General features: G+C 36.7%; 7 protein-coding genes and 1 long non-coding RNA gene across 8 annotated transcripts; 1 reads left to right on the top strand and 7 right to left on the bottom strand.

The window, feature by feature from the left end:
• Positions 1–5,203: 5,203 nt before the first annotated feature.
• On the bottom strand, positions 5,204–7,630 carry LOC122279389. The gene is made up of 2 exons (XR_006229599.1): positions 6,893–7,630; positions 5,204–5,675 (listed from the first exon to the last, which is right to left on the bottom strand). It is a non-coding gene; the product is annotated as an uncharacterized LOC122279389 (long non-coding RNA).
• Positions 7,631–10,502: 2,872 nt separating this feature from the next.
• On the top strand, positions 10,503–11,364 carry LOC122278375 (glutathione S-transferase T3-like). The gene is made up of 2 exons (XM_043088569.1): positions 10,503–10,940; positions 11,023–11,364. Exons 1-2 carry the CDS (start codon positions 10,503–10,505, stop codon positions 11,362–11,364), a joined length of 780 nt encoding a protein of 259 aa, XP_042944503.1.
• Positions 11,365–12,725: 1,361 nt separating this feature from the next.
• LOC122278376 lies at positions 12,726–13,295 on the bottom strand. The gene has a single exon (XM_043088570.1). The coding sequence runs from the start codon at positions 13,293–13,295 to the stop codon at positions 12,726–12,728; it is 570 nt and encodes a 189-aa protein (XP_042944504.1).
• A 33-nt stretch (positions 13,296–13,328) lies between these two features.
• LOC122278377 lies at positions 13,329–13,841 on the bottom strand. Its single transcript, XM_043088571.1, has one exon. The coding sequence runs from the start codon at positions 13,839–13,841 to the stop codon at positions 13,329–13,331; it is 513 nt and encodes a 170-aa protein (XP_042944505.1).
• A 14,044-nt stretch (positions 13,842–27,885) lies between these two features.
• Positions 27,886–31,782, bottom strand: LOC122279387 (cysteine-rich receptor-like protein kinase 10). The gene is made up of 7 exons (XM_043090019.1): positions 30,796–31,782; positions 30,018–30,155; positions 29,772–29,893; positions 29,474–29,684; positions 28,994–29,231; positions 28,569–28,719; positions 27,886–28,452 (listed from the first exon to the last, which is right to left on the bottom strand). The coding sequence occupies exons 1-7, from the start codon at positions 31,601–31,603 to the stop codon at positions 28,120–28,122; spliced, it is 2,001 nt and encodes a 666-aa protein (XP_042945953.1). The 5' UTR covers positions 31,604–31,782; the 3' UTR covers positions 27,886–28,119.
• A 1,370-nt stretch (positions 31,783–33,152) lies between these two features.
• On the bottom strand, positions 33,153–36,927 carry LOC122279388 (cysteine-rich receptor-like protein kinase 25). Its single transcript, XM_043090020.1, has 7 exons — positions 35,714–36,927; positions 35,168–35,302; positions 34,950–35,071; positions 34,549–34,759; positions 34,177–34,414; positions 33,786–33,936; positions 33,153–33,697 (listed from the first exon to the last, which is right to left on the bottom strand). The coding sequence occupies exons 1-7, from the start codon at positions 36,519–36,521 to the stop codon at positions 33,374–33,376; spliced, it is 1,989 nt and encodes a 662-aa protein (XP_042945954.1). The 5' UTR covers positions 36,522–36,927; the 3' UTR covers positions 33,153–33,373.
• A 10,693-nt stretch (positions 36,928–47,620) lies between these two features.
• LOC122278378 (NDR1/HIN1-like protein 6) lies at positions 47,621–48,250 on the bottom strand. The gene has a single exon (XM_043088572.1). The coding sequence runs from the start codon at positions 48,248–48,250 to the stop codon at positions 47,621–47,623; it is 630 nt and encodes a 209-aa protein (XP_042944506.1).
• An 8,003-nt stretch (positions 48,251–56,253) lies between these two features.
• Positions 56,254–57,225, bottom strand: LOC122279660 (NDR1/HIN1-like protein 2). Its single transcript, XM_043090415.1, has one exon. It carries the CDS (start codon positions 57,089–57,091, stop codon positions 56,432–56,434), a length of 660 nt encoding a protein of 219 aa, XP_042946349.1. The 5' UTR covers positions 57,092–57,225; the 3' UTR covers positions 56,254–56,431.
• Positions 57,226–58,749: the final 1,524 nt, after the last annotated feature.

The following is a 58,749-nucleotide window of genomic DNA, read 5'->3' on the forward strand; positions in this document are numbered from 1 at the left end:
TCGCTTTGTCACAACGGTCTTGTTGGTGCTAGAAAATTAAGTTGGAGGCTCGGTGTTTGAAGGTGGAGAATAAAATCCAGAGTTCTTACTTCTGAAAACATGATTTTGTGATGGAGAATTAAAGGGGATTGATTGTGTGTGATGAGCTTTAATTATTTTAGTGTGTTTTTGTCTACGTGTCATATTGTAAATATAGGACTATTTTTATGGGTTTATCAGCCAGACCACTCTGCAGCGTTTCTCTTACTTTTATCTCTTTTCGTTTAGAACAATACTCAGATCGAAGATAGACGATCAGACATTAAATGTACAGTGTATACTAAAAAGGAAAGAAAATCAAAGGAGAAATGGAGGAACGATCGAGCTGTCATGTCTCCTATTTATTAACCACATCAATAGATGGTTATTGGAGGATGGGTATACATACGTACGTACACTTTTAAGAATTAATAGATTGAAGTCAGATTTGGAAATAATAGGAGATACAAAATTTTTATTTTATCTTATTTTATTATTATAATTTTTTTTAATTTTTATATAAAATATAATAAATAATTTAATTTTTTAAATATTTTTAAAATTTTTTTTTCAAATTTTAAATTTTCATCTTACTTCTAAACTTATCAGTATGGTTAAAAAAAGGAGTAAAACTATAGAATAGTCACTGTAGCAATGCACACAATACACACACTATAGAGCAGTCACTGTAGCAGTGCACACAACGCACACACTCGTGGTTACTCTTTTTCCAATGAGTTTTGATTGGCATCAGCCATTGTAGCGGTGTGCAATTTTGCACACCGTACGTGGCAAAAGTTTTTTTTTTTTTTAATATGCGAAACGGTGCGTTTCGGTATCGTACGAGATGAGGAATTTCCATTTCGAATTGAACCCCCACCCCCCCCCCCCCCCCGGGTGGGGGTTAAAAAAGGAGTAAAACTTATCAGTATGGTTAAAAAAAGGAGTAAAACTATAGAATAGTCACTGTAGCAATGCACACAATACACACACTATAGAGCAGTCACTGTAGCAGTGCACACAACGCACACACTCGTGGTTACTCTTTTTCCAATGAGTTTTGATTGGCATCAGCCATTGTAGCGGTGTGCAATTTTGCACACCGTACGTGGCAAAAGTTTTTTTTTTTTTTAATATGCGAAACGGTGCGTTTCGGTATCGTACGAGATGAGGAATTTCCATTTCGAATTGAACCCCCACCCCCCCCCCCCCGGCGTTGAAATCTACTCCCCGCCCGCGCCGAACCTCATCTCCCCACCCCCACCGGCGAATACTCGCCGTTTGTTTGAAGCCGTTACGGAACTTTCTGTATTTTGAAAGCATCCCGCGTCGGCCAACACAAACTGGGTCGTCTATGTCGTCGCCGAACACCCACGATCGTCGTCGGCAGTAGTAATCGTCGCGCAGCACCGGCGACTCGTCGCTACTCTTCGGTCTCCGCGTGTTGCTCTGTTTCCCCGGCCAGCTGCGAAAGAACAAGAGGTGGGGGGAGATGGGTCTCGGGGGAAGGGTCTCGGGGTGGAGGGAGAGGGAGGGGGAAGGGTCTCGGGGTGGGGGAAGAGGTCGGGGGAAGGTCGGGGGGGGGGGGGGGGAGGGAGGGGGAAGGTCGGGGGGAGAGGGAAGGGGAAGGGTCTCGGGGTGGGGGGAGACGAAGACGGGGTGGGGGGAGGCGAAGACAGCTTCTCAAATTTTGAAATGAAGTGAAATGAGGGAACACCGAAACGTGTAACGAGCAGCAGGGATAAAAATGTAAAATCACCTTATGACACGTAAGGTGTGCTTTCGGCTTCAACAAAACAGGGGCTGACGAGAAGAATTTCCCTTTTCGAATTTCTTTTTGTTAACCATACGAGCGTTTTGTCGGTTTGAATTTTGCATTTCTCCATTCGAAATTCCCACCCTCCCCCCTCCTCCGAAACCCCTCCTCCCTCACCCACGTCATGTTCCTTTGCCCAGCGCCACCCACGCTGCTTCATCTGCCCAATGCCACTACTCCCCACAAGCTTACTGAATGGAACAGCTAAGCTTTGAATCTTGCAAAGAGCCCGCTCCTCCCTCGGCAAGCAACCTGCGTTGCCCTCCCTCTGCCCAACGCCACCTCGAGATGTCATCCATCTGATTAGCGCCACCCGTCGAAGCTCATCCATTTGCCCAAAGCTGCCCCTCCAATGAGCTCATTTAATTGACCAAACCAGCAACACTACTCTGGTGGAGCACTATTTTGCCACAGCTCCTGCTCAACTTCATAGGTAAATGTTGTACCATTTTTCCTTCCATGTTATTATGTTCTTCTTGTGTACTAACAGAGGTAATGCATGGGTTTTGTGAGATGGGTATTGCGGCTTAGGGCATGGAGAAAAACATTGTTCTTTGCTGACAGATAGAATTAGAAGGGTACGATATTAAAACCTAATATCACAAGTTAATTAATTAGCATCTAAAGTACTCGCTTTTTTTGTTAATACAACCTGGGCTTTGGATTCATGTTGGGAACTTGTTTTTTTTTTATTGTTTAAGAGAGTTTAGGGACGAAAACAAATTATGCTATCTAACTTGTTGCACCAAAACTCATATTAGAAATACTATAAAAGGCAACATGCATCGTGCATGCTTTTTCATCACAACTGCACTAAAAAACAGCTCGAAAAAAGAGAATCTCTAAGGCTTCTAATTCTTCCATATAAACTCTACACAAATAAAAAAAAAAAAATGATAAGCAAAGAGTTGATGTATTTCTTGTCCCTTTTCCTTGTACTCATGGCTGGTGCCATGTCTGCAATATCTGTAAATAAAGAACAATAATCTCATCAACTTGTGATTGAGTTTGAACTTAAGACCACTTACCTAGTTAATTATTTCATTAATTCTATTAAAAAAATGAGAGAAACTTATGAGTCTAGAATGATTTTTAGAAAGACTAGTGGATGATTCTAGTGGCACAATCAGATCATGAGATGGAGAGAATGAAAAAAAATATAGGCAGCATCCACCCACTGGGAGTCCTATCTACAACGCTTGAAAATGATATTTGAGTCAAAAAAAAAAAAAAAAAAAGAGAGAGAGAGGAAAGAATAATAACCCATAAAAGAGCCCATCACAAGCTTATAACTTGTCTCTCCAATTTCAACTATTTTGTTAAATTTTGACTGGGAAAAGACATGTCACCTTAATGCATTAACCAGATACAAGTGAGGATTTGAATTAGTATAGGGGCACTTAAATCTCAAACTAAAATAATAATTTTCATACGACTTGGTTGATCTCAATATTGACCCTTGTGTAGATTAAATCATATAATTTGCGATCATGTAATATGATGTTTTGGCATTTCACATCTACTTGGATTTTCTTTGTAAGATATATAAATCTCCAATCCTTTGTTATTGTATATCATGTTATATCTTCAAGATGTTAATTTTGAACCATGAGTTACTGTAAATAATCGGTTCATGCAATTTATGTTTCTTATAAATAAATTTGTACTTAATTTTCATATTCAGATTTTGATGCATGCTTATGGTTTGGTTTCTATTACTACTAATAAGTGAGTAAGTTTATTTCTTGGGCTTCTGCCAATAACAATATAGAATCTGAACTCCTCCTTTTGTTCTTTTAAACGTGTTAGTGACCATTTAACATAATATGTTGATAGCTTTTGAATTATGCATAATAGCATATCTGTGCTACCAAATAGATGGGGAAGGATCCATAATAGCATAGTATTTGTAATGGCCATAACGTTAATTGCTTTGCCATGCAGTTTGGAGTCTAGTGAGATTGATCTGTCCGAATTTCAAGAAGTTCATGTTGATAGTAATGGTGGTGATGGAAATGATGGCATTGGCCAAGATGATGCTCAACCAAGCAACTCTGCAGCTGAGCCAGCTTCTTGGAATGCCGATGAGATCACATTTATAGATTAATTATATACATTTTTAGCTATGCCCTGCTATTGATCGAGTTTGACGCTGTGAGGTGGTTCTTTGCACGCTTCTTTATTTTGTGAACTTATTTTTTTGAAGCAAGGCCATTCTTTTTTGTGCCAAGTTTTTTTTCCCCAAATTTTCTCCAGTATCAGATTGGCAATGGAGGAGGCACTTATCTTTGTTTGCCTTTTAACATCATTCTGGAAGTTCATTGTTGAAATATGGTAGTAGGATCATTTAAGATGCTGCTAGTAATATGAATGCTATAGCCTATAATCTCCTCTGCTAGTAATATCAGTGGCTCTAGAAATTGTGGATAGGTCCAGCACTAGAAGACCCATGTCTTCCTCTTGGCCTTCCCTATTCTAAGTCTCTGACCATTGTAATTAATTTATGCGTATTCTTTTTCCTTTGTTGGTATAGGTATAAATAATAATATTTTTATTTGATTGTTTTAAGCTGTTAGTTGGTGTTAAGTTTAGTTATTTGACTTTTGCATTATTGGTACCGGTATAAAATGGATATGGGCGTGCATTATGCGTATATGTATTTGTGAAATCAAATATGGGCATGCAGAGGATTGATGCTTTCAGTATACACGAAGGATGACTGGACAGACATTAAATGTATGTGTTTGTGAAATCAGTTGACTTGGTGTTGCTTGTCTATGAGCGTGACTTGTGTTTGTTTTTTAATGTAATTTTGTGCAATGAGTTTGTAAATGGAATAAACCAGATATGAGAATAGAAGTGTAATATTTTCTTGAAGTGTAATCTGATATGTAAATGGGGTAATATTTTCTTTAAGTGTAAATTAGAGGGTAAACCAGAAATTGTCACGCAGGATTTATTTTCTTTAAGTGTAATATTTCTGGAAGTGTAATATTTTCTTGTTTGTAAAGGAGGTAAACCAGATATGTAATTTGATATGTAAAGTACAATATAATATTTTCTTAAAGATGGTTTGTTTCTGTAAAACCAACACTTTATTCACTCATGGTTTGTTTCTATTTACATTATATTCATGGATTGACTACCACTTCTCACATTGCAGTTTGTTTTGGTGAGGACAAAGCTGTCAAGGCATATATCAGTGAGACCATATTGGCATTTGAACCAGAACCTTTTGCCATATGTCCAAATAAATTGTTGTTAATGGTCTAGTTGCTGACATTTTGAAAATGGTTAATTCATGAGTGAAGAAGGGATCCACTTGACTAAACATTGCATTACAAAAATGAAACAAGTTAAATAGGCGAGTGGCAGAAGAAAACTAAATAAAGGTTTTCCATTAACAAAAATTTGATATGTAAATCGCAACCATTTAATGGAATAATCCAAATACAACTGTAGAAAACACAATCTACATTTTCAAAGTAGGTTGTTTTCTATAAAAATATCAACCACATGAACTCAAAAATATGAGAGTGACTTGAATGAACTGCAATATGCAAGAACAATACTACAAAATAAAGTGTTCCATTCCGATGCTATTTTCCTTAAACTTTTCAACAAAATAAGTAATATCCTCATTTGCAACAACTTATCCTGACACACTTGCAGCTCGAATAGATGTCCTCCACCCCCCACCCCCACCCCAAACATCTCCCCCCAATTTTTTCACCATGATCCTTTTAAATTTAGTTGAAAACGATATCATCCCTGACCCAGACTTTCCTGCCAAGTGCTTTGCAAATGCATTGCTTGAAATGAAGCAAGTCGTCGTAGCTACCTACAAAATCCAGGAGGAATTTATTTGTTAGTATGTTGATCAATTCACCTAAAAAATACTTGCTAAAATTTAGACGGCAATTATTTTGTTCTATGTTTGCATGTTCTTTTGCAAGATTGGTTTTCTAAAAAGATTCCTGGGAGAAGCAACTGTAAAATCAGATGGACCAAGAAATTACCGACCAATATCAACCAACTTCTAATGATCTACTTTATTATGCCCGAACTACCAAATGTACATGCAAACATGTGGAGAGAAACTATTTCCAATTTCACTATTACTTCCACACGTATAATAATGCAACACCTGCTTCATTTCATCTAAAAATATATGACAACTTTTGTATTTATTAACTTTCAACTGGTAAAAACTCAAACTTTTCCAAGTTTTGTTGTTTTTCCTCCCATCAATGCCTTAACTATAAACATAAGAATATATAATCATAAGTTGGCTTGTGACCAAAGTGGTTCACCTCGGAAAATTCCATCTCACTAAAATCTTCTAAAAACATATGTTGAATACCAGATACGGGCCATTACAAGGCCACAAAATATCTAAGCATATTAAAAATCCTCTTTTGATAAGAAATTTCTGTAGAGTTCCATCGACTGGTAGAAAATGGAATTTTAGTGTAGATCTAAGTATTTGTTAACTGAGGGAGGACACATACTTAGTATAGAAAGACATGTCTACTTGTAATGTGGGTTGACATTTTGAAACATATAAATAAGTTAGAAAAGAAAGCAGTTAATTATCAAGGGGTAGTAAAACAAGGTCAGGCTGGAGGAGATTATCTCCAGCATGAATTACCTACCAGAGATTTTAGTCTTCCACTGAAGTTGTAATTCCAAGTTTCAATAGATAAACCAAATCTTCTTTTATATGTGGCCTAGCATGCACCACATAAAACACGCAATGGATCATTACACAGACACAACGAAAGAGTTTATCAATATAATTACCACACTACACTATCAATTGTCTATATTATTGCCGTGATCTTGGCGACCTAAGTCCTAGTATGGACAGCAATAACAAACACATCTCCACACAAAGTATGAAAAATGAGTTTTCTCTATTCGCCATTCAAATAATAGAAATCAAAATAGAAACAACTCTCATAGGAGCATAGATCCAAACAGCTAAGTGTGTTGAAACTGCAGATAAGAAGAAGATGAAATCTCGTAGAAGAAGAATAAGAAATGTTCTAATCTCACCTGCAGAAGTCGAAATTGCAGCGTCAAAAATCTCACTAAGGGCTTTGGTGGACTAAAGGCTAGGTTTCAGCGTTGAGGGCATCCGTGAGGGCTAAGTTTCAGCGTTGAGGGCGTCGGTGAGGTGAGGGCTAGGTACATGCGTCGAGGGCTTCAGTAGACTGAGGGAACTAAGGGGGCTTCGGAAAGGGAAGGGAATTCAATTAAGGGCTTCGAGGGGAGGGGGGCATGCGAGGCAAGAATCGGTTTGCGGGGGGTGGGGGTTGGGGAGAGGATGCGATGCGAGTGGGGAGAGGTTGGCAACGCGGGGGGTGGGGTAAATGATACGGGGTTCAAGCTTAATGAATAATTTCAAATTGAGAGAGGAATAATCGATAGGGCCTAGGAGGGGAAAAAAAAATCTTGTCATGTAAGGCGTGTCCCGGCTGCTTGCCTACTAAGATTTTTTTCTAAAGAAAAATTTTAAACATAATTCTATACACTATGCATTATATATTTTTAAATTTTTTTTAATTTTTTATTTTATCAAATATTTAGTATATAAATAACGAGTAAAAAAATTTAATTAGTTTAAAAAAATAAATTTAAAAAAAATAAAAAAAAAAGAAGTATATAGTGTGGAAGGTTTTTGAATCACAAATAAAAAAATAGAGAGGCCTCAAAAGTTGCAATCAATGCTATTTAATTAGGATATATAGGATGATGGCATGTGCGAGCTAGCCTGCACGCACCCTGAAGGTGGCACGCAACTCTCATCGTCACCCATGGGAAGAGTTAGATAGGGTCACGCATTCGGAAAGAATGCGAGGCAACTGGAGTCACTTAGCAAGGCCCTTGTGTGGCGGCTGTTGATGGAAAGATGAACAAAAATTCGCCAAAAGCAGAAAAGACATGCAGGGACAATCAGAAAGTGCAGGTCCATTGGGTAGGCCTATGGCATTAACAAATGAGTAAAATATACTACTAACTCGTTTATAATTTATAAATAATTTTAAATATAATAATATATTTTTATTATATTTAAACACATTAAATCATCAATAAAATTTAAAATAATATTATTTTTTTAATAATTGTATACAATTTGTTAATAAAAAGTAAGTTTATTATTTTTCTTAACGAAACGTGTAAATTGACTCGGTTAAGTAGACTTGCAACTTCATAATTTATATGCAATTTAAAATATAAAAATATATTTATTATATTCATTCAAATTAAAAATAAAAATAAAATTTAAAATAATATTATTTTATTATATAATGTAAACAAATTGTTTTAGAATAATACTTTTATCCTCTCTCTCCTCGACAAATACTAGTTTTTAAAGACATCACGATCACGATCACGATCATGAGCAGCTTTAATATTGGTGAGGGTTTTGGAAATAAGCATGACTGCTACCTTTTTGGAGCATTGGCATTGGCTTCATCAAAAGTCAAGCCAAATGTAAAATAGATGAATATATGAAAAAAAGGCTGCATTGGATTAGTCAAACCCAGAAATGGGTAACTTTGACCTACAGTAAATGCACCCGGTCTTTCATATTTGAAGTGCTATTGTGCACTCATCTTCATATTATTTTACTCTATTTTATTTATCTACCGGTCAATTTTCGTTTCCCTCTCTCCCCATTGCCTCCCTGCGTTTTCTCTCCCCATTTCTCTCATTTTCATTTCTCTCAATCCCTTCGGCTCTACACTTCGATTCTTCGCAGCAGTTCGATTCTTCAACAAGCAGAACACTCGGCTCTACACGAGCTTCTTCTCCAAAGGAAGCCGGTTTGTTTTCTCTCCCACTTTCTCCCTTTCTCTCGTTTTTAAGCTTTTTTTGATTCTTCCTTGGATTCTTGGTGCAGAATCATTCGGGGGTTTCTTCTACCAGTTTCAAGCAGATCAGATTCATGCGGAAGGCATCCGATTTCAGGTTCGGCTTATTGCTTTTCTCCTGCAACCCTAATCTTCGATCGGTTTGTGATTTCCATTCAGCCCCGATTGGGGCTTTTGCTTTCGGATGTTTGGGTGGAAAAAATAAATGGTTACCATTGAGCATTCGACTGATGTTGGGTCATTGATTTTGTGAATTTCTTGCAGATTTTCTAAGGTGCAATCAGTCCCTTTGGCTCAAGCAACCACACTCATTCTGGTATTGTAGTTGTTGGATCTGTAATGTATTGTTGCCTATAGGAAGATTTGTGTGGCTGTGTGTGAATTGGTTTTATATGCACTCGGTTACATGGATTTCTTCCCTAGCAATTGATGAATATGGTTATGTGTTTGTTGGTATATTTGCTTCGGGATGATGAGCAAGTGATACTGTTGAGTTTGTTGTTCATAAATTTTTATTTTTCCCATTGATGAATATTTTTGAGTCTTTTGTTCTTGTGTGTGAGTGGGTAGATTTGACTATCATCTTTGGTTTGTTACTATTGGAAACTACATCCAACATGCAGATCAATTGGATGTAACTGATTTGAATTGGACACTATTATTTGATAATGTAAAGAATGACATGCTTGTGTTCTTGTTTGTGTTTGTTTGGAAGAATTTGGTTTGTTCTTGTTTGTGTTTGGAGTTTTTCCTCATGAACAATGACATGCAGCATCTATTTTTAAAACTTGGTGAGGTTGGTAATGTAAAGAATGCCATGATGCATGATTAGTATAAAGCATCCAATATGTTAGTTCAAAGAGGTTGATTAAATTGTAAGGACCCATTTGGAAAAGTGCTTGTGGATCTACTATTTTTGTAAGAACCCATTTGGAAAATTGCTTGTGGATCTACTGTTTTAGAACTTAGAGGTTCCTAATAAGCTTTTGTAATATTGTGTGAAAGCACTTCCCCTAATAAGCTTTTAGAAGTTGCGCTTCCTCAACTGATTCTTCCATTAAAAAATTGATGGAGTCTTCCAATTGTTTTGTTTTTAGTTGCACTATTCGAGCTTGGAAGTTCTTGTTTGAGGTTTTTGTTAATCCCCTGTATGATAGAGTATGTTATTCCATTCCTTAATAAATACAGAGAAGGTTTTCAAAATTTTCTTTCTTAATTTGAATTTCAAATTTCAAATTTTAAAATTGAGGAATATCTTTAGATTACAGAACTCTTACTGAAACAAAGCAAACCCAAAAATGTTGCTTGTTTGCAAGGAGAACAGTAGGTTATTCACACAGCAATATTGGAGTTTTATACTCACTAATAAATTACAGTCTCATATTCAATTAAATTGTAAGCTGAATTTTTATACTGTTTTTTTGTCTATGAAAAACTTGGTTTCCATATATGACCTGAATTTGATAGGCCTTAAATAAGTGCTTGTGGATATACTGTTTTTCTATTTTTTTATACTGTTTTGCTGTAAACTGTCTTGCTGGACCTTGTTTAATGCAAAATACGTTGTATGTGCTGCTGTTTTTCTGTTTTTGTTCTTTTTTTTTTATCTGTTTTGCCAACATTTATTTATACGAATTTTCTGATTTTGTTATACAGTTTTTCTGTAAACTGTTTTGTCTTGTTTAGCTATTATATTTTTCAATTGCAGTCATTTTTGAATTCCATGCCTTGTTTATTGTGATGAATTTGGTTGTGTCTGACAACTTAAAAATTGTAATTTTTAAAGGATGGACAATCTTTTGGAGGAGGACCCATTCTTCACCACTCTCTTACAAAATGGAGGAGAAGGTCCTATTACCACTCCAACATTCACACCCCATTCTAATACTTTGGTCAGCCCAACTCCCCTTCACGGTGAAAAGAGGCCTCCAACAAAAAAAGTTCAAAGAGGAGCTTCTTTCACTGTTGAGGAGGATTACGTACTTGTCTCTGGTTGGCTGAACATTAGTATTGATGCCATCCGGAGAACTGATCAGAAATCCACTCAAATGTGGGAGCGAATTTCTAATTTTTACCACGAATATAAGAAATCACATAATGTGAACCGTTCGGTGGGGTCATTGATCAATCGTTGGTCCATGATTCAAAAATGCACAAATAAGTTTTGTGCATATCTAGCACAAGTTGAGTCATTGCACCCGAGTGGTGCGACCGAGCAAGATAAGGTATGTACTATTTTCCTTTAATAATGTGGTCTATTTATGTAAGATTTAAGAAGCTGACAATATTTCTTAAAAAAATTTTCAGATTGAAAGAGTAAAGATATTGTACAAAGAGATGGAACGAGGGAACTTTACATTAGAGCATTCTTGGAATCTTTTGAGGCACCAACCCAAATGGCATCAACACATGAGTACGCTGAATACGAGGAGAAAGCCTGTCGATAGACAGCCTTCCAATGAGCAGTCAAGTGAAGTTTTGGGCGATGTTGTGGAGGAAAATGTTGAAAGGCCTGCTGGAAAAAAGGCTGAAAAGGAAAGCTTGAAGAAGCGGAATGCACAAGAACAATCTGATGTTGAGTTCAACACGGCATTAGGAGCAATGACCGAGGATAGACGATTGTTCATGACGGAGAGAAGAGAATGGTAGACGAAGGCTGATCGCGATAGAGGTGCACAACTGGATCTTGATAAAAGAAAGTTTGATGCTGAGATGATGGGCAAGGATCTTTCTGGTATGAATGCCATGCAGCAAGCCTACTTCCGTAAAATTCAGAAAAAAAATTTGGGAAGAGTCAATGAGTGATGAAGATGGTATATCCAAACGACCTATGCATTTCCAGCTTGTAGTGGCTGCTTAGCCACAAGACTTCATAATGAAGCATGTGGCTGGGCAGCCACTATGAATGGATGACTTTCTATTTTTTTGAATGGAAATACTTTGGAATTTCTGAATGTTAGTTTAGTTTTTAGACTTGGTTTTGTGGATAGAAAATCTGTGAAGTACCCATTTTTTGGAAGTGGTTGTGGATCTGTTTGTATGTGATGCAACTTGTATTTGCTGGAAGTATTTGGTGAATGGAGGTTGTATTCTTAAACTTGTCTGTTGGATCTGTTTGTGGACAAAAAAATGATAATAGTAGTTGTTTATGGTGTCATTTAGTTAGGCTGATTTGATTTTGTATGTTGTTATGTGGCTGTTTTTTCCTATTTTGAGGCTGTATTTTTTATGTCATGCAGCTGAATTTGTGTAGGTTTTATTGGCTCCAAATGTTGCTGCTGTATAGTTTAGATCAATAGTATAGTTTGTAGGTTTTATTAGATCCATACGAGATGTATGGGTGATATTGTGTACCAGTTTTAGAATCTGAATTTGTAAAGTTGTGTAGAGATAAATCCAGCTTTTAAGAAGCTGGTTTTATACGAGATGTGTAGCTTTTAATCCACTGAATTTGTATTTCTATTTAAGAAGATGTTGCAGCTGTATGTCTCATATTTATATCCAAAAAAAACATATCGTGCAACTGCCTTCAATGGATATAAATATAAATATATCCATTACAGTTAATAAGAGGCACAATTTATATACTGCCTTCTTTATAAATATATATATATATATCCAAAAAAAGTTAATTATACTCACTAATATATAGATGACGTTCAATATAAATATATATATATATATCCAAAAAAAGGTAATAAAATGTACAATATATACTGGCTTCAATATAAATATATATATCCATATAAGTTAATAAAAGGAACAAGTGATACTACCTTCAATTAAACAAACTAGTGATAGGTTCTCAACATTAAAATAATAAAAAGGAAGTCATAAAAAAAAAAAAAAAAAAAAAAAATTGAATTTTAATGAGCACTACAATATACCAACAAAGATGACGTTGGCTATTCAAGAAATCCATATTATGCTCGGCCATGCATATTCCATAAGTGCTCGATAAGGTCGGCTTGGAGTTGAAAATGAGTGCCTCTATCTCTAATACGATGATGTTAGGCAATGAACTCCATGAATTCAGGTATATTATCGCGTGAAATTGGCTCGGATGGAGTATCATCATTGGCTTCATAATTGAATTGGTCAGCCCCGAGATATAGATGACGTTCATCTTCCACAATCATATTGTGCAAGATAATGCATGCGTACATAATATCTTTTAGAATTTCAGGTTGGAAATACCTTGCAGGTCCACGCACAATTGCAAATCTAGATTGGAGTAGTCCGAACGCGCATTCGACATCTTTCCTTGCAGACTCCTGGCAAGCAGCAAAATGCTTTTTCTTTTTCCCATGTGGAGCAGGAATTGTTTTTACTAATGTTGCCCACGAAAGATATATACCATCAGCAAGATAATATCCCATTGTGTACTCGTGACCATTGATAGTATAGTTGCATGGAGGACCACGACCTTCGGCCAATGCAGCAAAAACAGAAGATCGATCAAGTACGTTGATGTCGTTATGAGACCCAGGTAAACCAAAAAAAGCATGCCATATCCAAAGATCATAAGAGGCAATAGCTTCCAAAATAATAGTTGGTTCATTTACGTGACCAGAGTACATACCTTTTCAAGCACTAGGACAATTCTTCCATTTTCAGTGCATGCAATCAATGCTACCCAACATTCCTGGAAATCCACACCTTTGTCCAACTTCTAGTAACCTTGCTATAACATTGCTGGTTGGAGACCTCAAGATTGACACAATCGCCTTTACAAATTTCTTCATACTCAACCGTGCAGTACTTTCTCCAATTCTTACATACTCATCCATAAGATCTGTTGTTACCCCATATTCGAGCATCCTAATTGCCGCAGTCATCTTTTGAAGGGAAGACAATCCAAGCCTACTACTGACATCTTTCTTTTGGACAAAATAATCATCATGAGTGACAACTGCAGAATGTATACGTAAAAAAAGATCACGATTCATTCGAAATCGCCTCCTAAAAACGTTTGGCAGATATATTGGCAGTTGAGCAAAGTAATCCTTCCAAAGGCGTTCATGACCTTCCAATGGATTGCGTTGGATGAACATACGAGGTTGAGAATTAGGACGACGTGAAGAAGATGCTCCGAGAGTTGCACGTCGTTGTCTATGTACGGCCATTGCTTCTGTCATAAGATCCTCATGATCGAAATAATCTTCATCTAACATATAAAGAGTATTGCTATAGGGTTCCATAAGGAAATAAGAGAAAAAAAAATGCTAAGAATTAGAAGAAGAAATATTGGTTTTTGATGAGTGGGAAGTAGTTCAAGAATGGATATATTTATAGGGTTTAATCCAAGACTATTAGCTACATCTAAAAAACTTGGCAAAGGAATGACGGTTAGCTATAACTACAAGTTGGTTTGAAGAATTATGGATATGAATGTTGGGTATTGTGTATGATAGAATGAATGTGTTTGACCAAGGATAGAATTATAGATGTAAAGTTTAGGTAGAGAAGAAGGGTGGTTTGTAGTTAGTTTCAAAAGTAATATTTTATCTTGGATGAACAAATTATATATGTGTTTGTTGTTCCTTAAATTATTATATATTTGATTGTTAGGTAGAAGAAGGATTGGCAAAATGTGTTTGTTGGTAATTAGGTTGAGAAAAAAAATTAGTTCTTGTAAATCAATAATTTAAATATCAAATTAAATTATTAATGTACATATAGTAGGTTTAATTGCAAAATATGAAAAAAAAATTATTATTAAAAATATAATATTATATTATTATTTTGATGAATCTAATGGCTGATCCAATATGGAATTATGGATAGCAAGATTTTAGAATTATGAAAAATATGTACTTTTCATCAAAATTTAAAAATGATTTTAATGAAGTCAATGCCAATGCTCTTATACTTCCATCTTTGAATGATTGACGGGTTTCACCTTTTCCAATTTCCACGCTTTGAATACTTTTGAATTAATCAGACGTACTGAGTACGTAGTGCCAGTAGTGGATGGATCAATGTCGTTATGTGTGAAAAATATTGCTGAGTTTGGAAGACAAAATAGACATAAAAGTATGAGTTTTGCGACACTTTCTTAATGATTTATGCATTAATATTAATTTTTTTATATTTAAAATTTAAATTTAAATTATTTTTAATAAAATCTATCTTTTTTACCGATCATATTAAATTAATACACATATTTGTACATAATTATATTTACAACTAGATTTTTTTTAAAAGTATTCAAGTTTTATTAGGTACAAGCAGAGCTTTATGCACTAATTGGGGTACTGATATTTTTTTATTTAAAAAAATAAAAAAAAAATTTTTTGAGAGAAGAAGAAAATTTCTTATCTCATAAAAATTATTTTCATCTTCAATTCATATCATTTCATCAAACATATATCTTACAAATCAATATCGGTACGTAAATTAGTGCGCAAACTCTGCTTGCAAGAAGATTTTTTTCAAAACATTCCCAATAATTTCTATTCTTTAAAATATATCGTTAAGTTTTATTTTTTAATTTTTTAATTTTTATAATATATTATATATAAATTTATCTATTTTTTATATTATTTAAATATTAGACTTTTTAATCTTCTTTATTAATTTTAAATATTTTTTCTAATTATTAATAATATTCTCGTACTTTTTGATATTTGTAATATCTTTTCATATCCAATGTTATATAATTATATTTTATTTTAAATTAATTCAAATTTATAACATAAATTAAAATATAAATTAATTCAAAAAATTAAAAGAAAAAGAGAGAGAGAGAGAGAGAGAGATTATATAATGAAATTAATCCAAATTAGAGGGTCCTTTCTTTCCAAGCAGGAACTCTGTTATTTCATTTATGATTTTTTTTTAATTATTATTTCCTTTGCTCCACTCTAGAAAATAAAATTTTGGTAAAGAAATCTCAACTTCTGGTTCCGTAAACACGAGTTTCATAGATTGGATTTGGAGGTAAAAATAATTAAAGTACCACCTTTAGGTCGTCCTTGTCTGGCCAAAATCTACAAAGACAGCAAGTCTTAGCCAATTTGTCTTCATCTTTTCATCATTTTCAACAATTTTTGTGTTCGGAACGTGTCTCACTTCTAATTTCCCATAATTCAACCGTTCTTCTTTGTGGAAACTCGAGGGAGACTTCTCCTGCAAACACTCCGATGCTAAAGTCAGTTTAGAAAAATCATCCTCTCGCAAACTTTAAATATTACCTGTATATATAGGCTCGTTTATTGTACATATCTCATCCAGGATTTATCGACATAGATCAAGGCTTAGGATTTTGAATAACCCTATCACTTCTTGTTCTTTTTATCATTTCGTTAAAGGTGGCGCCATGTATGTCTCTTTTTGAATTCCTTTTATCCATTCATTCGTGACTTTTGGGCTCATGCTGGGCCCAAACTCTGGATTTCTTGGTGTTTAATGTATTATGGGCCCTTTTTATGTGCTCCATGGCCCCCTGGTTGGAATGATCCTTCCCTGGTTGGAATGATCCTTCCAGCAATCCCACCAATTCTATTTGCCTTCTGGCGGATGGAATTTATTTTCGAAATCTTGTCGCTTGTGAAAGTGCTGGGTGTGACTGCATGAGCTTGGGTACTTGGAAATTATGTAGACATGGTCATGGGCCCAAACAACCCACGGCATTTTTGCATTTTTTGGCCCGTTACACCCTCTGGACATTTTGTATCCTTTCCTTCCCCCCATAAAGATTTGGCTACGAAGAACTGTAAATTTGATATCATTTCCCGTTATTGTGGCAGAGACAACAGACTGTTTACTTGTGTCGGTTAGTCTTCTTGCGTAGTTACTTTTTATTTTTGTTTGGCCTTTCGCATTTCACTACCCTTCAAAACTTCATTCCTTTCCTTGTCTCTCATTCCTTCCCTTGTTACGTTCTCTGCTTCTTCACTCTTTTCCCCGTTACGCTCTCTGCCTCTTCTTGCTCTTTTCTTGCTATCTTTTTCTAATGGCTTCTTACGTTGAAGGCAAGGTTTCTGAAAACCCATTTGTGATCCCTAAGGGCACAGTCTTCGCTGGGTATCTGTGGCGTTCATGTCTCCGAGAGAAAAGTCTTCCCACGATTCGGGAGGACTATTGTATTCCTGAGATTGTTGTCTTAGGCCTTCCTGAGTATGGAGTTTGTGATAGCGAGGGCTTTGCCCCTAGAGTAGCTATCACTGGTTCTCATTTGCAGCACGGCTTGAGGCTCCCTTTCTGTAACTTTTTGGATCTCCTCAACCTTGCTCCCTCTCAAATGCATCCTTTCGCATTGAGGACATACCTATGTGCTTGTATTGTGTTTCTCATGACTTTGGAGTCTCTCGGGGACCCTTACCCCGATCTGACCGCCCGGGAGTTTTTGTATTTTTATAACCTAAGGGAAGCCTCCAAGGGCAATGTCCTTTGGTTCCGTAGAAAAGATGATGGGCAGACGTTGGCCCGGTACGAGACTCGCTACTCCAACGCCAAGGCGTGGACCATCAGGTTCTTTTTTGTCTCCAGCCAAAATTGGGAATACGCCGGCACGGAAAAAGTTTTCTGTGATTTTCCAATTAAAACGATTTGGCGCCCTCTTCCCGATGAGAAGGAATTATGGCGTAAGATGCCGGCCCTGTCGTGTCGTGAATTGGCTCGAATTGCAACAGTTGATTCTTGGGCCAAAGTTAATCCAGAGGCGCTCTGAACTGACAACTTGTTGACCGCCGCCCACATTGATCGGTTCTTGAAGTCCCCCAACCGGTCTTTTGTTCAAGGGCGCTACTTTCTGATTACAGACACCATTCCTCCTCCCGTGACAAAGTCCACTGATAAAATCATGAGATCTGAACCCTCTAAGCGGAAGAAGCATTTGGAAGAGGAGGAGGAGGGAGAGGTCGCCGAGAAGAGGGAAAAAAGGAGCAAAAAGAAGAACGATGGAGAAAATGAGGTGGCCGCCGAGAAGAGAGAGAAGAGGACCAAGAAGAAAAACAAAATGGGCAGTTGTCAAAAGAAAGCTCGCTTTGGAAGTTCCTCTCCGCCTTCTTTTGCTCTATAGGAGATTCTGGCACCCTCAAGGGGTGCCCAAGACTTGGTGTCGCAGGAGGGTACACCTTCTTTTGGGTCTCTGCAGCTAGCCGCCGCTGAGTCCCTGTCACCCTAACTAGAAGTCCTTGCAGTATCTTCGGAGTAGGGCCACAGCCAGGGCTCTACCCCGCCTAGTACCACTATGCCCTTCTTGCCACAACCATCCCTTTCGCCGCCACGTTCTCGCAGCCTAAGAGACGTGGATAGTTTAGCCGGCCTGGCCCTTTTTGGCCTGGCTTCCTTCCCCCAAGCCGTGTTTGGACACAACAGCCCGCCCCAACATCTGCCCTTGCCTTTGAGTTTCCTGTGTTGGCAGGGCAGGCGAGTCAGTTCGAGCTAAGTGCCAGAGTGGTTGCGGCCCTCAATCTTGACTCAATCACTTCAGTGGGAGCTTGGTCGCCCCCTTCCACCACTATTGCCCCTGCAGAGGCGGCCACTGTCTTGCCCCCCAGTGGCCACGGGGAAACGCCAAGCGCCTTACCTGTGGATGAGGCAGAAGGCGCCACAAGGGACGTCCCTCCCCGCCTAAATGAAACAGGCGGCGAGATTGGTTTACGCCCAACTTCCCCAGAGAGCTTGTCGGACACCATCTCTCGGGGAAAAACCCCCTCACCCATTGGCAGTAGGCCTGGACTTTCTCTTCCTCCTACCCATGCCTCCTCTGTTGGCGGGGATACTGACTCCTTCCTTGAGGAGGAGTAGCGAATGTTTGGGAGGAAGAAGCCTGCCTTCGTGATGCTGACTTAGCTCAACCACCACCTCCTCTGCCCCTCTTGCGCATGGCTGACCCATCGGGGAGGACAATGGCTCCATTTGCGAGGCTCGAGGGAGAAAATCTTTCAGCCCCTGGCAAGATCGTGAGGGGTGATACTAGTGGTGGTGGTTCTTCAAAATCAGCCCACTCTCAGGCAGAGGCCACTGCTCAGATGGCAAATCGTCTAAAAAATTGGCTTTCTGAGGTATTGTATTTTGTGTCCTTTCTTGTACACACTTATTTCATACCTTTGCCCCGTTTTATTTTTATGTTGGTGACTTTTTTTTTTTTTTTTTTTTTTTCAGGGGATCAATGACTTGGCGGCATGGATAGTTGCCGACCATGCCCAACTCGAGGAAGAGGTCAGGGGGCTCCGCCAGCTATGCTACATAGCCAAACGTGCCTTGGATAGTTGGCAAATGGACAGGGTTAAATTGGCTACTCTAGCTGAGGACAGGGAGGAGCTGAAAATCCTGCTGGAGTAATCTAAGGGCTACTCCCACTCTTTGAAGGGTGATCTGGAGATACGCGAGGCTGAACTCCTAGCGCAGAGTGAAGCAGCCCGCATAGCAAACGAGGCCAAGGCCAAGGCTAACTTCGCCTCGTCAATTCTCCTTTCGGAGAGGGACTCTGTCAGGCTGCAACTTTTGGAGGCTCGAGAGAGTCTTAAGGCTGAAAGCTCTCGTCTTGCCACCCGTGATGAGGCATTATCCTCTCTTCGTGGAGACCTAGCCCATTCTCAAGATAGCTGCAGGTCCTCCGAGGAGAGTCTTCGGGAGGCAAACTTGGCCCTTGGAGCCAGCCAGTAGAGTCTGTTCAAGAAGGAGGGGGGGCTAACTGCTTCTTGGGACGAGGTCGCACGGCTTCGCGACTAGTTGGCCCATGTCCCCGCTACGAGGGATGATGCTTTTGCTTTTGGGTATGGCAGTGGCATTAGGAGGTTAAGGGACCATCTTCTGGCTGATCCTGCTGCCAACATTAGGATCCTTGATCAGAATTTGTTCTACCCTGAGGAATCTTCCCTCCGAGTGGTTGACGAGTTCGGGCGGAAAGAGATGCCTGACGTTTTTGCTAACGTGCCTTGAGCCTTCCCACCTGAAGACGTCCCTTGAATGCCCCTTCCCATTTTGTTAATCCCAATTTTTGTATTTGACTGTGAAGAGCAACATTGTTTCTCAATATATGTAAAATACTTGTAATTTTGGACTTTGTTTTGTTTTGTTGAGCGTTTTTGGCTTCTGCGTCTTTTTAATGGCACCATAAGCTCCTGAGGCTTGCTTTCGGTGTTTAAGGTCTGCGTGGTCTGAGGACCTATGCGCCCTTTTTTCATGGCACCACAAGCTGCTAAGACTTGCCTTTGGTGTTTAGGGTCGGCGTGGTCAGAGGATCTACACGCCCTTTTTTCATGGCACCACAAGCTGTTAAGGCTTGCCTTTGGTGTTTAAGGTCGGCGTGGTCAGAGGACCTACGCGCCCTTTTTTGTGGCATCACAAACTACTAAGGCTTGCCTTTGGTGTTTAGGATCGGAGTGGTCTGAGGACCTACCTGCCCTTTTTTCCTGGCACCACAAGCTACTAAGGCTTGCTTTTGGTGTTTAGGGTCGGCGTGCTCAGAGGAGCTACGCGCCCTTTTTTCGTGGCACCACAAGCTGCTAAGACTTGCTTTTGGTGTTTAAGGTCGGCATGGTCTTAGGACCAACGCACCATTTTTTCATGGCACCACTAGCTGCTAAGGCTTGCCTTTGGTGTTTAGGGTCTGCGTGATCAGAGGACCTACACGCCCTTTTTTCATGGCACCACAAGCTGCTAAGGCTTGCCTTTGATGTTTAGGGTTGGATGGTCAGAGGATCTATGCGCCCTTTTTTGTGGTACCACAAGCTGCTAAGGCTTGCCTTTGGTGTTTAGGGTTGGCGTGGTTTGAGGACCTACACGCCTTTTTTTCCTGGCACCACAAGCTACTAAGGCTTGCCTTTGGTGTTTAGGGTCGGCGTGCTCAGAGGAGCTACGCGCCCTTTTTTCGTGGCACCACAAGCTACTAAGACTTGCTTTTGGTGTTTAAGGTTGGCATGGTCTTAGGACCAACGCACCATTTTTTCATGGCACCACTAGCTGCTAAGGCTTGCCTTTGGTGTTTAGGTTCTGCATGATCAGAGGACCTACGCGCCCTTTTTTCGTGGCACCACAAGTTGCTAAGGCTTGTCTTTGGTGTTTAGGGTCGGCGTGGTCTGAGGACCTACACGCCCTTTTTTCATGGCGCTTACGTTTTCCCCTGGGAACACTTTCTTCTGTACAGAATTTTTTAATGAATGAAGCGGAATATATTCATAAATAGTGATGCCTCAAACATTCAGACAGAAATAAAGATAAGGGACTTTTAAATCAAAGAGTACTACAAAAATCATTGATAAAATTTCTTCAAATGCTCCGCGTTCCATGGGTGCAGTAGTTCCTTGCCCTCGCTGTCTTTCAATCTGTACGATCCAGGCCAGTTGTTGGCTACTACTAGATAAGGACCTTCCCATCAGGGTCCCATTTTTCCCTCGCCTTGGGTGGTTACCCCGCTCTTCTTCAAAACTAGGTTGCCCTCTTTAAAGGTCCTGGGCCTTACTCTTTTGTTAAAGTACTGTGCAGCTTTCCTCTTTTCTTGTAACATACGAGCCTCGGCTATCTCTCTTTCTTCTTCGAGTAAGTCGAGGTATTCTATTATTTTTTTGTCATTCCGAGTACTCGAGAAATGGCTTGTTCTGTAGGTTGGCAGCCATACTTCCACTGCTGTAACTACCTCGCATCCGTAAGCCAGCGTAAACGGGGATTCCCCTGTTGGAGTTTTTGTTGTAGTTCTGTACGCCCAGAGTACCCTTAGCAGCTGGTCCGCCCAATCTCCTTTTTTCTCCGCAACCTTTTCCTTGAGGATTGAGAGTAACGCTTTGTTGGTCGCCTCAGCTTGACCATTTGCTTGGGGGTGGCCTGGGGAGGAGTACTTTGACTTGATCCTTAACTCCTCACACCATTCTCTGTAGTGATTTGAATCGAACTGGAGCCCATTATCAGTTACAATACTATGAGGAATCTCAAACCTACAGACGACATTTTTCTACAAGAACTTTGTCACGGCTTTGCCTGTGATTGTCACCAAGGGCTTTGCTTCTGCCCATTTTGTAAAATGGTCGACGGCGACTATCATGAATTTAACACCACCTTTTCCTGGTGGGAAGAGTCCCACCAGATCTACTCCCCACTGGGCAAATGGCCATGGTGCTGTCACTGATGCTAATTCCTCCGGAGCGGCATACGGTATAGGCACGTAAGTCTAGCATTTTGCACACCTCTTAGCGAACTCCCGCACGTCCCTCAGAGCATTAGGCCAGTAATAGCCCACCCGGAATGCTTTCCTGGCCAAGGTTCTTCCCCCATTGTGGTTTCCACATATCCTTTAGTGTATCTCAACCAGGACATACTGTGCTTCTTGTGAGGAGATGCATCGCAGTAAAGGAATAGAGAAACCTCTTTTATAAAGGATTCCATCGATGAGTAGGAACCTGGCCGCCCTTTTCTTTATCTTTCTTGCCTCTTCTCTTACTTCCGGCAATTTTCCTCCATCCAAGCACTCCACTATACTGTTTGCCCAGTCTGGGGTACTTGACCCCAGAACTCCTACTTCGACACCCACAGTTGGGACTTTGACAACCCTTCTCTCAACTGGCCATGGTAGGGGTACTTCTTCCCCTCCTGATGCCACTCATGCCAATCTGTCAACGACCTCGTTGTCCGCCCTTGGTATCTGAGTTATAGCAAAGTATGAGAAGAGATTGCGTATTTCTCAAACTCGTGCCAGATATTTCTTCAACTTTTCTCCCTTTGCAGCGTACATGCCCAAAACTTGATTTACTACTACTTGTGAATCCAACCTAGTGTCTATTTCGGTTGCCCCGATTTGGGCAGCCACAGACAAACCCGCTATCAATGCTTCATACTCAACTTCGTTGTTCATTACTTTGAACACTAGTGTGACCATGTAATACCATTCCTGACTGTCGAGGTTCGGTAAATGTATTCCCATGCCTTCGCCTGTTCGGCAAGACAACTCCTCTATAATCAATACCTAGGGCATTCCTGTCAGTGCTATCACCTCTTCTTGGGGAAAATCTAAGAATTCTGCTACAAAATCCGCCATTGCTTGCCCTTTTATGGCTTTCCTAGGCTCGTACTCTATATCGAACTCACTTAACTCGATTGACCAACCTATCAGCCTCCCTGTACAATCTGGCTTCCTCAGTATTTTCGCCAATAGAGCTTCTGTCAGTACCTTCACTGCGTGGGCCTGGAAATAAGGACGGAACTTTCTAGCCGCCACTACCAAGGCAAATGCCAACAACTCGATTCAAGAGTATCTGGCATCTGCTCCTCTGTATCCACCATCCTTGTGAAGGAAGAAGAAGTCGTGCAACATCCGGTATATTATGTGAGTCAAGTCTACCCGCCAGTCGTTAAGTCTCGTTCAGATTCTTTGGCGGTTTCATATTAATTAGGGCCTCTATCTTATCTGGAAAAGCTTCAATTCCTCTTTCCAATATGATGAAACCCAAGAATTTCCCTGACTGGACCCCGAAAGCACACTTCAATGGGTTTAGCCTCATCTTGTAACGGCGTAAGACCCTAAACGCCGTTCACAAATCCCCTAGGTACTGGGCGGGCTCTTTGCTTTTTACTAGTAGGTCATCCACATAAACCTCCATAGATTTCCCAATCTGTTCCCTGAACATCTGGTTTACCAGCCTTTAGTAGGTCGCCCTTGCATTCTTCAGTCCAAAGGGCATGACCTGGTAACAATACAGCCCTTAGTTTGTGATGAAAGATGTCTTTTCTTCGTCCGCCGCGTTCATCCGTATCTGGTTGTAACCCGAATATGCGTCCATGAAACTCAACATATGATGCCCCACTGTAGCATTTACAATGACGTCAATGCATGGTAAGAGGAAGTTATCTTTCGGGCAAGTTTTGTTTAAATCTGTGAAGTCTACGCACATTCTCCACTTCCCATTCACCTTTTTCACCATGACAACGTTGGATAACCACTCTGGGTAATGGGCCTCTCTGATAAAGCTGGCCACGAGCAATTCTTCAACTTCTTTACTAATGGCAGCATACTTCTCTGCGCTAAACGATATCCTCTTCTGTCTCACTGCCTTGTGCGACGGGTCCACACCTAAGCAATGCTCAATGATGTCGTTATCTATACCAGGCATTTCTTAATGACTCCATGCGAAGACATCCATGTGTTCTATTAACAACTTTATCAGGGCTTCTTTATTTGTTGGTGGGACTTATGTCCCGATTCAGGTAGTTGTCCCGGGGCGGTCAACGTACAACTTCACGAGTTCTAGAGGTTCGTTGACTTCTGCATGTTGTTGACCCCGGTCATCCTTGACTTCTATATCTCTCTCGTAAGTTACCGCCACATGGGGCGGCAAGGCCCTATCCTGCCCTTCGACCGTGCAGATTTCCTTCTTGACCTTTAATTCTTGCACATAACATTCTTGGGCCAGGGCTTGCTCGCCTGTCCCACGCCCTATCTATTGGGAACTTCATCTTGAGGTGGTAGGTGAACGTTACTGCCCTCAAATGGTTGAGTGTCGGTCTGCCCAGTATAGCATTGTAGGAGAAAGGAGCTTTCACTATTAAGAAGTCGGTCATTGTGGTTGCTGTTCGGACCCCCGTGCCTGCAGTTACTGGGAGCGTGATCGCCCCTACTGGCTGGATGGTATCCCCTGAGAAACCCTTTAAAGGCGTAGGGGAGAGCCTCAGTTTTCCAACATCAATCCCCATTTTGACAAACGCCTCCTAGAACAGTATATCAGTCGAGCTCCCATTGTCTACTAGTACCCGTCTAGTAGTGTAATTAGCTATCACGAGGGTTATCACCAGAGCATCGTCATGTGGATATATGATTCCTTCCCTGTCCGCCTCGTCGAAGGATATCACCATTCGCTCATTGCCGAGCTTTGGTTGTTTGTGTACTTTATCCGCCACGAACACCTCTTCATATCTTGCCTTTTGTGCATACGCCTTTCGACTGGATGTGGAAATACCACCCCCAGCAAAACCTCTGGCTATGGTCTTTATTTTCCCTATAGGTGCCCTATTCCGATCGTTTTTTGGGGGCGACCTCGGCCTCCTATCTTGGCGGTTATTGGCCTGGTGCCTTCTTTCTGGACTGAAACTCCACCTTGCTTTTTGCCTAGCCTCCTAATGCCTTTTAGGTTTTGACCGCTCTACGACCATTCACTCCAACTCGTCGATTCCTGCTAACTCAGCGACTCTCTTTCTCATGGTAGTGTAGTCCTCAGTCTAATGCGAGCTCGTCTGATGGTACTTGCAGTATAGACCTTCTATTTTGACAGGGCGCCGACTTTCATTTTCTCTTTCTCCTTCCTGTACGCCCAAATTATTGTGTACTAATTCGAGGTTGCGATCTGATTGCCCTTCCCTCGCTCTTTCTCGCCTACTAAGATTACCTTTCTTGTCAACTCACTTGTTTCTTCGCTCGACCTGAGTATCTTCTTTACAAGGGTCCACCAAGGCCTGCAGAGTATCCTCTGCATTGACAAAATCATCCGCCCTGCCCATAAACTCCCAGAGGGTGGAAGGAGTCCTCCGGGCCAACTCCGCCATGAAAGGACTGAGTGGCCATACCCCTCTTAAGAGGGTGGCCAGAGTGATCTTCTCATCTTGGTCATTTGTCGTTAAGCGCTCCTTGTTGAAGCGGGCCAAGTAGGCTTTTAAATTCTCATCTTCCCTTTGCTTAACCGTTAACAAGTAGGAGGCTGGGCGCCGACGTCTTCGGCTAGGCATGAATTGAGTCTAGAACTGCTTTGCCAGTTCCTCAAAACTATCTATCGACCTTAGTCTAAGGGTCCCAAACCATCCTCGAACGGTCTCTTTCAGGGTTAGAGGGAAAGCTCGGCATGCAATCTCTCCTTAGAAACCGTGAAACGTGATGTGAGCTTTAAAGTTTTCCAGATGGTCTATCGGGTCCTTGGACCCATCGTACATATCGATCTGGGGAACTTTGAACTTTGGCAGGAGCGGTACAGCCATAATACGGGCGCTGTACGACAAGTCTGTTTGGTGGAGCAGACTTTCCACTGAAGAAGAACCGCCCATCTTCTTCGCCATCTCTTCATATTTTCCCGCTAACTCTTTCAACTCATCATGCATTCTTTCTTTCTCTTCGCGTTCAACATCCTTTTCAACCCTGTAATGTGCTTCTTGCTCACTGTGAGCGAGCACATCGTCATTATGAGAATTGGCGTTCCTTTGCCTCAAGTTGTCGTTCTCCTTTTGCAAGACTCCCATGGCCTCCAGCGCTTGTTTCAACTTCTCCTCTGCTACTGCTAGTTGTGCTTCCACAGATGACGGTCAGGCCTCCATCGTTCGGCTTGCTATTGAGTGTGTTACAATTGGCATGTGAGAACCACACTGAATCACAAGATCCCACAGACGGCGCCAAATGTTCGGGATGTGTCTCACCTCCAATCTCTCACAGCTCAACCGTTCTTCTTTGTGGAAACTTGAGGGGGGCTTCTTCTGCAAACACTCCGATGCTAAAGTCAGTTTAGAAAAATCATCCTCTTGCAAGCCTTAAAGATTACCTGTATATATAGGCTCGTTTGCCGTACATATCTCATCCAGGATTTATCGGCACAGATCAAGACTTAGGATTTTGAATAACCCTATCATTTCTTGCTGTTTTTATCCTTCCGTTAAAGGTGGCGCCATATATGTCTTTTTTTGAATTCTTTTTATCCATCCCTTTGTGACTTTTGGGCTCATACTGGGTCCAAATTCTGGGCTTCTTGGTGTTTAATATATTATAGGCCCTTTTTATGTGCTCCAAGGCCCCTAGTTGAAATAGTCCCTCCACTTTGTGTCGTTCAAGTTGTTTACTAATCAGCGTCAACGCGTTCTTCCTTTTGCCTTATTTTAATATCGTGAAAATTAAAAAAAACATATATTCTGACCCTTCAGGTTTTGCTTATGTACGTGCTTCTAGAAAACCAAAGGCGTGAAAAAAGTGACATCATAATTCGTATTAGCGAAGGTATAATGAGTTTTGTTTTGTTTTCTTTTCTTTTTTCACGTCAAGATATGATGAATCCAAGAACCTCTGGAATTTTTGAAATGACAAAGCCAAGCACCTCTTGGGTTTTTGAAAGGATAAAATTTAGATAGATTTATAAATTATAGAATTATCGCAAATTTTTTCAAAAAATAAATAAGCTTAATATTAAAAAATTATTATTTTTACATAAATTTTACATTTACTCATTTTGAGGATATTAGCGATGAGAGCATCCTCATTAATTTGGCCAAATAAAAAGAATGGCCAAAATTTAGATAATCAGTGCTAAAAAGATTATATTAGGTTGGACATATCTAAAATAATTTAAATTTCAGCTACAGTATTTTGTCAAAGATAGAAGACCAATGTTGATTCATCAAATATTAAAATACTAATTTCTCACTCCAAGCAAAAATCATATTTGGTTAGTAATTAAGAAATTTAGATGAATTTAATCAAATAATTTTTTGTTATTAGCATTAAATGACATTTAAAAATATAATTTTTTAATAATAATTTAATTATAATATAATTATTATTAACATTTAATTAATAGAACTACAAAATGTGATAAAAATAAATTAAATAAAAAATAATTAAATTAATAATATTTTTTATTATATAGAGAGTAAATGGATAATTTAATATGTGTATTGAATTTAAATGAAATAGAAAAATACAAAAAAAGTTTAATATTTGTTAAATTTTAAGGATACATTTTGCCAAGCCAACGAGTATTCTCTCATAAGAGGGAAATTTTCCAGACTCAGATGAGACCACATGGGTAATTTTCTTGTAATATAACTCATGGGGCTTAAATTATACCAACTCCTTAAAGATTCAGGCTGTGAGCCCGCATAACAGAACCAGTGTCCAAGTCCTGACTACTAGCCCGTTAGCCACATACAAAGCTACAATAGGGATCATAACCTTTATAAAGATCAGCCCATTACCACAAAAGGGTTGTATTACGTAATAATAATGTTGTTTAGATATATATATATATATAGGGATTTTTCAAAAGCAAACTTGCAAATTAATATAGCTCAATGTAAGATGTGAGAACTCATTTACAATCAGACGTGCCATATTAAGTTACATTAGTTTATAAATTTATTTTTGTAGAATTTCTTTGTAGTATGAGCATTTTTCATTACATGTTGAATCATTCATAATACTCTATTCGGGAAACAAAAAAGAGCATTAGAAAGGAGAAGAGAAGTAATATGAAAGAGAAAAGATGAAACGAGTGATCTTACACCCAAAAACTACATTTTCTGAAGGGTAAGAAATGCAATTCATACATCCCTAGTTTGTAGTTTGTACTGATATTAGAACTAAATAGCAGTAAACTTATCAGTGAGATTGATTATTGACTATCTAATCAACAAAACGAGCTGTATCCAAATTAGAGCACAAGTTCCGCCACTTACTATCGTGTACTGATTTTGGAGAACACCTTGTCCAGTCTCACATTATCGAGGTTGTATTTCAGTGAATGATGCTTCATTTATGGACCATGCAATTGATTGACTTGGAGATTGATCAGACTCCAGCTCCTGTGTTGGCCTGTTTGGCTTTGCTCTGCCTCGATGTAAAAATGCTGGCTGCTGAGGTAATGGAAGCGTAACAGAGTAACTGTTAAGCATGAGAGCTATTGTTGCCATTGTAGGTCGGTTTGCGGGATCTTCCTGAACACATAATAAGCCCATATGGATGCACCTAATCACTTCATTTCTTGAATAAGAATGTCTCACTGTGGGATCCAACAATTCCACGGGTGTTCTGTTTATCCATTGCTTCCAAGCCTGCATTAATTCATTCAAAACAGTTGATTCCCTTTTCCTTGTTTCCAAGGCCTCCACCAATATATGATTATTTGTCTGATGGCAATTCAAAATTAAAATATTAATCCAATACTCACAAAACTCAAGAGGTCCTCAGCATGTTCGGATTGATAGACACCACTGTTCTTCTTGCCGCTTATGATCTCTAGAACCAAGACTCCGAAGCTAAAAACGTCAGACTTCACAGAATATCGTCCATGCATAGCATACTCTGGAGACATGTAACCACTACAAAGGGCAGTACCATCAAGATAGCAATCTAAGAAGGGAGAATAGTAGAAATTTCGATAGTCCATTATGGTATCATATATGTAGAACCTAGTAATCAATAAGATAAGATATGTTATGCACATAGCATTCCAGTTACACAAGTCAGATAATGAATTGGCAATCTTACAGTAACCATGGCGTATTTTGTTTTCGAGCAGTTCTGACATGCAATAAAATAAATGTATTTGTTGTAAATGATATGCAAGGGTAAAGATAGTGACCAAATACTTACTATGTTCCAACAATTTTACTTGTACTTCCTTGAGTTTGATCCAAGACAAATATCCTTGCCATTCCAAAATCCGAAATCTTTGGGTTCATATTATCGTCTAACAAAACATTGCTAGCTTTGAGATCACGATGAATAACTCTAAGGCGAGAATCTTCATGAAGATAAAGGATCCCTCGAGCAATTCCTCCTATAATCTTGTACCGCATTGGCCAATCCAATTGTTGTCGCTTTGTAGCGTCTATACAATTAAATACTGAAGTTAGAAATGCATGACATTCAAATGAATAGGGAAATGTCATTATTTTTAAGAATTTCAGTCCTTATCGGTGGTTCAATTTATGATAAGCTCAAGACAAATGGAATACTGAAGGATTTGCAAGCGATCAATATCAGCTACTCTTAAAGGGAGGCTAATAAGATTCCCTTTGACATGAAATGGCGCACAAAATATAACTAGACGTAAGTTCAGATGGGCCAGACCGAATAGAAAGTAATCAAGGCTTTTCTTGGGCACATATTCGTAGACAAGTAACTTCTCTTCTCCTTCCAAGCAAAATCCCAATAGCCTCACAAGATTCCTATGTTGAAGCTTGGCCACCAACAAGATCTCATTCTTAAACTCTTCTGCACCCTGTCCAGATCCTCCGGATAGCCTCTTCACAGCAATTTGTTGTCCATTACAAAGGATACCCTGAAAAATATAATTGAACTCGGTTTAAAATAGTAGTTTTAGTGCATATGAACCTTACCAAATTTTTGCCTAAACATAATTTTGTACCTTGTAAACTGGACCAAATCCTCCTTCACCTATCTTGTTATCCTCAGAGAACTTGTTTGTGGCAGTTTCTAATGTATCCAAGTCAAATTGCAAGGACTCGACTGTTGTAATTTCAACTTCAGCTAAACAAAAAAACAGTGAACACAATAATTCTTAAATTGAAAAATTCCCTATCACGAATTGCTTGGACCACAACGACAAAATTAATAATTAGATGTCTGCATCAAATAATCTTGTTTTCTTCACCTCTTTCTTCTGGTAACGTATTGTATTTCTTCCTTGCTCTTCTCCGAATAAAGCAATATCCCACGAAGAAAAGAACCATAGAAACAGCAATTGGAATGGCAATGGCAAGAATTGTCAGCGATGAAGTTTTGCGTCCTCCTGGATACAGAAGTATGCATCATTGAAATGCTACATTCATTGTCAGAACTAATTATTTCCTACATAAATTAGATAAAATGTATTGATATACTAGACATAAAGTATGAATCAGTGGCCACGCAGCTTTAAAAGATACACGCAAGAACCTGATAGATCACATTATAGCTTTTCCAGGTCATGTAGTTTTCTCAGTTCATGCTCAAAGTTAGCGATTAGCCACAAGGAACAATATTTACATGGTTATCTGAGAACTTAGTGAAAAGGGCCGAGTATAAAATTCACAACACCTATGCAAGTGGCACAGTGCCTGCGTGATTCGGGATTCTTTTGAAGGATAGTAGGTCTTTTATTTTAGTAATGTCTCCATGCCAGCCCAAAAAATAAAAAAAATTGGGGAAGGACAAAGGTTCTTCTACTTTGTGCCTTGTAACTACAACTCTGCAAAAGCCAAGGAGTTGGACATGACTCTTTCAACTAAAAGAAGTAATAGCCACACCGCATTAGTACTCGGGGGAAAGAACAGAGAAGAAAAATTGGCAAATCAAAGATCTGGGAAAAAATAAAAACCAATGTTTAGGAAAAAAATAACAAACCATATTATCAATGGGGTTATTGAGAATTATAGTCTTTTTTAAGGTACCTGGAGCAAGAGGAGGACGTGTAGGCGAAGCAGCAGTGATGTTGTAGAATGGGTTCATGTCATATCTAACAACACAACTGGGGAGCAGCATACCTCCGCCTTGTTTTCCACCGCAGCACATAGGAAGAGTACCGATGGCGCTTTGGAAACATCTAAAGCAATCGGAGTCGGTCAGGTCGGGCGTACACTGCAGCAGGCTATATAGCGTCTGTGAACCGGTAAATTCCACTTCATCCGTCGCAAATTTCTTGCCCGACTGAGAGTCCGCGGCTCGCCTCGCCAACAAATTCAGCGTGCTGGACAACAAGTCATTGAACTGACCCCTCTCTGTCTCTCCGATATTCTGCGTGCTGTTTATTTTTATCCCGGGCACTTCGTTAATGGTGGCGAAGATGGATAGATTGGAGTACCGTAAGAAGCACTCGTCGTACCATAATAAAGCCACTTTATCCAACGGGCAGAGTTGTCGTACCTCTTTGGTAGCAGTGGCAACGCAGTCCTGACAGACGGTGGTGTTGACGTCGCCACGGCAGAGAAAGAGCCCGGAGACCACCTCGTCAGGATTTTCACCGGCGGAGGCGTTGTAGAACCCAGTAGTGACACGGGTGGCGTTAGAGGAAAGAGAAGAGAGGACGATCTTGAGGTTCGATTCGTAGGTGCTGTTGGCGGCGAAAAGGGTCCTGTTGGCGGTGGCGATGGTCGTCACCGAGCAGTAGTGACCGCGGTATGTTGCTGCTTCACCGGTAAGGCTGAGCAAGGGAATTACGAAGAGAGACAAAAGGAATTTGGAAAATTCGAAGCAAGGCATTGCTGGAGAGTGGTAATCACTAAACTTTGTTTGTGTCAAACGTTCTTCACTTCAGTTTCATGCCTGTTTCAATTTGCTGTGAGCGTGCTTGTCTTTGTTCTTTTGATCTGAGAGGAGATAACTGGATAAGTTCTTCATGATTCATATACCACGATGAGGACATGGGAAGTAGCTGCTGCATGTGGGGCCTCTTTAAGGTCAACAAACGCAACTTTGATTTTTCTGCCTTCCCTGGAGGGCCATGGTGGAGAAAATATCTATTTTTTTAAAGGAAGCTCCTAACTTTTCCAAACCTAATCCTCTGTTTTTCCTCTCTATAAATTTAAAATTTATGGGCATTGGAAAATCACGAATTCGAAAAGGACACGACGGCGATTGAGGTGGGACCGTGGGAGGAATTCGCTGCGTTAGGAACTTTCTTCTTTCATAGCAGCCAGAAGACGGTCTGTCTGTAACTTTGACTAAATTGAGGTAATTTTTATCTTAATTTTAAATTAAATTTAATATCTATAGATATAATTTTTAAATTATTAAATTTAGATAAATTTAAAACTTCTTTACATGTAAGATCTATAATTTTTTTTAACTCAATATTTTTTTTATACGCAAAGCCAGTAACTATTTTTAACTTCTTAGAAATACATTTAAACTCATTTTAACATCTAAACATATCCAAATTCATTTTAGGTGAGTTCTACAAAACTCATTCTGTTATCTTAACTTATTATTATTCATAAAAAACTCAACTCAGCATCCAAAAAGAGCCTAGGTACTTTTGAAAGGAAAAATCTAGTTGTAAGCTATTCTGCACACCAATACGTGCACTCATTCAATGTGATTGATCAGAAAGTATACTTTATTAAAAATAGTTCTAATTTAAATTTTGAATATGAAGATATTAGTATTGATATGCTAATTGGTACGTGAATTTCCTTGTACGTAACAAAATTCCTTTTAAAAAGAGAAAAGTATTTTATCTCATCATCTTATCATTATAATTTTCTAAATTTTCATATAAAATATAATAAATAATTCAAATTTTTAAATTTTTAAAATAATAATAATGTTAAAAAATAATATTTTAATAATATTTTATTTAACATTTTAACTTTTATCTTATTTCAACTCACAATACAAATAGCAACTAAACATAAAGAGAGATACTCGTCGAGGAAGTTGAATCTACCCATATCAAATCCAAGCCACAAAATAAATCAAGAAATAAGAGTGAAACGAAAATCCAAGATGCAAATTGAGGATGAATTCCATACAAGCCTATCTTGTAAGTGTAATTGTTTGACTTTGTTAAGATCTCTCACAATTATGTTCATTTATAATCTTCTCATTTGCTGTCCAAACATATTCCAAGCAAGCCTTATTCCCATTTCTCAAATCTTCAATCTGCATTTTGCCCATTAGAACAGAAAAAGTTCTCATACATTAATTACAGAACCGGCCACCCCATCCATTATTTTTTTTAATAAGACGGTACTTTAATTTTATTGAATATTTTACTCGTAAAAAATAAAATCTTAGTTACAAATCGGCACTGGGGGATACAGATAAAAAAATAAAATAAAAAAAAAAAACCCTTAAAAACCGACCCCATTTATTTATGCTCGATAACATATATACCATTAGTCACCAAGCATTCGAAGGGTTTTGAATACTGCTTGAGACGGAAGACTTGTTAGAATCTGAAACAGATTGTCTTTGAGTTTCTATTCCTTAAACAAAAGTCATATGTAACTATAGGTTGAGGTTGTGGTATTAACGAGGGTGTAGTTCAGTAATGGATGCTTCGTTAACAGACCATGGCATTGAATTGCTTGTTGATTGATCAGGCTTCAGATCCTTTGTTGGCATGTCTGTTCTACGAATGAAAAATGCGGGCTGTTGAGGTGGTGCCAGTGTAACAGAGTAGCTGTTTAGTGCGAGAACTATGGATCCCATGGTTGGTCTCTCAGCTGGATCTTCCTGAACACATAATAACCCAAGATGGATGCATCTCATGACTTCATCTCTCGAATAAGTATCTCCCAAAACTGGATCCAACAAATCCAACGCCGTACCATCCCCCCAATGCATCCAAGCCTGCATTAATATCTCAATTAGTTCTTTTCTGAACTAAAAAAAGACTAGTTCAATCCTATATATAGATGGATATATAGTTCATACTCACATAGCTCAAGAGGTCCTCGGCACCATCTGATTCATAGAAAGTACTGTTCTTCTTGCCACTAATAATCTCTAGAATTAAGACACCAAAACTGTAGACATCTGATTTCACAGAAAATTCTCCACGCATTGCATACTCCGGAGACATGTAGCCACTGCAAGCCGAAACCACAATGTTAAGTTTATTCAAATAATTGTAACTGCAACAGTTCAGTCCATAGCCTACTGTTTTCAAAGATGATATGATATAAACGGCATTTATGATCATGGTAACCAAAGCAAGCCTTTTGTTACCTGTGTTTGTTTGATTTCAGAAATTTATATGGCAAGAAAAACAATGAATTCACTCGTTAGTTCTAATCATGGGAAACAAAAGAAAAATGTTCAGAACTTACTAAGTTCCCACAATTCTACTTGTGTTTCCCTGAATTTGATCGACACCAAAGATCCTTGCCATGCCAAAATCTGAAATTTTTGGATTCATATCGGCATCTAGCAATATATTGCTGGCTTTGAGATCACGGTGTATAATTCTAAGTCGAGAATCTTGGTGAAGATATTGAGTTCCTCGAGCAATCCCGGCTATTATCTTGTAACGCGTTGACCAATCCAGTTGTCCATGTTTTGTAGGGTCTACAAAAGTTAAATCAGAATAATTACTCATGTTAGGAACCAAAGACTAGATAAAAAATGAATATAGATTAGAAATTACTATTATTTAAGCAGGATGGGAAAGGATTATTGGACATATATTCAGTTGGACAGACCATATAGAAAATTGTCGAGGCTTTTGTTGGGTACAAATTCATAGACGAGTATCTTTTCTTGTCCTTCCAAGCAAAATCCCAATAGCCTTGTTAAATTTCTGTGTTGAAGCTTAGCTACCAATACAACCTCATTCTTGAATTGTTCTGCACCTTGTCTAGAGCTCCTTGATAGTCTCTTCACGGCTATTTCTTGACCATTAGGAAGTGTACCCTGAAGATGTAGTAATTCAACCAATCCTTGGAACAATTTCCTCAGCAAAATATGCAGAATTCCAATAAAAAATGCTTTTGCACTTCGAATTACAAATTCGAATATAGCTCAGGAAATATTTCCCTATCAAATTAAGACCTTATGATGATAATAAAACGAAAGAGAGGAAGTCCCATCAGCATTTTCATACCTTGAAAACCTCACCAAATCCACCTTCACCAAGCTTGCTATCATCTGAGAACTTTTTTGTGGCAGCTTCGATTGTATTAAAATCAAATTGCAAGGACTCTACAGTTTTAATATCATTTACAACTACAAATGCAAACGAGAAATGTAAGAAATTCCACTACACAGAGCAGCATATATGGTGCAGACATAAGAACATAGAAGTTCCTTTTTATTCTTTACCATTTTCTCCTTTTGCACCATTGTATTTCTTTCTTCTCCTAATCAGGCAACAGCAGCCCAAAATGAACAGCACCGCAGTGACAGAAATTGGAGCAACAATGGCGACTATAGTTGTTGTTGAGATTTTGCTTTTTCCTGCATAAACATCATAGTTCTTGTTTTAGGACATGCCAAAAATCTATTTATGAACTAAGATCAAGTAAATATTGTACTAGTACACGGAACTTCAATTCATGAAAAATCCTCAAACACTAATTAATTTGAGGTTCTTGAAAATTAAATCTATCAACTAAAATTCATATATAGACCGGTCCAGAATCCAGAAGAACCTATGATCTTCTACTGTACTGTATATTTGTTTATTTTGATGGTTTATTGTTTATTGTCCATATTTTGATAGAATTATGGACATAATTCTATCACTCCCAATGGCATCCCACTTCATCAGGTATTACTAATGAAAATTGGGGTACGTGCTCTGTGGAAGAAACAAAAAAGACAGAACAATAAAGAATTAAAAGCAGCCAAATTGGTTGTCCACTTCACCTTTTGATCCCGTTGTGGAGCCTGGAGGTGGAGGTGGAGATGGAGCAAGCGTGGGGGCCGTAGCTGTACTTCTATAAAAAGGATACAATTCGTACCTAAAATTACAACTTGGAAAAAGTACTCTTCCCCCTTCCTTTCCGTCACAACATTTGGGTAGAAGATTGATCGCTGCCAGAAGACACCTATTGCAGTCGATGCTCGACAAGTCCGGTGTGCACTGTACGAGGCTGTACAGATTTTGAAAGACGGATATTTTCACTTCCCTGGTCCCATATTTTTTTACACCGATTGGAAAGTTCGAGGCCTGCCTTGCCAATTCGATCAACTTCGTATTCAACAGCCTGTTAAACACGTCCGGATTCGAGATGTTCTGTTCGTTATACAGGAAAAATCTGGGACTGACGGCCAAGGTGGAGACGATAGACTGATTGGAGTAGCGAATCATGCACTCGTCGTACCAAATAACGGCGACGCTTTCCCGGGAACACTTATTGGCGATGTCCTTGGTCGCGGTCGCCACGCATGTCCGGCACATATCGGCGGTGACATCACCACGGCAGAGGAAGAGGCCGTAGACGGGGTCGGAGCTATTTTGCCCAGAGGTGGTGTTGTAGAACTCGAGGTTGCGGGTGGCGTTGGAAGAGAGGGAAGAGAACAGGGAATTGAGACTGGAATTGTAGATGCTGTTTTGAGGGAAAGTTGTGTTTTCACAGATGTGTTTGAGGTAAACTGGGTCGGCTGCATGAGCGGTCAGACAGAGGAAGCTAATCATGGAAAGGAACAAGATGGGAAGAGAGAGAGAATTCATTTCGATGAACTCTCTCCGTCTCAACGACAATGCAAGATTATTTAGTAATGTCGCTGTTTCGGCGAGGTACGAGGAGCTTGAGCTGTCAGGACGAGGTACTTCCGACCTTAGCAATGGATTATTATGGTAGCTGCGATCGACTAAAAAAGAACGTGATGGGAGTGGGAGACAGGCTTGCTAGGTCCTTCACCTGCTTCTATCATTGTAGATTTCCGTGCCACGTGAACCCATATCCAAGACGAATACAGGGAAGGGTCTGCTAGAGGCAAGTCAAACAAGCAGATCAATGTCATCGTACAACTTTTGATGTTTCAGTTTCTCTGTCGCAGTCCGACCGCCACAGGAAAAAATTCGAAAAAGATTTCTAGTATTTGAGACACATAAACTAGGTAGGATGGAAAAGTGGTTCACGTATGGGAAGGGCCTGCGTTTGTGGGTTCGAAACTCAAAGATCAGGTTTTCGCACGGGGGTGCCATTGCATTACATCGGCCGTGGTCGTAAGAGTCGTCTTTAGTGACGGAAATTCTGCAATTGATATTAAATAATAATAAATTATTTAATCTTTTTAAATTTTAAAATAATAATGATATTAAAAAAATAATATTTTAATAATATTTTATTTAAAATCATATCATATCATTTCATCTAACTATTTAAACCACACTAAAAGAGCCAAACATATAATAATAATCCATGCTACGTGATAAACTCAACAAATCCTGAAAGGACAGGTTTGGCAAGTGAAATGAAATATAAAATTTTCATTTCATCATTATAACTTTTTAATTTCATATATAAAATGTAATAAACAATTCAACTTTTTAAATCTCAATTTAACTTTTTCAAATCACAAAATAATAATAATATTAAAAATAATATTTTAAACTTTCATCTAAAATTAAAAATTCTCATCTCACTTTCTAAACTTATGCCATCATTAGATTTTGGGACATTTGAAAAGTGAGATGAGATGAGAATTTATGAATAATAGTAAGATAATTTATAAATAATAGTGAGATGGTTATAGTTAGACTACGTTTAGATGTTGAGATGAGTTGAATTGAGAATAATAATATTTTGTGAGTCCTATTAAAATGAGTTTAATATTTTTAAGTTGAGATGAATTTAACTTTTTAAGTTGAAATATATGAAGTAAGTTGAAATCAGTTTAAATTGTATATGAGAAGCTAAAAAAATAATGAGTCTCATTAATGATTGGTTTGAGATGAGTTGAAATGAAATGAGTTTCGTTCAACAATAAAATACAATCTTAATGTTTTATAGGGTTTTAGGAAATGAGAGCCAAAAAGTTTAATAAAAAATATTATAAAATTAAAATATTGTTATAACATAATTTTTTTAATATAATTTTTGTTTTGAGATTTGAAAAAGTTAATTTTTTTTTTAAATTTTGAAAAAATTATAATAATTAATCTGAAATTATTTGTGTTTAAGTGATGCTTGAGAAGGAAATAAAAAAAAAAATGAAATGAGATGAAAATTACCTCCCAACATCTCCTTAGTACTCATCTCTAAGAATTATGAAATGTACAAACTCTAAAGACATAAGTTTTGCACAAGTTTTTGTAAAAACGTTGATCCATCTTTAAAAAGTGTAAAAATAATTTTTTTTTTTTTTTAATTGGGACTCAAGTTTTTACAAAAACATCTAGGTAGAGCATGTCTATTTAAAAATTGTAACTAGCATTTATCCATTTCTAATCCCACACCAGTCCAAATAATCCTTATTATCACTGTTCATGATTGATCAATTTGATCTAATAATCTCATCCTCCTCGATGATGGAGGTGCATTGAAGCAAATGGGTTCATTCAAAACACTAGCTAGGACTTAATGGCCTCAATGCACAGCTTCATGAAAAATAAAAATAAATATGATGTGATTCAGGCAGTGCAATTCCAAAGCTTGTTTCAAGGTACTTATCTCTAGAAACTAAGGATTGGTTTGGATTTAGAAATGAGAATGAATGATTTTAGATGAAGGATAAAAGTTGAATAAAATTGTGTTAGAATATTATTTTTTAATATTATTAATGTTTTAAAATTTGAAAAAAATAAATTATTTATTATATTTTGTATAGAAATTTAGAAAAATTATAATGATGAGATGAGATAAAACGCTTTTCGAATCCAAACATGACCTAAGGGTAAAAAAAACTAGTCAACCGGTAAATGAATCAATGGGTTGATTCGGTATCGAATTCGGTCCAGTCCGGTATCGATTCCATCTTTCTAAAAATCAGTTGAAATTGATTCAATTCCAATTTTCTTTTTTCTAAAACCAGACTAAAGCAAACCGGATCAGTTTATATATATATATATTTTAATTTTTTATATTGTATAAAATAATTTTTATATGATTTTTTATATTATATATAATTTATATATAATATATATAATTATATATAAAATAATTTTATATTATATGATAAATTAATAATTAATATAACATTAAAATTTAAAATCCTATATAAATAACTATTTATTATCACTATAGTTTATAATAATTATAATATATATTATAATATATTTATGATCACTATATTATTATATATTATAATATATATATAATATTATATACATTATAAATCCGAAAAAATGGGACTGGATAGAATTGAAATTGATAAAATTAAAAGTACCACTTTAAAAATATAATCAGTGTAGTATCAATTTTTTAAATCTCAAAATCAATATATACGAATTCGATTTTAAAATATTAAAATCGGACCCATTGCCCCCTACTTGAAATAACCTAATCACACTCATGTTACGTGTTATACCTAAATTGGACAGTCCATCAAGGGTACGAGTTCTACCCAACAAGTCTCAGCAATTTCTCTTCCAATTTAATGACCTCTTAGTCCTACAATCTTGTAGCTATAAGAAAGTTCCACTTCTACTTTTTTTTCGTTCCTCTCCATGGTCCTTTTCTCTCAATCCAACTGACGGCTTCCTTCCATTTCTTTTGTCCGGGTTGGGAGCTTTGGCTCCTTTCCTCCTTCTATCCTGCCAATGCAGAAGCTGTCTAGTAGTATTTTTTTTATTATTTTTTCATCATTTTTCATCCATAACATCAAGATGTGCCGATCTATTGGGATCAGTGGATTCAGATCTCTCATATTCAACTATTGCCATACCTTTTAGAATGGTTCGTGAACCACATATGCTATCACAAGCAATAGAGGTCTTATGTTAGTGTATTGACACATCCTTCAGTTATTACGTTCTTATGATCCTATTTTTCCTGACCAAATAATCAAAACAAAGTGGTCATGCAAGACTTCTACAATTAGTCTAGACAAACAAGCTGCAATACACACTCTTTCACCTCGACTTTTTAGTCTTAATCTAATAATCTGTTTATTAGACTATTCTAAAACCGTTTCAAGCTGCTTTCCCTTAGTGAGAAATGGGTGGAAGCCAAATTTTAACCTAAATCCCTTTATTTTATTCTAATAGTATTGCATTTGTTTATTTTAAAATGATTATTTTGGACTCCCACTTTATTTAATCTTGTATCATGTAACCTTTAATTTATCTATAAATTTACTTACTTAATAAAAACATAAAAAAGAAACAAAAAAGAAATGAAAAGAAGAAAAAAAGGAAGCTCATAGACTTGCATACGACCTCTCAATGCGTCTCAACTCCTACTTTCTCCGTTATTCTTATTGGATTCAATTCCTATTGTAAGAACTCAATCAAGGTGATTGTTTACCACCTTTTAGTTTCACAGTTGTAATGCAAGCTCTTTTCATGATTACTTCCTTTGAAGTAATTTAAAGAATTCTTAAGCTGTATTTGGATGTTAAAGTAATTTTAGATCATTTAATTAAGTTAATTTATAAATAATAGTATTTAATTTGTAGATCTTATTAAAATATTTTTAAATATAAATAAGTTGAGATATCTATTTGAATATAAAAACTAAGTTAAAATTGTAATGAATCCCATCAATTATTTACCAAACAAACATAGCGTAAAAGGCATTAACACAGTCATACAACACCCAATTACGTACCTTTTCGTCGCCAATTACATTCTCTTTTAAACAGCCCAAAAATATGTGTTGCATTTTTTTTCTTCTAAAGCTACTACCTCTGAGATTATTTCTAATTGTAAATAGAATGTTTCAACAAAGCAAAATCCTCTATCTTTATCAAAAGAAACCTAGCTTCCACCAAACTGCTATACATGTGGCCCTATATACACATCCCCACGAACACAAGACTAGGCCGCCACTTGATGGTTCTTTTGCCGTAGATTTCTCTATCTAGCCACCATCTTCTCCATGTCTTGGTTATAGGGAATGTTAAGTGGAGATTTATACCATCTAATGATATTGTGACACGAACACTTTTTTATTAAAAAAAAAAAAAAAAAAAAGAATTGACGGTAGGTAAGGCTTTCCCATACACCTCTCTCTCAACTCTCTCTCAAGTTGACTGCGTGACTCCCCTCAACATGAAAAAATATAATTATAAGTATAATTATGTATTAATTTGTATATTAATATAATATGATTGATCAAAAAGTAGATTTTATTAAAAATAATATTAATTTAAATTTTAAATATGAATAAATTAATATTAATATATAAATTAATACGCGACTATACTTGTATATAACAAAACTCCATCAACATTACTTCCTTTCTTGTACTTCTTGAGGTGGCTAATGCTAGAATCCTAGGCCTTTTCATTGTCAGTTCATGGGAGACCGCCCACGCTAATTTCTATGATGCAAACGATGGCTCTAGAAATTTGGGTACTTTTGATTACCATGTTGTGTTGAACTTCTTTCCATATTTGATGGGGTTGCTTCTATATACCCATTCTCCTGCTTTGTTCTCTGCTACTTATCTCTACCCAAATCATTTCCCACCTTGTATTTTTGTAATTTCTGCTGAAAAATGCACCAAAAATTCCTATTGTCATTGTTTTGCAGTTAAAAAAATTCTCAATGTTATTTTTTGTAGCTCTGTTAGATCTTTCAACACTAGGTAGTTTTTCAAGTTCTATAGAAAAACACCTGAGATTGAGAGGGACGAAAATCACAGTCGGCTTGAGGGTAGGGAGAGGGGGGGGGGGGGGATGGGGGAAGATAGAGAGTGAAGAGGTTTATGGGAGAACCTTACCTTCGGTCAGTTTTATTTATTTTTGGAAAATGCTAGATCCCCGCTGGGAGCTACCGCTCCCAGCTTTTTTTTTTTTTTTTTTCTTAGTGATTAAGTAAAAATTGTTTAATATTATTATGAATTTTTTATATTTTTTTAAATATTTAAAAATATTAAAAAAATATATGAAAAAAAATAAAAAAAAATTTTTTTGACCTAGCGGGAGCCCCAACGGTGGCCCTAGCACTACCTTTTATTTTTTAACAAAAAAATACGTGTCACAATATTATTAAATGGTGTAAATCTCCGCTCAACACCGCATCCGGCCCCTGCCGTTTCTCCTTGATATATATGGCTAACAGTGCCAGCCAATTACCAAGATCCTTACTATTTTTTATTGCAGTTTTAAAATTGCTTTATGTGGTTCCTTCCTGTCCTCCCCCACCAACGTCGTTGTCTTCTTTGCGTATCTCACTCGTTCCATCCAGAATTAATTGCTTTGGGCTTTTAACTTTTTACTTAAAACTCTTAAATAAGGACAATTTAGGCAATACGATACATATTTTATGATCCCTAATTTATAATATATATATATATATATATATATATATGGGTGAATATATCATGATCTACGTGTACTTTGTAATGCTTTTATTTTTATAATTAGTTTAATTTAAGCATTTGCATGTAAATGAAATGAAAATATGAATAATGTTATATATAGTTGTGGAGCGTGCAAGTTCATATAATCATTTTAAGAAAGAATCGGTCTACTATTAAAAAGTTAATTTTTTTTTTTTTATAAATCTAATATTTATTTATTTTTTTAAAAGTAATTATGCGTCACTTCTATATTTCTCTTTTGAATTATTGGTTGCCAGATGGTGTGCATGAATTGGAGTAAGAATATTATTATTTTAATACTACTTATATATGTTAAAGTTGTGTATAAATAGTAACCACATAGCTGCTAAAAATTAAATCATAATCGGCCAATTAAAAGAACGAACATGACTAGCTAGCATTTTCCCGGACATCGAAAGGGAACATGATAATTAAAGAAACCGATGAAATTGAATGTACGACCCAATACAATGCATATGATACAAGGAGTTCAAAATGAAAATCGTCTCTTCCTCATCACGAGTTGATCATAATTCAGTGCTATCTTTTGGGTTGGCCTAAGGATATTTCAACGAAGTAACGATCGAGTCCTGTGGCTGTGGGGGAGTACTGTAAAAGCAGCAGCCTGCAGCTTGTAATGTCTAGAACAAGCATTTTATTCTCCGACCTCGACAACCAACCAATCAGATCGAACAACACATGATGTAAGTGTCCACGAAAATAATAAGGAAATTAACTCACGTGCCTAGATATCATATTTAAATTATAAGCAGCCAGAGCAATATTTCAGGTCGTCATGTCAGACACTCTACCCCGCATTTTATCTTCCCACTTACCATCATTGTACTTAATAATTCAATTAATCACGAGGGGTAATTATTTTGATGAGTTCTTACGCCAAAACCAAGTCAACCATAATTATTCAAGTTCAAAATAAAACCGCTTTTTGGTAAATAATTATATCTTCCCACTGATCTGCCGCGGCGCCGCCCCCACCTTTACTGCTCGGCATATCGCTCATTGTTATCTTTTTTTTTTATATTTATTTTTCATATTTTTTTATCATTTTCTTAATTATTAAATAAAAAAATTATATATATATATATATATATATTTTTCGAGCAATACACTTAAACGGTACCCCAGGTGGCACAGCAACATTATTAAACCCCACCTCCCGGACAAACGAAGTAGTTCATTTCTTACTTTTGCAAATCATCACAAGTTTCAAATATTACCATGATCGGCGGTGAGCCTGGGAGTGCAGGCGGGTTGACTGGTCCATTTCGGGGCCGGAGTCGTAGAGAGGTAGCGTGTGTGTGAGAGTGAGTGAAGTGTTACAAATGTCGAAGTCAGTGTCGATGATTTTTCTTGGAAATCATGAGAAATTTTGGAGCACTTCGGATGGTTCGACCAACCTCTACCAGAGCATAAGGAATTCTTTAGAACCTCGAATCAGGTTTCTGGTTGAGGTAATGGGGAGACAGATTGATGAAGTCACTGATTATCCTGACTTCTTTCGACATGGGTTGAAGAAGAGATTACAGCTGCGGCACAAACTTAGTGAAAGAGCAGTGAACAACAAAGAGGAGAAAAGAGATCTGAGATTCAACGAGCAGTAATGAGAGGTAGAACCAGAAGAACGGGGCGGGGGAAAAACGGACCGGGGGGAGTCCGTCCCCGTCCCCCGCCTCCGCTGGGGTTACACCATATGGGCCGGCCGGGGGGCCCGGCCCTGACGGTGCGGATGCCCGGCCCCGCCCTATGCGGGGGCGGGGCGAACGGGGCGGGGCAGCGGGTAACGGGGCCTCGCTGCCCACCCCTACACTTGATCGGTAACCCAGGTGGCACAGCACATTATTAAACCCCACCTCCCGACAAATGAAGTAGTACATTTCTTACTTTTGCAAATCATCACAAGTTTATATATATATATATGTTGTATATAATTATTTTTATATATTTTTTGTATAATTTATTAATATAGATAGTTAAAAAAATAATACAGTCAATCACATTAATAAACAGTTTAAAAAGTAATAGAAGTGACTAAATATAAAATTATATATATATATATATATTCAACGGCAATAACGTTGAGGCAACAAGTCATGTATTCAAGAGAGGGATACTTTAGAGTTATTCTATTCAGTTTTACATTATACATGCATTTTCTTGTGGATCCTTTTTTTTTTTTTTTTTTATTTGTTCCTTTAATAATGTGTAGTCACTGTAGTGTAAAACTGTTCAATAGAAATTTTCAATTGCACGTCTTGCCCCCCGTTACGCAACTTCTGGGTGGTTGATTTCACCGACAGAAATAAAAATTAACATTATTTTACCTCCGAATCCATATGGCTATGTTTATGTAATTCCTTCTTGGTTGTTGACACCAGCTTGCATCCTTCAAATTCGGAAGACAGCGCCGACACTAGCAAAAGAAAGGTTTTTGGTTTTGTTAATATTAAAAAACCGCACGTCACGCCTAGACGGAAGAAATAATCATGTATGACCACTAGAAGCACGGTCAATGGGTCAATAGTTTATATATCGTATCTTTTAAAATATATTATTAATTTTTTTTATTTTATATACTAATTTTTATAATATATTATACGGCAATTTCTCTATTTTTTTCTTATTATTTAAATATTATATATACATTTTAATCTTTTTTATTCATTTCAAATATTTTTTTAACTATCAATAATATTCTCATATATTTTAATATTTGTAATATCTTTCAATATATAATGTCATATAATTATATTCTATTTTAAATTATTAATCCAAATTTTTAATCTAAACCAAAATATAAATTAATTGAAAAAAATAAAAAGAAGAGATTATATAATAAAAATATTGTTAAAGTATATTAAAAGAATATCTATTTTGGATAATTCTTGAAAATATTCTCAAAAAAATACCTGTCTTTATTATTAACAATATCAAAACTTTTGCATGCATAAAAGTCCAAGGGAGTATAAATAGAGTGCTAGATAGTAGATGAGAGATAAGAAAGTGGGGCATGTGAAAAAGTGATAAATGGGTTAAAATGAAAATAAGATAAGGAGGAACGATGATAAAATGAGAGAGAAATAATAATAATAAAAAAAATGTTTAGAGGAATGAACAGTAATATTTACATGTAGAGGATTTATTGTAACTGAGTGTAAAATAGAAATAGAATAGATGATTCAATGGAATGAACTTTTGGCCATTTTTTTTATATTTTACAGAAATTTATATTTAAAATTCATTGTGAGTGCTCGAAGTTGGTAGCCCAAGACTAGATGAGGCGATTCGAAGCCCACAATAATCGTTTGGAACTTTGGTACGGTGTCCGTATGTACACTTATAATAGTTAATAGAAAATAAATACTGAAAATATAAATAAAAATGAAGATACACAGATTTACATGTCTGACTTTCCTATTTCTTTTGCTCCTTTTTCCTAACCTTGTCCTTTTGCTTTTCTCCCTTTTAGCTCTTGATGATGATTAGGGCTTTAGTGGGTCTTGGGCTGGGCCTAGTGTTTTTATCACCTAATAAAAATTGTTTCATCTCATCTCTTTTTATCATTATAATTTTTTTAAATTTTTACATAAAATATAATAAATAATTTAACTTTTCAAATATTAAAATAATAAGAATATTAAAAAAATAATATTTTAATAATATTTTATTTAACTTTCATCTCAACTTATTATCTAAACAGCAATTTAAACTTTTCACATGCCAACCTCACTAATTGAAGAGTTAACAATCTCGTCCAAACGTAAAGAGGATTCATGTTAAGATTATAATAAAACTTATTAAATCTACTTCTTTTTATCATTTTAAATTTTGTTAAACAAGTCGTGATTTTATAGAAATTATTGATTTTGAATATCTTAGCTACCGTTTGGATAATGGGTAGAAATGAGATAAGTTAAGATGAGAGTAGAATAAAATATTATTAAAATATTATTTTTAATATTATTATTTATTCAAGATTTAAAAAAATTAAATTGTTTAATATTATATTTTATGTGAGAATTTGAAAAAATTGTAATGATTAAATAAAATAAAATCAAATGAGTTGAATCCAAACGGGGACTTAGATCTAGCGCAAGGATTTTCAGTGAAATCAGTAGTGCTTATTTCAGGATTCAATATTGGTGCTGCGGGCACTAATGTTTGTTGATCCGAGAAGAAAGGAAGAACATTACTCAAGGAATTATTCTTTTCTTCTGGCGTCCTTGCTTAAATTCCTGCCTTCTCTTGCGCATAATCAGCCTTCACTTATATATACTTGGCACAAGAAAGAAACCATATGCATGTGGAAGGTCTACCTTTTCTGTCATGCATATTATATAGATCATATGCCACCGAAGGAATGAGAGAATCTGTACAAGAGAGTGGGGACCCTATAAAATATCGATCTTATAATGGATTTGTAATACTTCATATCGACGGATTGAGCATATTATATATATATATATACATATATATATGTATATATATATATATATATATAAAATGGTGAATGATTCTGTATTTTTTCAAATAGAGTTTGGACCTAATAATTGGATTGTTATGGGCATAAGATGCTATCTATGTAACAAGAGTTGAGATCAGGTACTAAGACAATAATTAAAATTTTGAAACAATTAGGCCTGGTTTGATTAGCCAGATGAGATATCTGGAGCTATATGGTATAGAGGCCTATCCAAATGGTATATTTCATCTCTAAGTTGAAAACATTCATTGAAATAAACAGTAAATAAAATAGTGCAAAACAATGTAAAACTAATAATAAATAGTTTAAAATAGTAAATGAATAAGGCAAAACTAACATAAATAGGAAGTAAACAGTGTAAAACTAATATAAACAGCAAGTAAACAGTGCAAAACTGACATAAACAGTACAAAATAGTAAATGAACAGTAAATAAACAGTGCAAAATCTTAAATGAACGGTACTTTCCAAACCGTGGTACCCACATATTTTTTAAATCTCAAAATGTAAAAATTATATCATCTTATCTTACTATTTAAATATAATTTTTTTTATAAATTATTTTATTTTATTTTAATTCAAAAATCTTACTACTATTTAAAATATTTTACCTTATCTGTGTAACTAAATAAATTTCAGTTATATATTTGAAGTGGTATCATAACTCGTGCCAAATTGAAACATGCATGGCTTCTAGATCTCTGACTTTCTGCTTACACAAATGTCAAATCAGCTTGAACAAAATAAACGATCACACGTAGTAGATCAACTAAAACAAAAAGGAAGAAGAAGCGAACTTGAGTCCTACAATACCAACAACAACAAAAAAACCTGAATTTCAATGTTTGGTGATCGTCTTGGACGTGTGGTGTAGCTTTATATTCTTCTCTCCTATCATCTTCCCATTTGAATCAACCGACACATAAGCTTCCTTATATATCCGGTACTGATGCTTTACCTTGAATCCGACTATCTTATATTGGACATCATTCTCCATGCAAGCCTTAAACTCTTTTGTCCCATTGGTAATATTCCCTTTCCATAATTGTTTGTCAGCATTCACAAACACTTCATATGGTGTGGTCTTTTTGTATCCTTGATAGAAACCAGGCAGAGAGCTGGAGCCAACGAGTGCATCAGTACTACTGTAGTACAAGTTTATGCAGATGTCACTGTAGTAGATGCTCATCTTTTCGTTGGGGTTGAAGAACTCGAGATTCAAGAAAAATGAGGTATTATGGCTGTAATTTGATGTAGAATTCCAAGCATCCAAGGCTGGAATGTAGGCGTTGGTGATGAGGTAAATGGGACTCTTCGGAGTTACACTTACCCATATTACCACTGAGAAAAATCCCAGAACTATTAAAACTTGAAGAAACAAGCAGCATAGAGAAGATTCAGATTCAGAGTAGTCATCGAGCAGAATAGGGCGAGATTCATCAGAGTCGTGTTCTTCGAGATCAGCCATACTGGGGAAATACTCTACCCTGAAGAAAACTGATCATTGAACATTTGGGATGTAATTTTATTCCACGTAACGTCTAACATTATATATATGAAGGCAAAACGAGTTGTATTGTTTTCTTGTTCATTAATCAAAGACGCTCTTTCCAAAAAAACGAAACCTCAGTTGTTACACTTTTCCTTCATTTTTGAAATAAAAAATGTTGTCTTTTTGTGGAAAGCTAAACTTTTAAGTCACCTGCATGCACAGTCCATCGTGTTCACAGGCTGGCACAAAATTCCGTCTGTGTGTCACTGACTCACTTGTGACTTCACCTGCATTAAGAACGTACAGAATAATATGTTGATCAAGACTCCTTAGCCACGAAGTCCTTCAGAGCGTACAGAATAATATGCTGATCAAGATTCCTTAGCCACGAAGTCCTTTAAGAGCATCTCAACCGGCCGTAACGCATACGTTACCTTTTTCCATACTTTTATGAAAATTTTAGGGATATGTTTAAAATCATCTCTATATCTTGATCCTCATGTTAATAAAAGTGTTTGTGAAATATATAGTAATTTTCCATATTTAAAAAATTATTGTACAACTCTAAATTATTTTTATTAATATTTTATTCTAATTATTTTCACTTTCTATTATATTTATCTACTTCTAATTATCTATATTTTTTTTTATCATACTCATATTTATTATAATTTTAAAAATAATTTAAATAATATTTTTAAAAATAATTTAAATAATTACGAAAATATAAAAAAATTAATTATAAAAATATTATCATACCCACAAAAAATAATTTAAATTTTTGTTTAAAATATCCACTAGAGTAATAATTCAAAACATAAGAAAAAATATTGAGTAGTTAAATTTATAAATAGAAGTGAAAGAAAAAAATAATTAAAAAAAATAGAGAAATATTATTTTAATAGAATAAAGAAATAATAGGGAATGAGACGTAGGAAATTTTTAAAAGATAAGTAAAATTTTGAAAAAAATTTTAAATAATACTATTTTTAACTAAATTATAAGAAATTTTATAGAGAACTCAATATAAATGCTCTAAAAATACTGAATACCTTTTTCATGGATCTTACGTGCCACAAATTAAGAACACGGTTGCAGACCTCAAAAGCATATCATGAAAGAAGGATTCAAAAGATTACTAGAACTTGCTTTTTCTCATCTTCACTCTAGCAAAATGATCTTAGGTGAGGTTTAGATATTGAAATAAGATGAGATAGTATTAGATAAAATTTAAAATTAAAAAAAATATTATTAGCTGGAATATTATTTTTTTAATATTATTATTGTTGAAAATTTTTAAAAAGTTTAATTATTTATTATATTTTAAATAAAAATTTGATAAAATTATAATTGTGATATGAGATGAGATGAAACATTTTCATTATCCAAACGAAGATGTGCCTCTTCTAATTATTTTCCATTTTTTAATATGGCCACCAAAATATCAAAATTTTCATATTTCATATCTGAAACCTCAACCTAATTTACAATTTACTCCATCATTAAGATCCAATTATTCAAAATTTTCATAAAAGGTGACCAAGGGGTGTTAGTTTGAACTCTGAAGAGAAAAGTAACAACTAATTTATTAGTACCATAGTCATCATGTGTTCTCTCATGTTGCTAGCGCTTTTCATAAAAATGTTTTCACCATCTATAGGCTTAGTTTGGATACATAAACAATTTCATCTTATCTTATTTAATCATTACAATTTTTTTAAATTTTTACACAAAATATAATAAATAATTCAACTTTTTAAAATCTTAAAATAATAATAATATTAAAAAATAATATTTTAATAATATTTTATTTAACTTTCATATACAGCAATATCATCTCATCTTGCTATCCAAACTAGATCTAAATTAATCATGACAACGTATAATAGCCCATTATTCATATTATTTTAATTATCCGAAGTTGCCATAGGCCTTTTGTTTTGCGTACTAAGATTAGATCAGTCTATCATTCTTATGTAGAACAAATCATGTAAGAAAAACAATGGAAGCAAAAGGGAATGAGTGAAAACATAGGAAAAATGCTCACTGCCTTACTTTATTTCATAAAAGTTCATTGTATTTTCCTTTCACTGTAATGTTGTTGCTTTACACTAAAAATGGACAGACAAAATGCTAACCAACTAGAGAATATTTGTACCACCTACAGTCTGTACACCTGCAGACTAACTAATTCTAAATTTACATAAATATACATTACAGCTCATCTAGAAGGACAACTTAGTAAATTACTTACAAACTTATTACAAGAGACAAGTTTATTCGATGAAGGGTGTGACTGCGTATCAGGATCATTGATTTTGTCATGAGCAGCTGCATCCAAGTGATCTAAATTCTTGGGAGAGCTGATGCCATGTTGCTCTAATAATAACCCCCCCCCCCCCCCCCCCACCCCCAAAATAGAAAAAAAGATAGAGAATAGAGGTTGACTACTCCCATCTTTGAGAGGCGTGAGAAAAGAATACAAGAAGGTAAAGATTTAGTAAAAATGTCAGCAAGCTGTGAGTTGATGTGAACATGAGCAATCTTGATGTTACCTTCTTGTATTTTATATCGGATATGATGACAATCCACTTCAATATGTTTTGTTTTCTCATAAAAAATGGATTGGCTGCTATATGTAGAGCAGCCTAGTTATCACAAAAAAGTTCAGCAACTTGTGGATGAGGGATGGAGACATTGGAGAGATCAGTGAACAGCTATTGCAACCAAGTGATTTCAGTAGAAATGGATGCCATTGCACCCGATATTTTGCCTCAGCTGCAGACCTTGAGACAACTGTTTGTTTCTTAGATCTCCATGAAATGAGAGAATGACCCAAGAAGATACGCAAACTAGTGATTAATTTTGCATATGTCTGGGCAAGAAGCCCAATCTAAATCACAATAGCCTATAAGCTGAAGTGGGGAACTTGAAAAAAGGAGGATGCCTTGACCAGATGCATTTTTTAGGTATCTCAGTACCTCGTGGGCTGCAGCAAGGTGGGAGGTGGAAGGGTGATCCATAAATTGACTTAGGACTTGGATGGGGTAACTAATATCAGGTCTGGTTAATGTGAGGTAAAGCAATCTACCAATGAGTTGTCTGTAGGAGGTAGGATCAGCTAGGGTTGTCCCTAATGACTTGCTCAATTTGTGGTTTTGGTCCATTGGGATCTTTAAAGGTTTACAAGCTAGATTGCTTGAGTTAGCAAGAATATCTAGAGTGTATTTCCTTTGACAGAGGTGAATTCCATTGGGTGATCGAGCAACCTCAATGCCAAGGAAGTATCTTAAGGTTCCAAGGTCTTTTATTCTGAAATGTGTGTTAAAAAAAGTCTTGAGAACTAAAATAGATTCAAGGAAATTGCTTGCAACTACAATGTCATCGACATACACAAGTAGTGCAGTAAAAGTAGTAAGGGTTAAGCAAGTAAATAGGCTGTAATCAGCTTTGGATTGAGTGAAACCAAAGGCAACTAAGGAAGTGGAAAATTTATAATACCAATGGCATGAGGCCTATTTAAGGCCATAGAGACTTTTGTTGAGCTTGCAGGCCTGGTCAGGTTGTCTTTTGGTGGGTGGCTTCTTCATGTAGATTTCTTCATTGAGCTCTCCATTAAAGAAGGCATTGTTAACATTAAATTGGTGGAGATGTCATCCTTTAATTGCAGCTAAGGCAATAATGGTTCTGACAGTGACAATCTTCACTATTAGGGAAAATGTTTCATGATAATTGGGGTCTTTAGTAGCTTGTGTGTAAGTGTGTGGATTATTGGTGGAAGAGATAGTAGCAGAAAATAAAGAGAATTCAGGAGACAAGTTATGATAAGAAATGGAAGAAGATAAAGGAAAAGAGATACTTGATGGAGCTAATGCCATGTTCACTAATTGAGGGGATGAGATTAAAGTTGCTTGCTGGCAATGAAAGTCCTGCAGGTATTGAGGAGCTTTTCTCATTCGAGTGGATCTTCTAAGAGGAAGAGAAGAGGAGATGAAGGTTTTGCTATTGATGGAATGGAAGGATTGGAGGAAGGTGGCATGGAAAAGTCTAGGGGTGTGGATAATGAGGAGTCTGTTTCTGATGTGAGTGGCAAAGAGGTGCTGTGTGGTGGGGGTGAAGGTGAAATAAAGGAAAAATAGTTTGAGGGAGGGCGGCAGAAGATGGCAATTGATAAGATAGAGTTTGAGGAAGGGTGGTAGAAGATGGTATTTGATAAGATGGAGTGGAATGATGTTGATGGAAGGGAAATACATGCTCATGAAAAGTAACATCTCGAGAGATGAAAACTGAGTTTGTGTTTAAATCAAGTAGCTTATACCCTTTTACCCCAAAGGGGTAACCAAGAAAGACATAATGCCTACCTTTAAGATCAAATTTTTGTCTATTTTGAGAAATGGAAGAGGCAGCCTACGATTCTCATGTGAGAATATGTAGGATGTTTGTTTAAAAGGATCTCAAATGGTGTTTTATTATAGAGTAAAAGAGTGAAAATTTGATTAATTATGTGAGCTGCTGTGAGAATACAATCATTCCAGTACAAGTGGGGAAGATTAGATTGAATTTTAAGAGTTCGAACTATGTTCAAAAGGTGTTGGTGCTTCCTTTCTGCAATCCCATTTTATTATGGGGTTTCCACACAAGTTCTATGTTGAATTATTCATTTCTTGTTGAAAAAATCTGTCATGTGAAACTCAAGGCCATTGTCACTTCAAAGTGTTTCAAACTTTGGTATGGAATTGTGTTTCAACAAGATTACAAAAAGCTTCAATGCATTGTCTGGTATTTGATTTAGCCTTGAGTAAATATATCCAAGTACTCCTAGAGTAATCATCTACAATGGCCAAAAAGTATCTTGTGCCATCATAAGCTGTGACTGAGATAGGTCCCCACACATCACAATAGATTAGTTCAAATATGGCTTTGCTTTTACAGAAACCAACATAAAATGGAAGTTTATGATGCTTGGTGAGTGACACACAAAACATGGATTGGTATTGGAAATGCCAGAAACATGATTTTTAATAAGAGAGTCTGAGATTACATGTAATCTAGAAAGAGGGGTATGACCCAATCGACAATGCCAAAGATCTGAAATAAGATCAACATTTTTTAAAGTAGCTGAAATAGAGATATTTTTATGTAAATAAGTGAAAAAATGATCTAAGAGAGCTGTTGGTGACACTGGTTCTGCAAGTAAGTGGTGGAAACTATTCTTTATCTCACCATACCAAACATGGTCCATGACAAAAGGTCCTGGATAAAACAAAATGGTGAAAGAAAAATAAAACAACAAGATAGTGAGTTGGTTAGCTATTTTACAGAAATCAAATTGAAATAAAGTGAAGGAACACATAACACATTATTTAGTGTTAAATTGTTGTGAATGTAGAAGTACCAATGTGAGTGACAGGTGCAGTGTGGCCATTGAGAAGTTTAACTATAAAAGATACTGGAGAGGTAATGGATGAGAAGGAAGTGGTGCTACAGATCATGTGATCTGTAGCACTAGTGTCAATGATCCGAAGTGTGTGTGTGGGGGTATACGTGGGAGTGAAAGAACTAAAGCAAGAAATAATACCATTCATGGTGGAAGAGTGTGTGCAGTCTGCCTTGACAATGTTGTCTGAATGATTGGCAATGGACACTTCCTTTGGCTGTAGTAGAGACAACAGTGGTGATATTGCTCTTTGGTGAAGGTCAACTTGTCATCTGAGGAATCCTCTAGCTAGAGTGAAGTCATGTTGGCAGAGGGAAAGCCATGTTGCTTGGTCTTACCATGAAGTTTGTGCTTAGGTGGATAGCCTTGTAATTTGTAGCACTTTTATACTATAATATGTCCTATCATATGGCAATGAGTACAGGTGGGGGCTAAGGCATTGCCTGCCTTAAAACAAGTATAAAGGACATAGCCCTGGATTTTGCAGTGAATGCAAAAAAGTCAGTCACGTTTAGGTTACTGAGGTTTTTTAGAAAAGAATTTAGGGGAAGTGTATGGTTATTTGACAGTAAGGGCCATTATGTTTGCTGAAAGGGCATGAGATGTTGCATCTCTTGCTGTTGGATCATAGAAAAAATTTTGTTTAAAGGAGGCAAAGGATCTAGGAGCATAATTTGGTCACGGGTTGCTTGGAATGAGTCATTTAACCTCATAAGAAATTCTATCACGCAATCCCTTTGGTATCTGTCAAGCAAGATGGTCAATTTGCCACAAATATAGCTAGACATAGGGTCATATATACTAGGTTCATCCCATAGAGTTTTATGCTTGCCAAAATATATGCTAACTGAATCAGTATCTTGTTGCAAATCTATTAATGCCTTTTTTAGCTGAAAAATTCGATGACCATTTTGTTGAGTAAATCTATCTGAGTTCACCCCAGATTTCATGTGAAACATCATCCACCAAAGCAGTACTAGATTTGAGGGATGGATGGATAGAGTTGTGAAGCTAAGACACAACCAGATCATTGCATCTTTCCCACGCATTATATAGAGGGTTAGTGACAGTTTTTGGTTTTGTGAAGGTTCCATTGATGAATCCTAGCTTATTTTTGGTACGAAGAGCTTGACACATAGCTCTTGACCAAGTTGTGTAGTTTTCAATGGTAAGAAGGTCAGGGACCAAGGGAAGTGAGGGGTTATCATCATGGTCAAGTCTCTATGGGTTGGTGAGGTTATTGAAGTCAAGAAAATGAGAAGGAATTGATTCAGTAGTCATTTGAAAAATAAAAAAATTTCTCACTCTGAGGCTCTTGATACCATGTAAGAATAACAATGAAAGCAAAAGGGAATGAGTGACAACAGAGGAAAAATGCTCTCTGCCTTACTTCATTTCATAAAAGTTCATTGTATTTTCTTTTCACTGTACTTCTATTGCTTTATACTAAAAATGGACAGACAAAATGCTAACCAACTAGAGAATATTCATACCACCTACAGTCTGTACACCTTCAGACTAAGAGCATTGGCAATGGTTTATATATCTTTATATGTAAAATCACATCTTTTGAAGATTGATTTTACATATGAAGAAAAATTTCTACACTATTTTATGCCTTTTTTAACCAAATAATAATAAAATATTAATTTTTTTCCTATAAAATAAACCACGAAAATCACTCACGACAAATCGTCGATGATTAAAGGCCAAGGAAGAAAAATGTTCAACTTCAATATGTAATATTCAGATAAACTGCCCAATAGGATGCAACTGGAAGAAGAAAATGAAGATTATTAGCAGGCATTCACTCAAAAATGTGAGAGGAAATGAGAACGATAGGGAGAAAAGGGCATACCTAGAACCAAAAAAAAAAAAAAAAAAGAAGAACAAAAGGGCAGATATAAAGGAAAACGATACCAAAAAAAAAAAAAAAAAAACCCAACCACTATAGGAAGAAAAGAAGCTTACCTTCATCGGTGGAAACTAGTGACACTGTTAGAAGGAATGAAGAGAGGAGAGAACAACGAAAGAGAGGGGTTTTTGAAATGGTTGTTAAGGAGAGAAGAGAGAACCGTGATAGAAATAGAAAAAACAATAAAAATAATGTTTGAAGAAGAAAAATGACATCTTCAAAGATAAAGAATGGCTGTTCATAGCTAGCTAGCTATAATTTTTTAAATGTATAAACCAATGCACATGATTTTAAGGGCAATTTATTTAAATTTGAAGATAGAGATGAAGATAAATAAGTCATTGCTAATACTCCTAATTCTAAATTTACATAAATATACATTACAGCTCATCTAGAAGAATGACAACTTAGTAAATTATTTATAGGAATATTACAAGAGACAAGTTTATTCAATGAAGGGTGTGATTGCATATCAGGATCACTGATCTTGTCATGAGTAGCAGCATCCATGTGATTTGAATTCTTGGCAGAGCTGATGCCATGTTGCTCTAATAAATCATACATATGAATAAAGTGGATCATACTGAATTGATTATTATCTATATAAATATGTTCAACAACGTTAAATAAGCAATAAACGTTGTTTCATGAATCCATTTTTCTCACTGTAAGAGGACAAGAAATTGAAACATTTGTATCGTATGAAATTTATCACTTTTGAAATGAGTTACATAAAAACCACTTCTGAAATGAGTTGAATATGATAAATCGTAAGGGGACAAAAATGCCCGATCGATGCCTCTGATCAAGTGAAGTAAACGGGGCATCTCCTGTCTATATAGGTTGGCAAGAGAACGCCGTTGGTGCCCACCGAAACATCACAGGTGGCGTGGGCATGATGGCGTTTGGTTTGCCATGTGGAGATCTTAAATCGGATGTTCGACGTTATTTCTAGACGCAACAGCACCATCCCAGCCACACGTAATTCGTTCTTCAACTCCGTCCAACGCTGGCCGTCCACAGTCAACGCCGACCCACTCAGCTCGTCTGCCACCACCGTCGTGTTCTTCGGCTTCTGGTAAAACGGTAACAGCAACTGCTTCCACCCGAATTTTGTATCCTTGTAGTAAACTGTCCCGTTCATGGAATCATAGTAGATCCCGATGTTCACGTTCGGGTTCCGGATCGTCACGTTGAAAGACATCCGGGGATTATAAGTTGCTTCAGGAACCGAAAACTCGTGGATATGGAACCTCGGTCGGTGCGGGCGCAGGCTAACCCAGAGTACGAATGTGATCAAGCCTACAACCAGTAGAAATGCCAAGAAAATGGCACATACCAACTTGGAGACACGAGTGGTGAGGCTATCCCGGACCCGGTGGACGATTTCACGGGCGGTGTGGTGGCGCTTTATGGGTCTGGAGTTGCTGTTGGATTGGACGGGTAGCCGGCCGGAATTATGCATTCTCTTTTGCAGCGGAGAGAAATCGAAGAGTTATACAGCTTCTGCCTATGGAAAATGTCGATGAACAGAGGTGGTCTTTTTTATGTAGGAAATTGATCAAAGTGACGGAAAAGAGAAAGAAAGGATTTACGTGCGAGAGGTTAGGTTCTTTTGCATGGTGAAAGGAAGGAATATTAAGGTGGTCCTTGTTTTACCAATGGGTAACGTATGTATACAACTTGCTCGATCCCCCTACATTAATTTCGTGAGAGAATTATATTATATACCTTTCCTACGTACTGTCATGTTTTGCTTTGCATTAATATATATACACATTTTATACATTTTTAAAAATTTTTCTTATACTGAAATTCTATTTGCAAGTCAGCATAGATAATTCACATCTAATGAAGCGTCAATTATCTCAAATAATTTGATTTAAAAAATAAATTTAATTTTCAATTTTACAAGTCAAATAGTACCACGTTTGTAATTATATGGATAGTGTGTTCTGTAAATCGATTTGCAAATATTAGAATAACTCGACATTAAATTACTATTGTTTGAAGTTGGATTAAGTATCATTAAGGTTTTGGAAAAGTCATGGTAGAATTAATTTTATTTTAATTATATAATGAACATAAATTCCTACATAAATTAACTTGCATTAATAGTACGGCCAGAGCAAGAATAGCAAGTGATATTTTTTGAAGGAAAAATGTTTTAGTTACAAGGAGATTACGTTAAAGTAAACCCACAATGTATGTTAGATTCTAAAGTTACTTTTAGTTTAAAGTAGATCTAACGGATTTTATAAAATCACATTAGTTTATGAGTTTAGTTTATATAATTTTTTTGTATATGTAGTAGTTCTCTCGTCCAATAATAAGATTATTATTTTTCTTTTTGGAGAAAATTCGATACACCCGTAAAGTAGAATATATAAGGTAGGTGATGGCCGGTGTTTAATTAAACTAGTCATGAGGATCAGGTACGTGTATCTGAAGTACCTTAAAATGAAACGTGAGAAGGCCGAGTCAAAACTTCTGTACAAGTTATGAAAATAAAATATAGATGGAGCAATATTAACTATTAAGATATAATTTAAATAATTTAACTTTAGTTTTTATAGATTTAAAATTGTAAGTTATGCAACAGTACCCTACATTTATACATATGGATGATTTCTATTACTCTGTTTGAAGCAGAGTTTTCAGGATTTTACTTAATAATATAATATAAATAATAAAATCTATCACTTTTTATTAGTTTAAACTTTTGAGATGAACGGTAATTTTTAGGCCGGTTGATCATCACCATTTGTCTGAGTTGAATATTGTAATGAGATTGTGTGAGGTATAGAGGTATAGTTTGAGTTTAAAGACTTGCATATATGCTTTGATATACGGTTAATCAGCGCTTGTTTTAAATGGTAAGCTCGTAGAAATGGATAAACTTAATTATTTAAATTATCAAAACAGAGCACTTGATATATTTTTTCTTTTCTTGGCAAATTAATGGAGCTGGGGTCTTGGACCCCCGAGGTTATTTCCCAGTCAACCTGCGCTTGCTTCGACAGAGAATCAGGCACCTTTCTTGCATATGCAGAGTCTTCTTAGCTTTTTTGGGACACACCATGTTAAGGTTCGGTGTGCCTCTGTTTATTCGGCTATGTTTTT

The sequence above is a fragment of the Carya illinoinensis genome, chromosome 10, assembly GCF_018687715.1.
Source record: "Carya illinoinensis cultivar Pawnee chromosome 10, C.illinoinensisPawnee_v1, whole genome shotgun sequence".
NCBI classification, from domain to species: domain Eukaryota; kingdom Viridiplantae; phylum Streptophyta; class Magnoliopsida; order Fagales; family Juglandaceae; genus Carya; species Carya illinoinensis.

Excerpts from the sequence above, each read along its gene's own strand:
- LOC122278375 (XM_043088569.1), top strand. The coding sequence starts at position 10,503 with ATGGACAATCTTTTGGAGGAGGACCCATTCTTCACCACTCTCTTACAA. Across the intron at positions 10,941-11,022 it reads GTGCGACCGAGCAAGATAAG|ATTGAAAGAGTAAAGATATT; the intron begins GTATGTACTATT and ends AAAAATTTTCAG.
- LOC122278376 (XM_043088570.1), bottom strand. The coding sequence starts at position 13,295 with ATGTACTCTGGTCACGTAAATGAACCAACTATTATTTTGGAAGCTATT.
- LOC122278377 (XM_043088571.1), bottom strand. The coding sequence starts at position 13,841 with ATGGCCGTACATAGACAACGACGTGCAACTCTCGGAGCATCTTCTTCA.
- LOC122279387 (XM_043090019.1), bottom strand. The coding sequence starts at position 31,603 with ATGCCTTGCTTCGAATTTTCCAAATTCCTTTTGTCTCTCTTCGTAATT. Across the intron at positions 29,685-29,771 it reads GATTTGGTCCAGTTTACAAG|GGTATCCTTTGTAATGGACA; the intron begins GTACAAAATTAT and ends TATATTTTTCAG. Across the intron at positions 28,453-28,568 it reads CTGAGGACCTCTTGAGTTTT|GCTTGGAAGCAATGGATAAA; the intron begins GTGAGTATTGGA and ends GAATTAATGCAG.
- LOC122279388 (XM_043090020.1), bottom strand. The coding sequence starts at position 36,521 with ATGAATTCTCTCTCTCTTCCCATCTTGTTCCTTTCCATGATTAGCTTC. Across the intron at positions 35,303-35,713 it reads CTCCACAACGGGATCAAAAG|GAAAAAGCAAAATCTCAACA; the intron begins GTGAAGTGGACA and ends ATGTTTATGCAG. Across the intron at positions 33,698-33,785 it reads CCGAGGACCTCTTGAGCTAT|GCTTGGATGCATTGGGGGGA; the intron begins GTGAGTATGAAC and ends ATATTAATGCAG.
- LOC122278378 (XM_043088572.1), bottom strand. The coding sequence starts at position 48,250 with ATGGCTGATCTCGAAGAACACGACTCTGATGAATCTCGCCCTATTCTG.
- LOC122279660 (XM_043090415.1), bottom strand. The coding sequence starts at position 57,091 with ATGCATAATTCCGGCCGGCTACCCGTCCAATCCAACAGCAACTCCAGA.